The following is a 70,093-nucleotide window of genomic DNA, read 5'->3' as shown; positions in this document are numbered from 1 at the left end:
CTTACTAACTAGTGTCTTCGGTTTGGTTTACATGTACCAAGATCACTCTTCACCATGTTTTTTGTACTTTTTTTTGAAAAAGAAAACATTTATGAAGAAATATTTATCTTGCCATATGATTCAAATGCAAACTCCTCTTGTAAATGATGGACTATGCCTATCTATTTAGATTTCTATATCAAGTTGTACTCATTTTGCTATGTAAAATTATACTCTTTTGAACATTGGCAAGAAAAAAAAAGAAACAAATATTAATATTTGTGCCACTTTGTTTGAAAACGAGCTATCTCAAGGGATAAGATCATTGATAACACATACACTCCCATTAGGACTGCCCTCCTTATACAACCATATCCCCCTTGAGGTTCAACCCTAGGACCATAGAACCACAATCCCAATCTAGGACACCTCCACACACCACTCTTTCCTTTCACGCCTTCTTGTTAGCTATGCATAGGTCACCAATGTTGAGAATCCCACATATAATTGTAAGATCATTGTCCACTAGAGTTAGTAGTAGGCCCTAAAGTACACCATCATCTAGGGCACATTTACACTTGGGAAGACTAAGCCCTTGAGCACAAACTTCGCAATCCCTTAGGATTCATTATTAGGATTGTGCATACCACCTTCTATAAATGCACAAAAATCTTAGGTATTTCCCATTGGCACTAGAATTAGTTTTCCCTTACATTAGGAACTCACCCACTCACATTAGAATCTAGACTAAGGTGAAACAACCCTAAGGCCAGTGTTGCAAGTAGTCTCTTAGTGGAGCATTGAAAGCTATTGGTGCACAACACACCTTGCTTGTAAATGTGAAAGCCTGTTTGAGTATAAGAGCACAAGTAGGGTTTTTAATTAAGTTGTTGGATGAAATTTCTAAAGTGCTTGAACCTTTGAAAACTCAAGTAAAGAACAAAACCAATCGCGGAAAACCAAATGAAAGCTTGAAAAGTGAAATGCATAACACAAACCAATAACAACAAACTAAGGAGAATCCCAATAGGGAGATGCATCACACGAGTCGATTAGGTCAATAAGGACCAAGCTATGTAAGTGCATGCACTTGCAAGATAGGTAAGGAGATGCTACTCCTATCGATAGGCACACCATCTACATCTCATCGCATCCTCAACAAAGTAGAAATCAAATAGATACCAATACCTCTCCTAATAGAGAAGGTTATCCAACTTGTAAAATAAGAGAGGTAGGGACACAATACTCACTATGGAGAAGAAACTACTCTTGTGAAATGTGCCTAGGGAATTGAGTGAACACTAGAGTAGCCTTTGTATTACGAATGGGCAAGACCCAAGCCAACTAAAAAAGCTACACTTAGGACAACAATACCAAATGTTAGTTCACCAAAGCAAGGATATACTTAACAAACTCATTGATCTGACCATATCTTCCTAGTAGGATAGAGAAAATATACAATTAGAAATCAATAACAAACATTTATGAAGAATAAGAAATGTTTGATATGGTGCGAATAATAAACGTCTAATATGGTGCGAATGGCTTTGAACCCTATTTATGCCATATTGAACATGTCTCAATTTTCATCATTTTTTCAAATTCTTTTCAAATATGCTTGAAATCTTTGATTTTTTTAGATTTTTTCTCAACTTTAAATATACGGTCACAAGTGGGTTTAATAATATAGATATGTCAGATTATTTATTTTTTATGAGATCTTAAACCTGTCCAAAAAATTTGAAATTTTTTTGAACAGTACTCCATAATTTAAAAAAAATAAAATTTTCAACTTATTTACTATTTTTATATTATTTTTTAAGTGAAAAAAGATTTATAAATCATGAAAAATGAGAAATGCCTAATACAACACAAATGGTTTAAGGGTAGGGGGGAGGGGAGAGGGTCTAGTATATATACTATACTATTGGACCCAATTGTGACGATAGCCCTAAAGTTGAAAAATCTAGAAATATTGAAGATTTCAAGCATATCTTTAAAAATAGTGAAAAATAAGAAATGTTCATTGATATGGTGTGAACAAGAGACTTAGGCATACAAAATATTGGATGTAGTATGAATAGAGGGGTTGAAGCCATACTTGAACCCCTTCTATTCACACAAACTTGAACTCCTCTATTAGCAAAGTATTAGAATTCTCTTATTCTTCATGATTTGTAGATTTTTTAAAGGTATGCAAATAATTAAAAAATATAAAATAAGCTCAAATATATTTTAAAAATTACAAAAAAGCTTCAAATATATTTTTACAATGATAAAAAGATCGTTACAATGAGTTTGGAGTGTCATTTATTAGTGGAAAGATTATTGCAACTAGTATAAAGTATCTTAAGCATAATAAGGCTTGGATAAAAGTTGGCCAATCCTTTGCTCCTTTTTCTATCTATTATTGCACACATTTTGGATCCAATAGAGATTATCTTTTTAAAAGATATTGAATGTGGTATATATTTATTATATAACATAGTCTATCTTCATGAGTTACCGAAAGGTATATCTTTGTTACACAAGATAGTTTATCTTCTTAAGCTACAAAAAAGTATGGAAGGTTCATGATGAATAGGAGATGACGGCACTCTCTCCCCACATATTACGGATGCATGAGAGATGTCACATAGAAGCTAGAAAAAGTAGAGAGATAAACCACAATTGAATTTGCAACCACTTGAATGTTTCCTTTGATGTTTTTTCTACCTTAGTTATGGACTGGGCTTTTTAAAATATGGACAAGGCCATTCTTTTGGGCACCATGGCAAAACACTTTGTTGCATATAATCTCAAGGTCTTTGATCTGTCAAGTGCATCTAAGGACTAAGGTTCAAAGGACTAGTGTTAATAACAATTAGGGGAGTTTGTGTCTTAATGCATGTTTGGTGTAGCATACTAAGATTCATGGGTGGTTGAGATAAAGTGTATATCCATTTATTTGCTTTCATGAGCTCATTATTTTTTTCCCCTCTCTTTTTTTCCTATCTCTTGTCTCTCCTTTCTTCTTCTTCTTCTTCTTCTTCTTCTTCTTCTTCTTCTTCTTCTTCTTCTTCTTCTTCTTCTTGTGTGTGTTTGTGTGTGCGCACACGCTATGTACGCAAACACACTTTTTTCTTTTCCCCTCCTATTATTCACACACACACATGCACATGTGTGTATGTGTATGTGTGTGTCTATTTAATATGTGGATTTCCATTTGTATGGTCTCATAAGTGTGTATATCCTCTCTCTCCCTCCGATCATTTTTCTCTCACCTCATTTTTCTCCTCAAGTCCCTTGTCTCTCATCTTTTTATTACATGTGTACATGTTATGTATGCATGCTTGTGCATGTGTATACACATGTGTGTATGTAAATATATGTATGCATGTGTATATATGTGTAGATGTATGTATGTGTGTGTTTACTGCATGTGTTTCCATTCATGTGGTCTCATAACTATGTGTGTCTCATTTCTCCCTTTGATAAATTTTTTCTTGTCTCCTTTCTTTTCTTCCCAAGTGCCTTGTCTCGTCTCCTTTCTTTTTTTCCCGTGTGCCTTGTCTCTCATCTTTTTTTACCTCATATATATGGATATTATATATACTGTATGCATGTGCATGTGTGTATTTGAGAAAATATATATTTGTGCATGGATATCTATATTTGCATGTCAGTGTATGCATGCGCATGTTTCATAAGTTTATATCCATTCTCTTCCCTCTATTTTATTTTCTCTCTTCTCTCTTTCATAATTCTCTCTCTCTCTCACTTGAATGTTTATGTGTATATAAGCATGTATGCATATTTGCATACATGAGTGTATGTATTTGCAAGTGTGTATATACGTTGTATATGTCTTTTTATAACATATGTATATTTTTTGTGTTTAGAATATGCACACATTACATGCACATGTTCAACCATTAAAATATCATTTCATCATGAAATTTTCTCTTTTTAATAGTATGCATGTATTTGTGGATGTTTTCAAAGTAAGAACACATTGCATGCACATGTTCAACAATTAGAATATAATTTCATCTCACACTTCAATTAGAAAAGAATTGTCTCTCTCTCCTCTCTCTAGAGGGCCACAAATAGCTTTTCAAAGGCTTACATTTGAGTCTTTTCATCATCATATCACCTTTCAAAAGAAAACCCTTTATTCCACGCGCACGTGTGCGCACACGCACACACACACACACACCCACACACACAAATCAACTTTTCAAAGAGTCAACTTCCCCTTTTTCCCTCATTGTATCACCCTTTTTTAAAAAAACCCTCTTTATTTCTTGAATACCAAACCTCTCTCCTTGTGCCACATAGGCTTGGGGGCTTTCTCCTTGGTTTAGGAGTCACTTAAGAAAACCTTTAAATAATAAATAATAAAGATTGAAATCTTAAGTCTCTCTCTCTCTCTCTCTCTCTCTCTCTCTCTCTCTCTCTCTCTCTCTCTCTCTCTCTCTCTCTCTCTCTCTCTCTCTCTCTCTCTCTCTCTGTGGCCATGAAGCTTCCATGCCATCCATCTTCTTTATCTCACCTTTGGTAGTAATCATATTCTCTCCCTCTTTCTATCAATGAGATCAAAATTCATATATACTTGCCATATTGCCCTTGACCTTGCCCTCTCCCACTCCCTTTCATCACTCGTGAATCTGCCATAGATTCACCACACCTTTTGAGACAAAAGAAAATTGCTATATTGGTCACAAGAATTATGGCCTCACTATCTTTAAATCAAGTATCATTCACATTGTGTGAAGGGGAAGACAATTGAGGTGATCCATGGAGACTTGCAACCCATTAATACTTCTTAATCCTTACTAACTAGTGTTTTTGGTTTGGTTTACATGTACCAAGATCACTCTTCACCATGTTTTTTGTACTTTTTTTTGAAAAAGAAAACATTTATGAAGAAATATTTATCTTGCCATATGATTCAAATGCAAACTCCTCTTGTAAATGATGGACTATGCCTATCTATTTAGATTTCCATATCAAGTTGTACTCGTTTTGCTATGTAAAATTATACTTTTTTGAACATTGGCAAGAAAAAAAAAGAAACAAATATTAATATTTGTGCCACTTTGTTTGAAAACGAGCTATCTCAAGGGATAAGATCATTGATAACACATACACTCCCATTAGGACTGCCCTCCTTATACAACCATATCCCCCTTGAGGTTCAACCCTAGGACCATAGAACCACAATCCCAATCTAGGACACCTCCACACACCACTCTTTCCTTTCACGCCTTCTTGTTAGCTATGCATAGGTCACCAAGGTTGAGAATCCCACATATAATTGTAAGATCATTGTCCACTAGAGTTAGTAGTAGGCCCTAAAGTACACCATCATCTAGGGCACATTTACACTTGGGAAGACTAAGCCCTTGAGCAAAAACTTGACAATCCCTTAGGATTCATTATTAGGATTGTGCATACCACCTTCTATAAATGCACAAAAATCTTAGGTATTTCCCATTGGCACTAGGATTAGTTTTCCCTTACATTAGGAACTCACCCACTCACATTAGAATCTAGACTAAGGTGAAACAACCGTAAGGCCAGTGACAAGTAGTCTCTTAGTGGAGCATTGAAAGCTATTGGTGCACGACACACCTTGCTTGTAAATGTGAAAGCCTGTTTGAGTATAAGAGCACAAGTAGGGTTTTTAATTAAGTTGTTGGATGAAATTTCTAAAGTGCTTGAACCTTTGAAAACTCAAGTAAAGAACAAAACCAATCGCGGAAAACCAAATGAAAGCTTGAAAAGTGAAATGCATAACACAAACCAATAACAACAAACTAAGGAGAATCCCAATAGGGAGATGCATCACACGAGTCGATTAGGTCAATAAGGACCAAGCTATGTAAGTGCATGCACTTGCAAGATAGGTAAGGAGATGCTACTCCTATCGATAGGCACACCATCTACATCTCATCGCATCCTCAACAAAGTAGAAATCAAATAGATACCAATACCTCTCCTAATAGAGAAGGTTATCCAACTTGTAAAATAAGAGAGGTAGGGACACAATACTCACTATGGAGAAGAAACTACTCTTGTGAAATGTGCCTAGGGAATTGAGTGAACACTGGAGTAGCCTTTGTATTATGAATGGGCAAGACCCAAGCCAACTAAAAAAGCTACACTTAGGACAACAATACCAAATGTTAGTTCACCAAAGCAAGGATATACTTGACAAACTCATTGATCTGACCGTATCTTCCTAGTAGGAGAGAGAAAATATACAATTAGAAATCAATAACAAACATTTATGAAGAATAAGAAATGTTTGATATGGTGCGAATAATAAGCGTCTAATATGGTGTGAATGGCTTTGAACCCTATTTTCATTATTTTTTCAAATTCTTTTCAAATATGCTTGAAATATTTGATTTTTTTAGTTTTTTTCTCAACTTTAAATGTACGGTCACAAGTGGATCTAATAATATAAATACGTCAGATTATTTATTTTTTATGAGATCTTAAACCTGTCCAAAAACTTTGAAAAAGTTATGAACAATACTCCATAATTTCAAAATAAGAAATCTACATTTTTCAACTTATTTATTGTTTTTATATTATATTTAAGTGAAAAAGGATTTATAAATCATGAAAAATGAGAAATGCCTAATACAACACAAATTGGTTTAAGGGTAGGGGGAGGGGAGGGGGTCTAGTATACTATACTATTGGGCCCAATTGTGACCATAGCCCTAAAGTTGAGAAATCTAGAAATATTGAAGATTTCAAGCATATCTTTAAAAATAGTGAAAAATAATAAATGTTCATTGATATGGTGTGAACAAGAGATTCAGGCATACAAAATATTGGATGTAGTGTGAATAGGGGGGTTGAAGCTAAACTTGAACCCCTTCTATTCACACCAACTTGAACTCCTCTATTAACAAAGTATTAGAATTCTCTTATTCTTCATGATTTGTAGATTTTTTAAAGGTATGCAAATAATTAAAAAATATAAAATAAGCTCAAATATATTTTAAAAATTACAAAAAAGCTTCAAATATATTTTTACAATGATAAAAAGATCGTTACAATGAGTTTGGAGTGTCATTTATTAGTGGAAAGATTATTGCAACTAGTTTAAAGTATCTTAAGCATAATAAGAATTGGAAAAAAGTTGGCCAATCATTTGCTCCTTTTTTATCTATTATTGCACACATTTTGGATCCAATAGAGACTATCTTTTTAAAAGATATTGAATGTGGTATATATTTATTATATAACATAGTCTATCTTCATGAGTTACCAAAAGGTATATCTTTGTTATACAAGATAGTTTATCTTCTTGAGCTACAAAAAAGTATGGAAGGTTCATGATGAATAGGAGATGACGGCACTCTCTCCCCACATATTACGGATGCATGAGAGATGTCACATAGAAGCTAGAAAAAGTAGAGAGATAAACCACAATTGAATTTGCAACCACTTGAATGTTTCCTTTGATGTTTTTTCTACCTTAGATATGGACTGGGCTTTTTAAAATATGGACAAGGCCATTCTTTTGGGCACCATGGCAAAACACTTTGTTGCATATAATCTCAAGGTATTTGATCTGTCAAGTGCATCTAAATTTATTTCCACTAACTCACTCTGATGTGACACCATTATTGTGCACAAATTTAATTCACAAATTGTATGCGAGTGAGCTAGGCGCTCTCAAAAAATATTATAGCAAATATTCAGGGTTGTGGATATTAAATTTAATCTCTTGAGTTATCCTAGAGCACCTGACACATTCGTGCTATTTTTATATTTTTGTGTTTTGAAATGCTCAGTCTTTTGGCTTCAGTTTTTATTGCTTGGATGCAGTTAATGTACTTCTCGACACCTCTGTGGTGCATTTTGACATTTGCTATTGTTTGTTGCTATTTCTAGTGGTGGTTACTTTTTTGCTTTCGGAGTTGCTTTTCAGCAACTTTTCACTGTTGTAGTGTCCTTAGGCATTTTTGGACTTCAAATGCACCGTTGCTTCTTCTTTTGTTTCCTCGGGCTATTAGTGCGATTGGCTAGGATGCCCTTCTTTTTTGCATTTTTTGGGATGCAATTAAAAATTCAAGGACATCCATTAGTTTCTGCTTTTTATTGTGGCCTTGAGTTAATAATAATTGACATCCTATACCCCCTATGGGCCCCTTGGGCTTCAATCCCATGCTCTATATAAAGTCCAGTAGTGCTAGAGGCTCGCAGTGGGTTGAGCCCACGATAGCCAAACACCCAAGACTTGTATTTTTTCACTGTCGAGAAAACCCCTCTACCGACACATTGAAGTGCACAGTTCTGAGGATTAGAGGGGTGCCATAGATTCTGGCCATCTGTGTCTTCTCAAGCTTCAGCTTCCGCCATGTCTGTGCGTTTGTCTGCTCGATCACTAGCACCAATATCTTCAGCAGAGGCTTCGACGCATCCATGCCAAACCCCTGCCATTGACAAAGCCAGAGCCGCAAAACCAAACCTGCTTCTTCAACAAACTCTTCTTCTTCTTCTTCTCCTCCCCCCCATTAGAAACTGCCTCCTACTCAGAATCAGAAAAGCCCCTCTATCTTGTAGCTCCATCATCAGGCGGCTCTGCATGTGGGCTCGCTTGTCATCTGGTAGTTTGGCATGTAGCATTTTTCATGCTTAATCACATGAGGAATACCAAGAGTCAGGGCTTATTATTAATCGCATGAGAAATGCGCGAGTCATGGCAATGTAGGAGAAGAGACTGTGGTATGCCCAGGGACTAAGTCCTCAGGGAGAAAACCAGCGTGCTAAGCAAGCAATTGCCAATGAAGGCGGCCTTTCAGCCTAGCAAACCCGGAGGCAAAATCAAAGATGAAAGCATTCCGAGGGACCCAATTCTGCCAACAGCCCCAAAATCTAAGAAAATGAAATAATATTTTCATGTGTGGCTGTGCGGGAGTAGGCTATTTTGCCATACCCAAGACCCAATCTCTCTCTCTCTCTCTCTCTCTCTCTCTCTCTCTCTCTCTCTCTCTCTCTCGTGGATAAGCTCTAAAAAAGAGAAATAAGTGAGAGCCTCCTCATGCTTGGAAAGGATTTTGGTGCTTCAAAAGAAGGTCTGGTAAACTTTTCTATAATAGATAGAACCAATTGATACACGAAAGACACCAATCATGGCGTCTTGACCGTCAAGTTATAGCTCCTCTTACTAGCAACCTTATTGATGAGATAGAGAGAGCTTCTATACATGTCCACACATTGGATGACAGGTAGCCCCATGGATAAGCTCTAGAAAAACCAAAAAGGTGAGAGCCTCCTCAAGCTTGGAAAGGATTTTGGTGCTCGGAAAGAAGGTATCGTAAACTTTTCCTTAATAGATAGAACAAATTGATACATGAAAGACACCCATCATAGCGTCTTGACCCTCAAGCTAAAGCTGCTCTTACTAGCAAGACTGTTGATGATGTGTGTGTGAGAGAGAGAGAGAGCTTTCATACATGTCCACACATTGGATGACAAGGGGTTAAAGGTGTAGAAGTAGTGTGGACTCATATATGGAGCATACATGTAGCCTCTTGCAAGGCATGCTAGGCCAATGTCTATCACTCAAAGATCTATTTTCTTACTCTCATATGGTCTCAATTTTTGAACTGGAACACCTTTCACATCTAGATACTTATATATAAAGAACAACCTTTTTCTCTTAACACATGCCAATCAACCTGTTCCTTTTTGGTGGGGTTAAAATTTTGAGAATCTATTCACTTTAATGTGTAAGCAGATTGTTTTCTCTACACTCAAAAATAGCATCAAAGGTTTACAAATTTAGAGCTACTCTTATCAGTACATAGCCTTGTGAAATTATCAACTCTTTTATCATGTCAACAATTTCAAGTTTCAATTCAGAACAATCCAAAAGAAGCTACGTTGATTCATCAACTCTATTATCATGTCAATAATTCCAAATTTCAATCTAGATCATTCCAAATTAAGCTATGTAGATACAATGGGTGTATTGATGGGTGTATTGATGATACCAACCAATGATATGAGGATTCCTTAGAAGAGGGATTATTGCATTGCAGCATGATGCGATAGCATCTTCACCTCACGCGTCACGAACTTCCATCTACTGCAAGCAAACCACTACAACAACTCTTTCATAGTACCACAACGTTTGTTTGTACTGCACCTTTTCGCCTAATGGCTATCTATTTTAATGGGATATTGCCCGAACACCATCCCCAAAGATGCCGAGTGCTTCTAAGATCGTGTGTGGCAACTGCGAGGAATTGATCTTGTGACCAGTCGGAACTCACACACCCACCTCTGCCAACAACTGGGCAATGGCTCATTAGCATGGTACGATGGAGTTGCTGTGTGGAGCAATCCAGCAAGGAGACAACTATTAAAATTGAAGGATTGCTTGTGTATTCTTCAAATGCTTTGGCACTTGCCACTTGTAAAATAGCCATTTTGCAATCCTCAACAAAGCCATTCACCAAGTCATGCTATCAAATATCCAATTTGAGGGCAACCATTTTCACTTCCATGAATCCTTACAACTTTTATCACTAAATAGTTCTGTATTGGCTTCCTCTATCAGACTCTGATGCTTTTTTTCTCAAGTGAAAGTAATAGTGATATATTATTGGAGATATATTAGTGGTACATCATTGGACCTTCTCTTTAATCATTAAGTTGAGCATCTCTTCAGTCGAATGTTTCAGGCCGTAGTAATCTTGGTCTGATCAGTGTTCTGCAAGGTTATGAGATTTGTTAGGGCACAAGTAAAATGGGACCCTTTTCTTTCGATACAATAATGTTTACATGGAAAAGTCCCTTGGGTGATTTTCTTTTGCATCTCCAATTAAAATTTCTTATAATTAGAAATTATATTTGCTGTGAGATCTCTCAAAATTGTGCATCTTCACTAAGAAAGGATATATACTGCTTGTAAATGATTAGCGTTCTTAGTAAAAATTGCAATGCTCTTCACCTGATGTGTGTATAAGGGTTGTAAATTAATGTCAATGCAGGCCATGATGGAGGGCCTAAGCTGCCACTTTATCAACCAAATAAGGTTAAAAGTTACAAAAGATGGACAAAATGCCCATTTGTATACTCTGACTTCTGTTCAGATGAGACGAGTTCCCTCTTCAAGAGCTGAGGCATCGCTATGTGTGTCCTAACAAGAAAACCTATGCTGACAGGATAACAAAAAACACCTGAAACCCACAAAACCTGTGAATAGGTGTACCATCCCAGCAAACTTTATTGCTGAGATTGGGTCTTAGAAGCACCCAAACACCCATGGGTCTTGACCAACAACAATGATCCAGTGTTAATGAAGTGTCAGCCCTAACTTTTTACAGCATCAGTGGAGGGAGCATCTGGGCTAGTAGGGACCAAGGTAGTGGCTGCATCTATAAGTGTGGAGATAGGCATACCCATTTTTTGCCTACTTTCAATCTCCTGTACCAGGCATTGCTCCAGAGCTTGTGTCCACTGGTTGGCTCCATCCTTCCCATCTTTGCTGTCATGTTCAAAGCTCGCAAACTTTGAATATGAATCATTCTGTAGAAGCCCCATACTAAGTGCCCTAACATGCGCACTGTTATGAGACAAGCAACTGACCACTGCTGGAAGGCGTACCTGCAATTAAGAAGGGATCTCTCTCTCTCTCTCTCTCTCTCTCTCTCTCTCTCTCTCTCAGACACACAAACACACAATTGTTTAATTTTGCACTAATAGCAGTCATTACATAGGAACAGCCCAAAATAAATTGTCCAATTTATTCTTATACATTCTTTGGTTGAGCTTCACATTCTTGACCAAGATGGAGGCTTTCCCTCCCAACACTAGTTACAGCCTTCCATGGGACCATAGTTGCCAAGGGTTTTTGAAACGGAAGGTATGAACCGGGTTTCATAGATTTTCATACGAGTTTCATAAAATGTAAGAAACGGGTTTCATTTGAGATTAAAAAAAGAATGAAGCTCAAAAGTAGGTGTTTCATATGTTTATGAAACGCCTAGGTATGAAATGAGTTTCCTAACCTTATGAAATGGGCTTCTTGGCAACTATGCTTGGGACTACTATGTGAAAGTCATCAATCTCATAGGTATCTAGCTCATAGTAACATGGAATGGGGAGCGGGAACGGAGACAGGGACAGGTTTGGGGACGGGGGACGGCTAAAAGCAAGGAACGGGGACGAGGGGTGAAACGGGAGGGAACGGCATACATAAATAGCATTTGAAAATGTATGCATGTGATGTGGTGGATGGGTATGTGGGCATAGTAATAGGGGATGTCCATTTTGTAGCTTCCCATCCCAATCCCATTCCCATGTTAGAGCCCCCTCTCATGGTAACAGGGGATGGCAAATTGCAATTTATTATTCTTGTCCTTGTGGGCCCGTTCCTATTCCCATCCCTATCCTCAAAACCAATGCCATGTTACTGTGTGTGTGGGTGAATGTATACTACCAAAGAACATACAAAAAAACCACCCCCTAAAAGACACCCACTCCCCAAAAAAAAAGGTCAAAAACGTCCCCTGATAGGGGACGTGACAAGGGGACAGGGTAGGGGACGGCCGGGACGGGGGGACAGCTGTTGGGGATGGGATAGGGGACATCCCCGTCCCATTTTGGCATTCCCCATTCGGCCCATCTGTTTGGGACGGCGTTCCCGCATTCTGGGGCCTTGGGACGGCCATTCCTTGTTACTATGATCTAGCTGCAACATGTATTTCATTCTTCTTCATCAGATGCTTCTCTTTCCCCCTTTAGCATCAACATGATTGGGTGAGGTGTGGTTCCACCTTTCAACAGTGAGAGGGGGAGGTTTCATTCTATTGGTTCTTTCTAGAATTCAATATTTTTTTGTAGTCCAATTGAAAATATATATTTTGTAAAATAAGTGCTTGTACAAATGAATAAATCCCCTCAACAATGCATTTTGCATCCCATTTGCTAGACACCTTACATTATCCCTTGCATTTCCAATGCACTAGGGTTAGGTATATGTGAAATAGGGCCCTTGGAAGTGATGAAAACCTAAAAGAGTAGGTTCCCTCCCAAGTGAAACCCTTGCATTGTGTAAGCATAGTCCCCTTTTACTTTGTCAACGAGTGGTTAATTTATATCTGCATACACACAAAAATTATCATCGAGTAGTTGTACTTGCAGTTCCATGGCAGGTTCCCTCATTTACCTCATTGTATCCCTCTACAACACATTTGCCCAAAACGGCATTTTGGATCCTGAAACATAAACTGTGAAGCATATATGTTTTGGAAATGTCAAAACACATTTTAGAGAGTGGTTTTGTTCTTGGAGGTTTTTTTTTCTTTTAGAGTTTTGTTGCTTAGGGAGGGAGCCCCTGAAGAACTTTATCCACCCTTGATTCCAGTTTTGGTTGGCATACTTTTAGTTTTCACCTTTCATTTCTAGCTTTAAAATTCTACTTTTTTTACATGTGTTTGCATGTTTGTTTCTCTTCATTAAAGCCACCTATACAAAAAGGGTACATGGAGTTAGACGAAGATTTGTGTAGGTTGTAACTAAGGTAGTACTAACCCTTTAACTCTTGCTAGCAACCAAATAGTGAGTGCCATGTGTATGTTTGGCAATATAGATATCTAATCACGTGGCAGTTAAAGCAGTAGCTAGTACAATGTGCAACGACATAACACACATTCCCATGCACACACATACATACACATTTATAAATTTACTTATACTTCTCTTGGTGCATGCTACCTTGGTTGAGCTGTCCACTAGCAGTAGATGCTGGGAGGAGCTTTAGGGCTTTGTGTTGGGCAGAATGAAGCACAGCTGCTGGAAATCTTCTAGACTCTTACATTGGTCAAGTAACTAGATGTATGTGGCTGAAACATGGGAAGAAATTATTAAGAAAATTGCTAGGGTTTGCACTGAGGACACACAGAGTGTACAACCACGACAGAAACACAAAGACACAGACACATACATAGAGGGCAAAACTCAAACCCTAAACGCAAAACTCAAAACTCAAACCCTAAACGCAAAACTCAAAACTCAAACACAAACAGAAGAAGGGAGAGAGAGAACACGACTCTGAAGTGAATGAATGCTGTAAATGAATGTAAGAGTGTACAGTGTGCTCAAGGGCATAGCAATGTCGGAGTGTGACGTCCACTGAAGACGAATCCCAAGTTTGGGACCACCAGTCGGAGTGTAGGAGTGCTGAATAGTGAATGGCAACAGGCTGGTCACCAAAACGCAGCAGTCTGGAGGCTGGAAACTGGTAAACGCAGCAGTGTACCACCAATCGGGGGTTGGAAACTGTGCACAATCTGCTGTAAACAGCAGGCTGAAATAGTGTCTGAGAGTGTCAGGCCTGCAATGCTGAAAACGCAGGCTGGCTGACCCTGGAGATGATGGACAGCAGGCTGAACAGCAGTCTGGGACAGTTTGGAGCCGTCGCCAGCAGCTGAGAGCTGTCGCCTACAGCAATGGACAGGCTGAAGATGATGTGGCTGCAGTCGATGATGGTTGGACAGCAGATGGAGGCGGGCTGCAAGCTGGAAACTGGGCGCCAACAGCAGCAGAGGGTGTGTGGGCTGGTGTAACCTGCAAACAAGGATGATTGCTGAATGGGGGCAGCCTGTCTATTTATAGATGTGGAAGGGCGCCCCAAAAATTAGGGTTTCCACTAAACTTTCTCGAACCGCTCCCCGTTTTAGGGTTTCCATTGAACTCTCTCGAACCGCTCCCCGTTTTAGGGTTTTACTCTAAAAGAGCATTTTTAGTGTGTATTGGGGCTGTTTAAGAGGCTAATCAGCAAGTAATGCATATTTTAGCTCAACAGAAACTGCTGCTCAGCTTGCTACCTGCCCCAAGCTCACAGCAATTGGACTCCTAAAACATGTCATCTCTATCCCACCAAGCTCTCGACTTGGTGCTTGATACCATGCCAGAATGACAACAGAAATTGTGTGGGAATAATAAGCACGGGTGCAAAAGGACATAAGACAATCAATAAATCCATCTTAATAGCAAAGCTGATTTACAGTAGCAGATTATCAGCATGGTGCATGAACCATGTCAGTAAGGGTGTTGGAGATGTACAAGACATACAAAGTAAGGCTGGGCTCACAGAGGCAGCCCAGAAGGGATTAAAAGACCCTAATAAACCTGAAAATGAACACACCCAAATGTCCTAATTTGCTGAATGCCTCATGAGAGATCATGATTACTGCCAGCATTTTTCAAGATCAGAAGTGGGGAGATGATACTAGTCATCTACTTAAACACATGGACCATCCTAGTTGCATGGCAGTCAAAACATCGAAGCATTTCATGACTTCCATTACCACTCCAGACTTCTCATAGTCAGAACCAGAAACAAGCAAAGGATGGGAAATCAGATCAGCAGCATAATTGCTTAAAGATGTCACGAGGCGAGATGCAAGCGAACAATTCTGCAGCACAGGACTGCTCCAACAGATACTATTATAGTCGCTTAGCTTGCATTCACTCCTTGGGCCACCAAGGTAAACTCCACAAGTCCAAGAGGGTCGAAGGGGAATTGAAAATGGTGAGACACCTTATCTGTATTCGAGAGCTAGGTCTTTTCCTCATTAGAAAAGAGGAGATATTACAGGCCATCCATGTGACTTCTCCCTTTCCCACACCTGTCATATGAGGTTTTGGAGGGGCCAGCCTAGGGCCGTTGCCATTTACAATTACTTTATCATTATTTTGCCTCCTGGAGAGAGGATCATCATGTGGAGAAATCCTGTAACAAGAAAACCCCAATTAACAAGGAGTACCCTTAAGCTCTGCTGGGCTTCAAACCCTCTGAAGCCTAGGCTGAGGTCCATCAATCTTCTGTTTTCCACTAGTTGGTGTACATGTGTATCTTGTGACAGGTACTTTTAAAAACATCACAAGTTCATTGATATAACTACCATACTTTTAGCAGCTTAATTAAGAAAACAATGCAATATATTCAGAAGAGGATCAACATTGCCGATCATTTACCTTTAGAAGTCTTGCCAAGGATTTTACAGCAGAGCTGTCATACGATAGCAACACTTGTGTTGCAAAAGAAGCAGCCTCTAGCAACTGAAACACCATCAAAAGAGTCTTAGCACCCAGTCGGGTAAGAACCACTAACATGATTTATGCATTCGTGACTACCATTTTCCATTGAACAAAGTCTCTCATTGTAGTGCTTCCAGTCTATATGGGAGTATTTCAAAAACGTTTACCTCTAATTGAGTCATTGTGCAAGCTTCACCATCAACGGCCATTCCATCAGTTGCCCTCTCCAAAATCGTTGGAAGTTTGGCAACTTCCTTCAAAACCTCTGGTATACTATGAAGCCGCAAAAGCTCAGTCAAAAGACATAATATGCGCTTATTTACCCTCCACCCAAGTTGAAACTCTTGTGCATTACCATCATAACCTAATGGTTGTAGATCTCTTTCAGCCTGTGGTACAAATTGGATGGCAGGCAGGAATCAATATCCTTAATCCAAATGTGTGTAGTCCATTTACAGATTATTTCATGTGATCAAAACTTAAAACCTTAGACTCTTGTTAAAATTACCTTGCATGTACCATTTATGAATTCAAGAATATGTGTTACAATTGAATGGACTGGTATAAAATGGATCTACTCAATCTACAAATCAACCCCATATACATAAATATTTCAAATCCCTCATGTAAATACAACAAAAACATAAAACATCTTTGCACCCCTCTACCATGATAGCTACCTTACAATAAATGGGGTTTTCCTGAGTTGTATTGGAGAAGATTAGAGATTCGGAAGGCTCTGGCTCGATCCAAGAACCAAGACCTTATTGTGTTAGCTCAACACTACCTCTCAAGCCCAAAACTAAAACTAGAAAGGAACTGTAAGAGAAGCTCAAGCCTATTTTTTAGCCCAAGGCATCCACCCTACAACAATCACGCTATCGGACAAAGGGTGCACGTCGGCTATCCAATGGCCTATCAAGACTACAAAGGCAATGGTTATCTTACTAAGGGAGGCCAAGTGATCAACCGACAGAGGCCAAGGCCTCGGGCAAAGGGTGTACTTGTCAATTGCCTAGTGGCCTACCAAGACCTACAAAGCCAAATGGAACCACATTGAACTTTTTGTTTTTGGTGGAGACGATATGGCTTATTAAGAAACTGTGCCCCAGGGGGTAAAAATGAAAAGGGATGGTTAGATCCAACACATCACAAAACAGACAAGCTATCTCAACTACTCGAGGGTGTCAAAGACAAGAAGGGAGAAGAAGTATGTAGGCATGGTGGTAAGGTGGTGAAAGAACCATTGGTGGAAAGAACTTGTGCTCCCCTCAGGGGTGCTCTACACAATGAGATGCACAGAGTAATGCTACATGATGAGAAAGCGCATGTGGTAGGTACCACTTGGACAGTGTCCCTCATGGGGAGATTGTTTACTTGCCACCACTCTTTTACAAAGATGATGATGATGATCATGCAAAGCAAAGGAGAGGTACAATAGGGCAAGGAGGCTAATGTCAAGGACAAATGTCAAAACATGTAGAATAACAAGAAAGGATAGGAATCCCCACTTAACCATGGATATCGATGCCAAAGGAGGAAGAGGAACCTAATGTCCATCTTTATGCAGAGCCAAGAACAATGAAAGGATGACGCACCTTGACTAGAAGAGCAAGATAGAAGTCACCAACACGATAGCATCAAAAGAGATGCTACACAATTTGCCTCAAGAGGGGAAGCCTCCATGTTGGTGGAGGAGCAAATCTCCTAGGAAGATGAAACCACAAAGGAATGGTGTGCAATCTATCTTTCCAGCCTAGGGAAGGACCGACACAAACTTCCATATTAGCCCTAAATGGAAATACAAAAACCCTACAAGAGAGACCGAAATCAATACATGTATGTTTGCGTCTAGAGTCTCCTCAATTAAAATTGACATACTGAAAATTGCCCGGATACTGCACACCAAAAGGAGAAATAAGAGGTTTTGATTCACATAACTCAAAAGGGTTATACAAACCTAACATTAGGCCTAGTTGAGATGAAGAAGATGGCTTGCAATCATCCAAAATATTGTATATCCTCCTTGATGAGAGAGGTAGCAACTGGTCCAAATGTAGTAGCAAAGCTATAGGAGGGAGGTAAGTTGAACTATACTTGTTGCGCATGATTCCTCGAACTCCTAATCTATCATAAAGTCAATAAAAGGAGAAGAAAGTAAAGGTGAAGGTGAAGTGTCATCTTCCTCATTGAGTCCATAATGCCTCCTCGTTGCCTCCAATGATGGAAAACCTCATAACTTAAAAAATATCAAATATGCAATAAACGCAAATCCAAAATGCAAAAATACAAACACAAACAAAGATAAGAGAGAACTCTAGAGTGAATAAATGAATGCTGTAAATGAAGAAAAGAATGCACAAGATAGTCAAGGGCAAACCTGTCCAACAGCCACTCGCTCTCGTGGGAGTGGGCTAAGGGAGGTGTCGATGTGTGTCGTCATCTAGAAACAAATCCCGAGCACAGTAACCACCAATCCGAGTAGAGATTGATAAAGAAAAGCGCTAAAATCACAAAACAAACTGTTGTAGATGCAAATACAAATCAAACCAATGCTACAAATGGAAGGGCAATAGGTTGGAAACCAGAATGCAGCATTCTCTACAGCTGGAACTGGTTAAGGTAGCAATGTAACTGCTTGAAGATGATCGCAACTAATCATGAGCAATAGTGGGAGCCTGGGCAATAGCTATAGAACACATAGCAGTAGTCATTGGGGGCTGGACAGCTAGTGGAAGAGGGTTGATCACTAATACTTGCAAGACAAGGACGGGGTTGAATGGTGGGCAGCCTATCTATTTATAGATGCAAAAGGATTCTCCCAAATTAGGGTTTTGAATGTGGGACACAAAAACTCTCTAGAGCCGCTCCCCTTTAATGAAACTTTTGGTGATTTACATGTTTTGGGCTGTTTTTAAGAGCTAATCAATATGGAACGAATTTTAAGCTCAACAAAGGGTATAAATGAGCAATATCAAAGCATAGCCAACATGGCAGACACCCCTTGGCACAAAGAGGAAAACTCAAAAGAGTTCTTACATGATTTTTAAAGGAAGCTACATGAGAGCTTTAGGCTTAGGAAGCAGGGTTGCATTTTGTGTGTGTACGGAACGTTCCGTACAGTACTATTGGGCAAATTCGCACCTCATCACATCAACTAATGATTGAGACAGGTCGATGGAGTCATGTTGCAGCAAATAAGAGAATATGCTAGCTTTGTGGATGGGAGCCAGAGACGGAGGAACACTACATTTGTAGATGTACTGTATACTATGATATCCGAGGCCGCCACCATTGCTTGTTTAAGAAGGGCTTTGGACCATTGAGACGGGTGATGGACTTTAAGGACAAGAGATGTCTGGGTCTTTTCTTACTGGAGCTCCAATGGCACAGAGTAGCATTGTTATGGGATTGGAGCCAATTCCAGCCACGTCTACCCCTCCAGAGAGTAGTTATAAACTTTTTCAGTATAGCTAACCCCCTGGCCACTTCCACCTTAGACACTACATCTCCTATTGGCAGGTGCCATCAAGAGACATCATTAGGTGGCATCACAGTAGACAGCTACAACGTTATGCTGAGCACGACACCCTAGGGTACATGCTTGGCAACATAGGCATGCTTATAGGCGACACATTCGTGTCACAATTGCTCGCTACGGATAAAGATTACCACGCTAACTCAATCAGAGATAGCTGGCAGAGTTTTGGGGGATTCCATAGACTAAGAGGGAGACACTATGTACTCTTTCCTTATTTTCATTTCTCATTTCAAATTATCATGTAGATCTAGACATCATTTTGCTTTTCTTCTCTGATGAGAGATGATGATACTCGTTGTATTGGTTATGGTCTCATAGGCCATCTTATCCTTCTAGAGACGTTAATAGATATTTCTTTCTTTCTTTCTTTCTTTCTTTCTTTCTTACTTAATCGAACATGTTACGATTTACCCGACTCTAGTTTTAAGTTTTGACTCTTATATGGCCTTGCAATTGTTGTCTAAACTCAAACATGTTACGATTTACCTGACTCTAGTTTTGAGTTTTGACTCTTATATGGCCTTGCAATTCTTGTCTAAACTCAAATCCATGGAAACTTTGTGCTTTCCATGATCTATCTTTAAGTTGCACAATTTATATGTGTATAGGCTGATTTTAAATATAATATTATATGTATTTTTTAAATGAACGTACGAAACAACGTATCTTATTCTTAAAATTTTTATGTACGTACTAAACCACATATATTCACGTATTGAACACATTATACTAAATGTACGAAACCACCCTACTAGGAAGATCTCTCTCTTCCTATGGTTGGTAGCTTAGAGGAGCTTAGCCATTGACACTTGGCTTGGATATGGTAGAGACTGGCAGCATGTGGAGATACGACGAGCCAAAGAAAACACAAAGCTACTACCTATAGGACTGCCTTAGAGCCCAAGAGGTATGGAGGAGAGCCCTCACGATGATATTCCATGGCATAGCATAGACCATGGTGGCAACTTGGGGTTTTTTAGCTTGGGTCACAAAATGAGGCTTGACATGTAGCTATCAGGACATTCAAGGGACTATTAGGACATTCAAGGGAGTTTTTCTTTTCTCATCATTGGGTAGCATTTGATTAGGGTCCCCACTTTAGATTACTCACAAGCGCACTCAACCCAAGAACATTGCTTCGAGGTGTTAGTAATAGAATTATCTTTTCTGGCAAAAACAAAGGGATGGCTGCAAGTTGTTTCTATTGTTTTGGGCAGTTAGGCACATTCCTCCTCTTGAAGGAAGGAAAAACAATACGAGCCAACTATGTACCTCCCTCCTTTCTTTCGAGCTAAAAGGAGAAAATGATGGAAGGCTTAAAGGTTTTGATTCAATTTTGAAAGCTAGTCTTTTTCTCATTTGAAGGAGATAGAAGATTCTCTTATTAGTACAAATCACCTTGATGTCCTATCCATCAACCAGTTGTGCTTTTACATGTTGCCCAAAAAATCCGTTTCGTAAGGTTAGGAAACTCATTTCATACTTGGGCGTTTAGTAAACATATAAAACATGTAGTTTAAACTTTGTATGCAACACATATTTTAAACTTTCAGAAGTAGACTTACCTTAAAATATGTGTTTCAACTTTTGAAATCAACACTTATGGATTTTAACATTGATTGCAAGAATTTTGTTTAACTTGTCCATGATCCATGTATATACTAGTACCTTTTTCTATAGGTAAATTAAATTTTGATCATGGGGTAGTGAACTATAATACATGTGAATATTGATGCCATTTTAAATGCTCTTTTTTCTTGTATAGAATCGTGAATTATGACCAATTTGTGTTTCACATTCATGAGTCACATTTATAGGTTTATTCTATCATGAATAAACCTATTTCTAACACTTTAAAGGGTGCTTTCTATCATGAGTGAAACCTGTTCCTAACATTTCATGGAACTCATATGAAACCTATGAAAACTATTTCATACCTTTCATTCCAAAAACCCCTGGCAACTATGCAATTGATGCCCTTCATTGAGTCTTGACTTGCCCTCAATCATCTTCTATTCTCTAGGTCCTTATATAACTTTCCATACTCTTGATTCTCATTTTTGTTTCTTTCATACTATGTTGCTCTAGATTTCTATATCTTCAACTATGTGGACCCTCTTATGTATGGATTACACCTCATCGGATGTACCCTATGTCCCTTGCAAGACCCCATTCCCTTCGGCCTTGACTATGTAGTAGCGTGTGCCATGCAATAACAAAAAGAAGCAAGCAAAATCTAAGGTTTAACTAGCCAAATAGATGGAGATTAGGCCATTAAAGAACTACTCTTTTAACTGTAGGGCCTTTGCATATGTCATCAACCAAGAAAACTCTAACATCCTTCATTGTGGCTAAGAAATATTTGTTCTTGATGGTTACTTTTTTGAGACCATGTTAATCCACACAAAAGTGCGTACTTCTCATATGTTTTAGAGAGGAGTAAAGTGCCCAATGCAGATATACTCGATTCAATAAAACCCATTGCAAAAGAGTTTTGTATATGCTTAAGACTTATCGATATCCTCTTTCGGCTGTAAATAATAGGTTGCTAGAAGATAGGACAAGTACAAGGTTCATGTTTATTCCTTGGGCTAGGGCTTCATTACGAAAATACATCAATAATTTCAGTTTGGGTTGTATTAATAAGTTTTTTGTATGGTCAAGTGAGGAATAGATGATGGATATCCATGATTGATTACACTACATTACATTATCAAGGTAATCAACAAAAGATAGATACGTCTTAACATCTCCACAACAAAAAGACTAAAAACAACGAAGTCGATACAAAAATAAACATCATATTTAATGTTATGAAGGATACACGTCTCACAATGCCATATAATTGCCTCAACTCACAGAAAATATGCAAATGTAACATGTCTTATTACAGGCATGTTGTGAGGCTTTTTTCCCAGTGTCGCAGGGTCTTCCCTGTCGACAAGCAAAGCCTGCACCTGCCACGATGATGTTTTTGGCAAAGAAGTAAGTTGGTCAAATCGAGGTTTCAAGACTAAATCCTTGAGCTCGAAGAGGGGTATCATCACAAACTAGGATTCTATTGCATGAAGACCTAGTCATCAGGGCTATGCCTTCGGGTTGATTGACAATGCAAGGTCATGGGTACCAAGAGTATCTTGCGGAACATTAATGAACTATATGGATCTTGGAAGACACATGCCACCATATAGGCATAAAATGGAGGGAGCATTAAATGCAGTCGGCCAGCATTAAATGCTCCCTAGCCCTAAAAAAGGGCACCAAAAAATGCCAGAAAAAATACTACCACAACTCCTGCAGCACAGACTCACCCTGAGCTGACTAATCTGCTAACAAGAGCATACCACGTTCATCACACTATCAAATTCCTACACTATATGACTCCATTTTGAGAGAGGGAGTTGGTAGAGATGAGTTGGTAAGAGATGCCATACTTGTATAAGAACTCGGAGAACTCATGGGAGACAAACTCACCGCCACTATCACTCCTCATCGTATCTATACAACATGTTTGATTTTACATTAGACGCATCCAAACTAAGAAGCATGTGAAGATATCCGATTTATACTTCAGAGTATAACCACATATATCTCAAGAAGCATCCACAATCAAAATGAAGTACAATTCACCAATAATGGTAGTATAGTGGATACTAATTGGAAAGGTCAACATGAATCAACCTAAGGGGATCCTTAGCTCAATAATAAGTTTGTTGAGGGAATGGCGTATAGTGCTATTTTCTGAGCGAACAACACACATCCTTGGACAATTTGAGGCGTGGAAGACTCTCAACCATCTTGCGCCGTGACAACTCATAAAGAGAGTCATACCCAAGGTGTCTGAAGCGAAAATGCCAAAGATGCTCATCATTCATATGCTCCCTTGTGGTAGCTAAAGCTTCAAAGTGATGGAACTTAGAGCCCTCAACAGTAGTTGACTAGGAAAGAAAACAAGTCATCATATAGAGGCCACTAGCTTGTGCCTCACCGTGAGCAATCACTAAACCAATAAGAGTCAATGACCTTGATTGTGATTGCAAAGAAGAAGATTGCTTGCCCCAATCGACAAAGTTATTGAGCAAATAGGAGATTCATCCAAGGCATGAAAACATAATCCTCTTCAAGACTTAACCTATTATGAATAGATTGAAAAGTTCCTCCTGATTGTGATCACAATGAATAAGACTAAATCCAATCGATAAAGTTGTTGAGCAAATAGGAGATTCACCCCATGCTTGGGAATATAATCCTCCTCAAGACTTAATCTATTATGAATAGATTGAAGAGTTCCTCCTTCGTGATTTCCATCAAAATCTTGCAATGAAGTAGAAACAACATAAGTAAAAGTGGGTATACCTAATGCAAGAGTAGGAGGGGGAGAAAAGAAAATAAACTTGTACTCTATTCGTTTTCCCAATATGATGGTAAGTCCCAAGAGGAGATTTTGTTCTTCCTGCAAAATCAATAGATCAATATACCAAATCTAAAAAATAATAATTAGCATGATATTCCAAATGTTGTTGGGCTCTATGCATGAGGATCAAATCAAACTCAACCCGTACAAAATCATATGGTTTGTAGACTCCATAGTAATTTGGTAATGACCCCATCTCTTTGTCAATACACGATTCATTTTTTTCTCTCCTGCACCTCAAATGCTTATTATTTTCCTCCTCCCTTGCAAGACTTTCTTCCAAAACATGCCTTGACTTCATAATTATATTGTCCCTACCATATAAACTAACATTCACGAACCACATTGGAACAAGAGCTGGACACAGACTTTACATAGGATTTGATCTTAGATCCTAGTCACCTGTCATTTTAGGGAAACGCAGATGAAGAGAGGTTGCCTTATGGGTAGAGGGGTAGAGCTCACCTTCCCCTTATCTCTCTCAATATGAATCAAGTGCGGCAATTGACTTGCCATCAGTCTTGAAGGATCACAATGTAATCGCCTAGACTAAGCGCTAAAATGTTGATAAGAGACTATTAGGACTTTTAGCAACCTTCAAGCTCATCCTCATGGGTCAAGGCCAAGTACTTCATAGCAAGATAGACTCGGGGCCGCCCAGTAAGACCAAAGTCTAATTATTCCTATGGAGTACAGACGACGGCAACTGCAATAAGCCTTGGACGACTACTAAGTATTACTTTTTTTGCAATTAAGCAGTAGATATGTTACAAATCAAATGTCTATCTAATATCGGAACCTCGCGGAGTCTATGAAACCCGCTCTCATTCTTGGTATAGGCTACTCTAGAGACTAAAGTAATGACGGTATGTTCAAAGCCGTGTTTCCTTTCAGACCTTGTTTCTAATGACAAGCTTTCCAATCAAAAGCCTAGGTTTCTTCAATAAGTACCTAGCTCTAATATCATGTAAAGAAATACTCATCTAGAGATAACAAACACAATTATACAACAAGGCATAAACTAATTAAAAAGCTCAGTAATGTTAGGGTAACTCAAACTTCAAAGACAATGAACATTGAAGATGAATGAAGAATAATTAATAATTACAATGCTCATACAGTCAACACACTATGCAAGGTGAATATAAAATCTCAAACTCCCGTGTCTCTAGGACCCGAGGCAAAGAGTGTGAGCTAGAAGAGTGTAAGCTAGAAAGTGTATTGTCATCTATATGGATTCTAAAAAATAGTAGACAACCTCTGAAAATGTGCGACAGCAGAAAATGCAAATCTAGAGAGTTTAGATCAATGCCGCGTAAAGCTGGGACAGCTCAAACAGCAAGCAGCAGCAAGAACAATGTCAAAATGATGTGGGCAGCTGCAGCAGACTAAAAACCCAACGCTGGATGATGATGTTGCAAGTTGGCGACTAGCTGGATGTAGTAAATGCAGGTAGGAACTGGTCAAACAGTAGCAAATGCAGCCTGTGGAGGTTGCTCAATTGGTGGCAATGGCTGGAAACAATGGCAGCAGGCTCGAAAACTGCCAGAGCAGTATACACAGCAGATGGAGGGCTGGATGCAAGCGCCAGGCTGCAGACAGGAAGCTCGAATTGAGATCTACAGGAAGGGGTGCTGACAGCAGAGAACAAGTACCAACAATCTACAAAACAAGGATAGGCTGAGGTGGTGGTCAACTTGTCTACTTACAGATGAGTGGATCCTTCCAAGTTAGGGTTTGGCCTATGAAAATAGAGACAATCTCTAAGAACACATTTCTTTTTAATGAAAATTTGGTAATAATTGAGTTTTGGGGCTATAATAAAGAGCTAATCAGTTTATAATGCAGTTTTTAGATGCATAGAGCATGGCTTCCTACAGGCGCTCGTGGAATTTGGCAGGTCAAATCCTAGAGTTGGTTTGCCTTTTAAGTTCATGATTGGGGGGGAAGATAGAGAGCAGTCTTTGCTCCTAGTGTGTTCCCATATGAGAGGACACTTTGGCAGTCTGGCTGAAGCCAAGGAATCCATGGTGACAATGTGCTTTTCTTGGAGCTGGTTCGTGATAAGCATTAAGATTCTGCTATTTCTACCCGGTATGGTCAAGGATTGCTACAATCAATGTCAATAACAATGTCTTTCTGAGGGACCTTGATGGTGTTTTGATCACCCACTCCTTGGGTATCCATGCTTGTATCTAATTGTCATTGTTGTATGTACTATGGTCGGCCTTTCATCATATATATTTATTGTACTTCTCAGCTATGATCTAAGAGAGGGTGTTCACATCATACATATCATGAATTGTATGGGTAAGTTATTTGGGTGTATTTCAATTTGAGTAGGCAGCATGTTTTCATCATGGCCAACTAGCATCTATGGTGGCAATAATGGCTGGTCGACCTAATGATTATTTTACATTATTTATGCTTATTAACATGCCATCCCTCCTTGTCACTATCATCATACGTGCTCACTGCATCCTGCTGGAGAGAGGGAGTCTATGAACACTTTGCTAGTTGACCACAGTCCGTGTGGTTGTACACATTCTTGTACTTTGGTGTATGGATTTTGTTTTCCAGGTTCATTGTTGTGAGTTCATGTCTTCTTGTTCTCTTGTCAATTCTCTGTGTATACAGCAGCTTTCATTACTTTGCTTCTGTTGCTCCGCATTTCCATGGCAAGTAATGCATTTTAAATAAGTATGGGCCCAATGTTGGTGTCTCAACAAAGGGTACCTAACCATTCCTACCAAGTTACCTAACCTAAAAGGTCAAAGAGGTTTGCTCCGCAGCAGAGACATTGGCTGGGCAGAAAATAAAAGCACCCATCTCCTAGAGTGGTCATGGGATGAAGTTGTTCGTAGCAGAGCAAGAAATATTTTCATGAAGGATAAAGAGTGGTGGTGAGAGTTGGTGATGCTGGGATACAACTGATGTAGGATGATCGTGGCTTGTCCCTTGGTTCCCTTTTATAGAAACTTTTGAGACAGTTATCCTAACAGATCCTGGATTTTGGTTTAACTTGAAGATAATTGAATTTCTTTTCAAGACTACAAGTGATCTGAATAAATTGGCCATAATTGAGAATTGATTCTGACCTGGTTATTCATTGCTTAAAAATAAGGTCAAGCAGTAGGATGCAACATGTGATGTGCCATGCAAAGAGCTTCCATGTGGGACCTATGATGATAACTCATACATGTCATGTGAAGACTAAAGTTTGATAACATAAATTGATAAAATGTAATTCAAATGTTGATAAAATAACATATTTCTTTTTTGAAAATATTGACACTTGGCTAGCCAAAGAGGAGATGTATAGAATGAGTTGCACCTCAAATAGAAATAGTGATTGTTTTACATTTAGAATCTCCTAATGATGCAAGTGCATATGCCATGTAGCAACTAAAGGAGAGGCAGTGGAGATTCCAACACACACACTCCTAGATGCACATGTACATGGAACGATGGTGAGCCGAAAGGGAGACACATGTACGTTGGTGAAGTGTAAGTGTGTGCAACAACCCCATTGGTGCAACAATGTGCCTAGGAACCAGAAAGTGAGTGGATCTTAACGTAGAAAGTTGGGCTGAAAATCTTGCAGACATTAGTTTATAAAGAACATCTTGTACACATAACTTAATAGAAGATGCGAATGAATAAGAGCTAAAAACCCTGGCTCATTTTACTTCCGCTCAGTCTTAACCACTCAAAAACTGTTTACACCTGAAGGGCTGTCAGGAGAAGAAGAGGGTTGCTGACCAGGCAACTTGGCTGGCTGTTTTTCTCCAACTCTCACTGTTCTTTGATCCCCCACTGCTGCAGCTATCCAATTTTCTTTTGTGATCTCATGGGCAATTTATGCAAGGTTTAGGAATCCTGCCTGAATTTTGTCAACAGACATGTGGGCTGTTTGGTGAGGGCTTTTCTTGACAGATTTTTGTTCATATACTCTACTTGTAATTCTGAATTGTACATAGTATGTGAGAACTTTTGGGCACTAGAAAGCTGTCCTCCTCTCATTCACCATCATCATCAACTGTTAACCTTGATTCACAATCATAAACAGCGGTTACTTATTGGCAATCTCGCTGTTTGGGGAGTACATCACTACTCTTAATATTTAGGGCTAAGGATTGAAGATCAGAAAGCTTGCACGATGCCGAAAGGATTGTGTAATGCTCAGAGCTTCTATGTGGTGTTTTACTTTGATCGATACAGCATGCAAGGGAGTAGGGCACTACTTGGTTGTGACTCTCATGTTGCTACAGACCTATTGGGCCACATTGTCTCTATTCAGTTTCTCAGTCAACTTTCAGCATCATTTCCAAAACTGTAGATGTAATAAATGCACACTAATCAGTCATAATCATGCTCCTGACGCAACCAACATACAAACAATTGATTGCATGACACCATTTCCCAAAACCACCAAGAACTATTTAACAGCTCCCTGGTTGCATTGGAAGACACAAGTCCCACCAAAAGGAGACCCTTTACTACTAAGACAACCTCTGCAACATAAGACATGCATACAGAAAAGGAAAGTTGAAACCAGTGATAAAACCTAAGCAGGGTGGCAAGTGCCCAATTGTCTAAATACTATAGTCTATGGATAGTACGGTTCCATGGCTCTCACTGACTACAGTTCCTCTACTATATGGACTAAACATGGTTGAGGACTTGGGGGCTGCTGCTGAATGTTGCAGTGGCAGAATAAGGCTTTCCATTTACATGCATGAAGCACAAACCAGATAGCTAAGCTGTAACATGCAAGAAAGTTAAGAAGGCTGCTATAAGGAGAAAATGGGAACAAAGCTTTCATAAATGAATTCCTTTATCTATGTTTCATGAATACACAATGGTCTTGTCAATGTGGGCAATTTGGGATTCCGTAGGCCATGATGGCAAATATGAAAGTATGAATGCCTTTTTAGTTTTGTTTGGCCCCTGGAGTGAAGCAACTGTAATGTGGCAACTCTTATGATGCTTACAAAGGATAGAAAACATGTTGTCAGTCAGGACTTGCAATAGAAATCAACTTGAGCGCTGCACATGATTGGGATCACAGATGATAGAGCCCATTTTCCCAAAATATGGAAGGTTGCGATGACGTACATCATATCAGCTGAAATTCCAAGTCAAAAGATATGAATATACCTAGTAGATTCATGCACCATGCAAGTTCTTCAGCTTACATTCTGGGACCTCTTGACAGTAAAAAGTGCACAGTTTACATAAAACAACTGCTCAAATTAAAGACATTCAAGTGGCAAGCGAAAGTGATCTCTCTCATTCCTGTTGACTTCACAAAAGTCATGATAATGCATGCTGATAACCTCTCCAAAATCTCAGAAGAACCATACCTGAAAATTGACTAGATTTACACAAGAATAAATACTTGCCTGTAGTAGAATTGCTGAGGTAGCTTTCCCTGGATGGACTAATGCAATACTGCACAGAGCTTCAACCACCTGGTTCCATAAAAGCTGCATATATAAGCAACTTTGGCAGAAACATACAGCAGCTTGACCATGAATGAAATTGAGCTCTTGAGGTTTCTCGCTACCTGTCTCCAACCACGTTTGGCAGAGGTACTCTCCCCACCAATTGAAAGTTCTGGTGCACTTATTAGTCTTCTCCAGAGCAATGGCACAGCAGCCACTGATAGGTCCTCTTTCTCCAGAAGAACAGTCTTAATGAATGTTCCAACATTGTCATTTATGTCCGAGCAAAGAAGTGATGCAACATCAGAAGCATAAATTGAAACATTAGACAGATCTTTTCCTGCACATGGTAAGATTACATTGAGAGGCCTTTCCAGAAAACCATCAGATTCTCTAAAACAGTTATGGCAGACTTCTGAAGTCTGGGTAACACCTTGATTCTGCAAAGTATTTGCTTCAAACTGTATCCATGAATCATGAGAGAAATCACCAGAGATTCGGAGAGGAGATTCATTATCATGACCAGTACAGGCCCCTGCAGAGCCAGCAACTGCAGCCACAGCCTTTCTGTTTCCTTCAACTAGTCCTAACACAGTGGTAGCCTTTGCAGACAACTTAGGCTCCCAGGTGCACCGCATTATGCCTGTCAAAGCATGCATGCATGCCTTTGACTGTCCAAGTACCTCTGATACATGGACAGCAACAACAGCAGCAGCAACAATCTCACCAGGACTGCTAAAACCAGTATTCGTAACATAATACACTGAAGAAGGAGCTAAGGTCAACAAAGCCTCTAATAACCTCAGAAGCCTTCTTGCATTGTCAATTGCAGAGGCAACCCCACTTTGTAAGTCCAAAAAGGAACCTGCAGTTTGTGAGTCTCCTATAGCGGGTCTAACCATCTGAATGGAGCTTCGCTTACATGCCCCTAACAAGGGTGCCGACATTGAAAGAAGCTGCACTTCACATGCCAATGCACAAACTGCAGCAACAATATAGGAATCAAATGTTGAGACTGCCCCCCTCTCTTTCAAGGAACCTTGACCAGCTGACTTCATTGTGAATTTGAGTGTGATTCTATCCTCCTCATAGGACAGATTACTAGATGCGAAAATGCTCGACTTTCTCCTGCTACATTGAACAGCATCATGGCTCAAACAAACAGTGAAAGCTACTGAAAGTAAGCGTGCTGCAAGATCTGCTGATGGGCATGCATCTGTAAACAGTGAGTGAACCATTGCACGGAGTTCTGTACTGACAATATTCCTGCAACGAAATCCATTTAAACCATTCTGAGCAGTTTTTGCAAATCCATTCTTTTGCTCTTGGTTCGCTTCTGTAGGGAATGTTCTATGTAAAATCATCTTGACAGTGGCAGTAAATATTTTCAATAAGCAGGACTCTGAGGGGCTACCAACTGGTAGATATTCAAGAACACGAACAAGAGGTCGAAAAAGGTTCCATGACAAAGAGGGGGGCTGTAGGGGTGTTGCCACAACAAGTTCTGGTAAATTAACAGTGGACGAATTCAGCGGTAGTAGCCCATAAGCAGCCTCCCAGAGAGTGCATATTTGCCACTCCACATCTGGCCCATGATCACACATAAGGGAAGCTATTCCTCGTGCTGTTGCTTCTTCAGTAGCTTTTGCAGCAGCCATGATGATCTACATGATATACCAAGCCATTATTTGCATGCCCACACTTCACAGACACTCCACATGACTTCAGATATTGACATATCAAAGTTACCTGCTCTTTAGCATTTGATCGTCTGGAAGACCCATATACTGTCTGCCTACCATGAATATCTTGAGCATGTCCAGGAGGGGGGAAAAGCAAAGCAGGCTGTGAAAAAACTCTGAATAACAAGGCTGCTGCTGCATCTGCCGCTATTCCTGATCGCATAGTCATGGCTGTGCCGACTGGTCTTAGAAAGTGTAAGTGCAGCCAGTTTCTTGGGAGCTGGTGGTGAATAGAAAAACAACAGACCAGCATAAAAGATACTTAACAATTTTGCATTGTGAAAAATTCCCATCTCCAAGAACTCAGAACTGACATATAAGAGAAAGTACGAGCAACAAATAGCTATAGGCATGAATGCACTGGAAAAGAATTTTCTGAAACGTTCTCTTCAGCATAGAATATGTCATCATATCATTTACGAGTTAAGATGGAAAACATGCAGATAATGGCAGTAGCTAGATGTATTTTGACAAGATATTTGTATGATTCATGGTTGTTGGGTAGACAAGTGCACCATGAAGGCCTTCTCAGTGGATTATTTTGTGCCATTTCTACTCAACCTAGTAGGATTAACAAGCCTTGATTTGAGTTTTGCAGTAGTTGAAGAGACAACATTATGTCTATATGTGCTGTTACCAGTAAATGCCCTTTGAATGATATGTTGAGACGTTTGGATGATGGATTGGGTTCAAATGTTCCTATCACTCATTGGGTGATGGACAAAATTAGGGCTAAGTTAGATGATTGGAAACATGCTAGGTTGAGAATTGTTCCCTGCCATTTTGGCTGCTTTCATATTAACTTTATTGCCATTCCTAGTGTGGTCAAAACCATTGACTGATTCCTTGACATCTCAATTTATGAAATTGCAAACTCTGCGACACCTCAAGTTATGAAAACTCATGAAAATCAAATCAAAAAGACACTTTATTTGTTTGAGAATCAAACAATCTCTTCTCTTCTACTGCATGGCACATTATCATGTTCTCGCAAGGAAGGTTACAATTTTGAATATTTTCTTGCTGCAAGAACAACTTGGACTACTATGATAGCCTCCTTTTGTGTTAACTCTCATACTGACTCCTTTGGGGAATGGCACTTTTCTCACCACCTAGGGTTCCTTGCCAGTCCTACCCTTATTACGATAGCCTCCTTCTCTGTTAACTTTCACAATTAACTCCTTTGGCCTTTGTCATTACCTGGGATGTCTTGCTAAACCCAACCTTGATGTTAGAAATGTTGTAATCTGTTAGAGGTTTATGGACTAAACCCTAAACCTGTAGAATGTTGATGTAAAGAACTTTGGAATGTCAGTATGAAAGCCTTAAGTCTAAACCTTGAAAGAGATGAAAGAAAGATGGGTTTAAGTCTAAGACCTAGACGTTCCTTCTCCATAGAACTTCTTCTTTGGACTTGTCCTATGAAAGTTGTCCACTTCTCTTTGAAGTTTGGACCTGTCCTATGAAGTTTGTCCACTTTTCTTTTAAAAAAGAAGATTTCCAGGGGGATCTTTTGACAGATAGCAGTTATCGTGCATGCTTGGCTGGATTTTCTTGTTTCTTGCCTGGATACAATACTGGGGTTTGTGGTCAATTGTGGGCTCTCAGACTGATGTAAACTGTCATTTTGGTCAATAATTCTTTGGATGGTTGTTCTAGACTTAACAGATACTTCTCTGTTTTCTTATGTTAGATATGTTCTGACTTTGACAGTGATGTGCTTTGTAGATTGCAATAAGGAAATCATTGGTTTCAACTTTCTCATATTTCCCACAAGTAATGTGATGTATCACAAAAAAGCGTGTTCGTTTAGGTGACGGGAAGTGGAGGTAGGGCAGAAAAACGGAGAGTAGGAGTTGTGGATGGGTGGGCGGTGGGGGGCGCGGAGGGAGACATGAGTGTCAGAAGGAAATGGAGGCAGGGAGAGGGATCATGTGGGGAGGTAATTCCCATATAGCTTGCCCTTAGGATCTTCTAATAATTGTCATCCAGGCACAAAATGACAATGAACAAGATGCAAACATTGTGTATTGCAATGTTGTTTTTTATGCAAGCCTTATGGAGCATTCTTCCAAGAAGAGAGCATAATATCCTGAATCCAAGGCTAGTTTATCATCATCAAGAGAGAAATTTCCAACACATCCCCAAATTGCAAGAGCATTTCTGCAATCAAGTCATCCCAACCTGAAGTTTTCCATTGACTTAAGATTTGATAGCATTCTTGCTCCTGTGTAAACAAGTAGCTTGCCAATGATTGCAACAAATAAGACCAGCTACGATAATACTTGACTTCCACTCTTTTTTGTTGTAACCTACAAGAGGATTCTTCACACTGAGAAACTTCACTTTGTAGATTAAAGTAAATGAGACCATAATTGTATTTCGAGAGGTAACAACAAAAACCATCATGCGCATTATATTAGCTATATGTGTCAAAGAGTTTATCTCTTATAATCCGACCAGCCTGTGAATCCAAAAAACTTGAGACCTTGATCATATTAAGGTAGTGATAGTGCTCCCTCATTTTCATCAGAATGAAAGGATGAGGACCATGTCTCACCTGCACAGATGAGCTGTAATCTTCAGCAGCTCGAAGAAGCTCCACAAGCTGCACGGCCGCATCTAGAGCATCTGGTGCCCATGAGGGTGGAGCCTCCAAAAGACCAAGAAACAGTCTCTGGGTTGCACCAGGTGTGGCAATCGCATAATATCTAAAATTAGGGAAACGAAATTTACACCCAAGTGGTCCTAGCAAGCCTTAGAAATGCACACAATTATAAGCTGAATAACATAAATCTGCTACATAAGTTCAATCTGATACAGAAATTTGATGATGACTTTATTACCTGTGAAACAGTCTAGCATAAGGTTCAAGCGGAGGCAGTCCTGATACCAAATGCTCATCCAAAGCTGTTGCAGGAGGAGGAAGCAGCAAGGCTGGGACAGCAGCAGCCGTGAGATCAGCTGTTTCATATCTAGCCAATTCATCATCACATACACTAAGTATCACAGCGGCACCATTTGCAACAGCCCATCTAGGAGTGGATGGCATCAGTTGTGGATGTTTTCCTGGTCCGCAATCTCCAACTGCAAGGATTCGAGTACCAAGTGACTCGTGTTCAAAATGCTGAGAATCTACCACTAGATACACAAAATAGAACAGTTGCAAATCTATTCTGAAAATTCAAGCTGGCAAACATGCAACTGGTGAAAGTTCACAACTGACCTGTTGTTGGTGGCTTTAGCTCTCCTCCAGCTGCATATTTTCCCATCACACCTCCACACCTATGTGAAGCAAATCATTACACAACTCATCAAGTGAAGAGAAAAAAGGTTAAAAACACTCGCTACAATTGAGCATCACTCAAAAAGTCAACAATCTTTTCACATCCTATTACTGGCTGAAGGTTACATGAACTGTCCAAAATTCCAGATAATAACTAAGTAGCAGGATTGCTAAAATGCATTTTCTTCATTACATCTTTTGACGTGCAATGGAAGGAGATCAAGATGAAACATTTTACCATCTAAAGTAGTCACTTTTAACACCCAGTGGGGCAGCAAGTAAGCTATCAGTAATCCATGGTGTCAGTAATCTAGTAGGTGTCTTTCTCTCCATGTCAACACCAGCCTGGGCTTCTTGATCTCGTTCAACTGAACCTTTGCTACTGGAACATGCTCCAGAACCTGTAGCGTCCGCTGAACGCATGCCATAATGGCTGCTTTCAGCCTGATATATTGGCCGGTTGTAGTGAGTCAACACTCTAAGAATCTCCCCGCAGGCTAAGGCCCACTGCTCCGACAACTCTTTCTGCAAATGCTTTAGGAAAAGAGAATGCCAATGTAAGATGGCTTGAAATGCACTTGTGCTTTATATAAGAGGCCTTATCTCCAGAAAACAAACTGAGAGAGCTAGACGAGCCAAAAACACACTTAAAGAACTTCACTTCAGCATACCTCATTGGATGGACTGAATAGAGAGATGAAGGACCTGAACGGTGGTCTTTTCTTGTCATACAAGACCGTGCCATCAATAATGCACGACAATAATGCATGTAAGATGGCATGGCCATGTTCTGGATGATGTAAAATGAACATTGCTGCAACATCAAGCAGCTATTTAGAAAATGAATCACGCGTGAACTTCAACTGAGATCACAATTCATCTCTTATAAACCCTTAGAAAAACGTACCAAGTACATCATCAAGCAGAGAAACATCTTCATGGGGATAATGACTGCGAACCAGCTGTTGTATATATTTCATAACATGTTTTATAAATGTAATATCCATGGAAAACAATGAAATTCAAGAGGAGATTTCAAAAATATAGAAGCAAAGAAGTAACTCAGAGTATGTAAACTTAGAAGTATGTCAATCATCTGATTAAAGCACCATTGTACCTCGCTGATGTCATTTCCAAAAGCCTCAGATGCAAACTGTGCAAACAACTCAACGTATGCCAAAATCTCCGTCTGCAAGCCCATGTGACAAAGTAAGAGCCTTATGACCCCACATCTTTAGATTATTCACAGACAGTATACAAAAAGAGCTCAAATAACATAACAATGTATGTTCTCCAACATTGTCCTGAAACTCAATTCACTTGATAAATAACCAGGCTACAATGTTTGACCAGGAAACTTATGCATGTTTATTCAACTACATTTCCCCTGTTATAAACAAGCTAGATATGAAGTCTAATCTAATTTTCACCTTCAAGCTGAATACATGAGCTCATACCAAATGCAAACGTGAGACTGGATGACACATTGGCTTGCATGCAGCTTGAGGTGCTTCAGATCATTAGGTTGCATGCATCAACTGATACAGTTGACAGTCAATTTAAAATACATGACATAAAAGATGAAACAACTTAAATAAAGAACACTGTTCTCTAATATAATCAAACAGAATGATCATGGTGTGCATAATTATGATGTATACTGAAGGGAATGAACATTCCCACACGCTTGTACATCCAAGATCAGCACCTGCAGCATTGGCCACCAACCTTGGTCACTAAGTGACAATGTGTTGCATCCTTGAACATCAAGGATGGGCACCCATAGCATTGACACTTGATCTTAGGCCAAGATGACTACCTGGGACACATGCTTAGGGCACCACAATTGTACTCTTAGGCCTACTAGCAATCTCATACATTATCAAGCGTGACTGTGCATGTGGAAACAACAATGCAACTATGAGAGGAAAAGAGAACATAGAGGGAATCACCACAAAAGAACACATAACCTGAAAATTATGGGAACGCAAATAGTCCCTTCCAAAAGTGAATTTTAAGGGGGTTCCCAAATATTATCTTCAGGCCCCTTGAATTTTTATTTTGGAGTCCTTACCCCAAAGCCTCATGAGAACATGTCCCCCCATATTGAACAAGCAAAGTCATTGAGTGCATTGGCAAATAAATGTACTATTAACTCCTAAATTTGGTCCAAGAAGGCTTTATTTGTATTATTTGGCATTTATCAGTGTCTTGAGACAGGCTGGGCACCACCCTAGACAATTCAATGTCTCATGTGCCTATCTATAGGTCAAGGATAATATTATCTATATTCATCCTCATACTCTTACACTTCGCCATTCTCTCTCGTTCATTCTTTGTCCATTTCTGCACTCCTCACCACTCTCCACTACTGTTCACTGTCGAAGATGAAATGGTATGCTCTGATACGGAATGGTATGCTCTAATACCATGTCAAGAAATGCTAAGGTTTGGGGGGGAAACACAGAGTATACGGCAAACACTGAGACAAAGAAACTCAGAAACACTGAAGAAGAAGATAAATGAAGAATGACAAGCACTGAACCTTGCTAGATGAATCATACTGATACAATGGAGTGGAGCTCGAAGATGACAGCACTGTCCTAGCTGATCAAACGGTAGCAGCTAAAAGGAATCTGCACTGTTTAGGGAGTGAAATGCAGTCCTTTGGGTAGATATGTCAACAAAGACAAGAAAAAGGCTATGGAGGGAGTGAAACACAATCCTTCAAGGAGTGGAATGTCGAAGTAGACACTGGAAGATGAACAGCAATAGAGGAGCGGAACATCGTCCTCGAGTTGTAAGAGATGCTGAAATCTCTCGAGATTATAGTTGTTGTCAAGATGACTGTTGGGTAGCCAACTAGAGAAGAAAACCCAAGAATATTGGTGAAGATCTCCTGTGTAAGTGGCTGCAATTGGGCAGCCCTTCAAGAGTGAAGAAAACTCAAAAACACAAGTATCTGATGTAGGGCTGATAAAAAAGGGCATAATCTGCTGTAGACAGCCTGAAACTACTACCTCCAATAAGTGGCTGATGCCAGGGAACTTTTGCCTCAGTGCTAGGGTGGCAGCAAGAGTTGGAAATGCACAATAATAATGAAGATGATCTGCTATACCAGTCCAAGGAGAAGTGTAACTAGCAAACGGGGTGAAACACATATCACACTTTTCAAGCTTATGGTGATACTTATTTGGCATTTTGCAAAAAATTAACACATCGTATCCAAACAAATTTTGTCTACCACTCCTCGTGATACAAAGTATACACATGGACATCAAAAACTTGATTTCCATTTGCTCCCAAATCCTCTCTATGAGAAACTAGCTCCAAACTAGATCCATGGCTTCCCTACATCAAGACATGTCAGAAGATGGGATCCTAGATTGCTTAAATCCGCAAACACAAAAGATTTTGGCCAAGCATGGTTGACAAGGTGTTAACGGTCCCATGAGGATGCCACGCTACCATTTGCATCAAAAGGCATGGGATTAGACCTCAAATTGTGACATACTTAAGGAGACGTACATAGGCCTCCAAGTGGCATCTTTCCTTAATGAGAAGCACCATGAGTTGGCATAGCTATTCTATGAAAAACTACCACCTCCACCAAAATGGGACACACAATATAAATAATACACTTATTATCCTAAGGCTTCAACTAAGGCACAAGATGCCCTAACCAATGATATGTGCCCTTCTTTTCATCAAGGTTTTTGCATAGGCTTTCAACTAGTTTCAACCTTGATGAGGTGGAGGTTTCCATTTTGCACAATTTGCCACAAAAGGCTGGCTGTGCATACTTGCTAGCAAAACTATCTCCTCTCTTTCAGTTGTTTGAGTAGTGGCCACCACCCAGAGTCTCATCATCTGTATAAAGGTGATACTTGACTATCATTTCCCACAATGTAACAAAGAACTTCAAGTAGGTCTTTCTTGAGGTATGTGGAATGCTAAGGGGTTTAATTCTGTAGTGCCCTATCTCAAGCTTGCCACCAAGATATATGGAATTACTTTCCATGCAACTAGGTTGGTAGACAAACTATAAGTCTAGTTACTAAAAGCTTCTCTAAATTTGAGATAGGCTAGTAAAGGGGGCCAAAGAGTGGGGATTGTTAGTAAAATTCAAGCTTGGGGAATCTAGCAATTAGGTCGTTATTGAGAATTCCTCAGCAAGGTGCAATCTTAGCAATCGAATTGTACATCACCATTCTCTGATAAGCAATGGAGGTTGCAAGTACATTTACAAAGCCAGATTGATCCTTTGTTTGAGTAGGGGAAGGGTCATCCTCCTACCTTCTTTGTTTGGACTTTTGGCTTTTTTTGGGGGGAGGGGAGGGGGAGGGGGAGGGGAGGGGGGTGTTTGGCGCCACAGGGCTGCAAGTTTTGGGTGGAGGGTTTTCTAGACATCCCAAACCTGTCTGGTGTTACAAGTACAGCAGATCTCTTCATATACCTCACTGAGGCAATCCCTAGACATAGCATTCAGTCTAAAATCAAGTGACCTACTTATTATCACTGCAAATTCTGTCTGAACTATTTTGAAACTAAATGTGACCTGTAGGTCCCCCTCTTGTGACAAAACTGCACAGTACTGATAAAGATGGTGGTTTATCCGTTATAGGCAAACAAAAATTATTTGTCCTTTCCTTTAACATCTATCAGATTCATACTTTTGCATGCCCTCTTTTGCTGACAGAGACTCTCCTGCAGTTGCAGCACTTCCAACCATCAATCACAATGTATGGTGAAGCTGTCTACATAAATATCCCTGTGGATCCCTAACAGCTGTTGACATATATATCCTTGTGGATCCCAAATATAGCCTTACTATCAGTGTGTACAATGCTAAGTGACTGAAGAGTGTTTCTTATCAGATATCTCACAAAGGTGTCTCTTTGCTTTGAAAATGAGACCTTTGTAATCATAGACAGTCTAACATGCACAAGCGGCCATTGGACAGACCATTCTGAACAAACCTTGATGTCTTCTGGTTTATAATGTGATACTATACTAAAATGAATTTGACAAACATGCTGGATACAGGAACACCCTTCGTGGCACAATCGATTCCTAGTTCATCCAGACCAACACAACTTCCACCTAGAAAGTTGGGTTTTGGCACTGTCTTTTCGCTCCACACTGGAACTGTCTTAAAGAACACCAATTTGGCTTTTCTTTATTTGAGGCCCTTTCTTGAGTATAGATCTGTTAGTTTCTTTTCCTTCCGAATTAAGTGAATCACGCCATCATTCTTACGCGGTGAAGACTAGTCTAGATCACTGTTGATCAATAAACCGAGATACTGGGCCATATAACATGCTTGAATCGCAACTGCTCCCTGGCATTGAGAATGTTACTAAGCTCGATAGCCATCAGGAGAATGATCTCACTGCGAGGCCTAATTTCAATCGAAATAAGCATACATGGACACTATGAAAGTAAAAGGCCTGCAAAATGATGTCACAGACCTGTCGTTGATCCAGCTCTTGAGGAGGGGGCCTGACAAGGGAAGATGATTTCAAGCTTTGTACCCATTTCTGACGAGGAATTGACATGGATAGTCAGGAGAAATTCAATAGCAGGCGTGCTCTCTTCTTCTTCTTCTTCTTCTTCTTCTTCTTCTTCTTCTTCTTCTTCTTCCTTTTTTTTTCAATGTTGTTTGTTGCTCGGTTCTTCGATCATCACAAATCCCTGGAAATGTCAGTCCATCGGCGCCGCATAGCGAGCATGGAGTAAGCTCGATAATCCGCTACATCGTTGGGCGGGGAGAAGCGACCGAACATGGAGATGAGGCACCGCATGGCGTGGCGGTGCGGCACGATGACTGTCAGTGCAAAATTCCTGCGACCACAGCAGAGCCGAGGAAGAAAGCAACGGGGAAGATCCGTCGGTGGCCCGCTACTGTACGGACTCCAGAGCCTGTGTGCTGTGCCTGATGACTGCCGGATTGGGAGCTGGAGCTGAGAATGGAAACGAAGGTGCTCCAGGTAGGCAGGGAGAGACAGAGAGCCACAGGAGACAGACACACCGAGGCACAGAGAGAGAGAGAGGGAGAGAGAGAGAGGCCGGGGAAGGAGGAATACGGCGCAGAGTAGTCCGTGGCCCCGCGACGATATTCATCCGACGTGGCAGGTCCCGTCCTACGTGGCTGCGATATTTATGAGCTCTTCTAGTGGAGGCTTCCCCTTCTCCGCCAATCAGAGACCGCGGCTGCTTGTCTTGGCCCATCTTACTCAGTGGCCACGTCACAAGAATTTTGGGGTGGACCCCATCCCAGGCCAAAATATCTCAGCCGACTTTGCTCCTTCCAGTATATCGGACGGTTCGCCTCGCGACACGCTTTCCCGCGACAGGCCACAAGATTCTCCCACGTGGACCTATGGGCTTTTTGCAAGATATTTTTCCCCGTCCCAGTTGGGTGTCGCCGCTGGAAGTCACTTCACAGTCTCCCAAATGCGCAAATCGTGCCACGCGTCCTGCATTACGGTCGTCTCTTCTGATAATGCGTTTTTATGCCCTGTTTAAGCGACGTATTTTTTTAATATACAATACACCAAAGTATTAAGGGCAATAATAGCTAAATACTTATATCAATTAAGGTAAAGAGGCTAACAAGTGACATCTAATGGTCCCTCCCTCTTGAACTATATTATATATCATATGGCACTCAAATTGAAACCTCCAGATATTTTGATACTTTTTATCTCGTAGAAACCTAGTTGTAAATGAAGGGTTCACAAAAGAATGACAATGATGGGCCAATAGAGCGACACACCAAGATCCACTCTTGAAAAATATACAACATATGAAAACTCTCACATTGCTCAATTGTTTGACAAATACTAAACTTATATCTGATACTTGCAAATTTGTGTCAAAGCCTTGAATGGCTAAAAAATATGCTTCTTTTGTGCAACACTATCACTAAATATGGGCAGGGTGCATTTTGCTTATGGGAGGGTGAAAGAAAAGGGGGAGTAGGGGGAAGTGTTACAAACCTTCATGGGACTTCAAGTATAACATGTCATAAGGCACAAAAAAGGCACAACGGAATGGCACACAATATATATCAATAAGGAATCTTTGTCTTCATGATATCGAAAGATACAGCATTGAGACACATCTCAGGATTACACCCTCATGATGCCGCACATGTGAGGGTTCATCACTATGTATAGAGAATCACACATAGAGTGGAAACCAAGAAGAGCTCAAAGTCACTATTACTCCCTATGTAGGTGTTTCTCGCTCCAATACCATGGTATAGCTACAAACCCCATACCCTTACACTCACCTCCGCTTAATGGATTGATGTCCTCAACAATCTAAGGGTGGTTCTTAACTTATTCCAGGATCTTAACACAACTTATGCTATCAAGTTGGTTAGTATCTGTCGATCTAGGACTTGACTGCTTAGCGAGGTCTTAACACAACCTTTTCTATCAAGCTAGTTAGTGTATGCCACACTACGACTTGGGCATCTTAACACATCTTATTCTATGAAGCTGGCCAAGGTCTACCCATCTAGACTTAGTTCTTTTTATTCTTTTGCATTCTAGTCTGCCCTCGACTCAATTACATTTGAGGAGTGGAAACTTCATAGTCCTAACTTGATGTGGCTTGGCGCTTATGGCTTTTCATGCCAAGCTTTGTAGGTGCAATCCCAAGTTGTCGCATTGTTGGGGTCAAGGCGTGGTGGCGCGGTTGTAGCCATGTTGTTGTGCCATGCCTTAAGGGAGGCAGTCCATTGCATTACTCCTCGCGACATCCCTCCCTTTCTTCGTGATGTCATCTTAGGCCTTGGGGACTTGGGTCTCTTGGTTTGTTTGCCAAGACGCTTTGCCCTCATCACCAAATCAAGAACTTGGGCTATTTTCCTTGGTCTCCTTGCTGGATCTTTCTTACTTGCCTTAAACTTAGACAAACTAGTTGGTTTAGCTTACCTTCTCGCACGGAAGGTGCTATCTTGGTACATGGCACCTCTTAAGCTTTTTTTAGTCTGGTTTGGAGTTGAAGTTCTTGGAGGGGAATGGACTAAGTCATCACACTTAGACCGGATTTTGGTTTATGGAAGCAGAGGTATCTTTGTAGTTCTTCGGGGTGACGCCCATATGTGTGGTGCTTGGTGTGTCACAAATCCATAGGATCAGGATGACAACTCCTTGCACTGCTTGCGACCTGAATGCTGAGATCTCAATCTTTACCAACATTGAGTATGGTCCCAACAAGTTTCATAGTCCAAAGACATTCACCTTAAGACATGTCCACCTAGCTTTATCTCCTTTCTTGTATCCTTACATTATGATATTTTCTACCTTTGAATGCACGTCCATTCTCCATCCTTCTCCCTTCACATATTATTCTATCATTTCTTCCTTTTATGAAACTTCTTCGAGTTGGCATTCTTCGGGATAAGGGTAGTCAGTGTAGAGATATTCTCCTTCTGGGTGGTAGTCCATGGGAACATCTTTGGGGTAGTAGTATCTATCTCCTTCATGAGGGTATTAGTTGTAGAGGTATCGGTCTTCAGGGTAGCCTTCTTGGTAGTAGTCTTCAAGGTAGTAGTCATCGGCTCCTTGTTGAGGACAAGGTGTTCCAAGATCTGGGTTGAGCTCATCCTCTCCTTGGTCTTCATCTTCATCTTCATCTGACCATAATTCTTCTTCTTCTTTCACCTATTTCTTCTTTTCTTGGCTCCTTATTCTTCTTTGGTTGGCTTTGCTTCATTTCTCAAGTCTTGGACCATTTTGGCTCCCATCTACTTCAAGTATATTTTGACCCTCTCTTTGGCTCCTTCAGATCTAGAGGTAGTCTCCCAGTTCCACCTCAGCACAATTTTCTCTTGTAGCTCCGTGTCAAGGTCTCGGGCCATCTTCACTTGCTAGAGCCTGGCTCTCTCTAGCACCATGATCAACTTGTAGTCAACCTTCTCTAGGTCTTAATCCAGCTCTTCAACTTTCTCTTCGAGATTGTGCAACACATATGTTCTTTTGTGGATCTTTCTTAGTGCTTTGATGGTCTTCTTTGTCTACTCGATCAGTTTGAGCCATAGTCTTTCTTCTTGCATGTGATTTTGAGCTAGTGACATAGCTCATCTTCCTCTTCAAATAAAGTATCCTCCCATAGCTTCAGCTCTCTCCAACACATTTTTGAATGGTATGTTGCACGTTTCTATCACACCACGGCTCCCTTTCAACTTTGTTGGCACATCATATTCTCTTCCGGTTTTTAGCAGAGGTAACACACCTGGGGGCATCGCGTAGGGTCGTCGCATTATGTTGTGTGATGTGTTATGGTAGGATTGTGGGAGCTTCTCACTCAACCGCCAAGACCCATGGACCACTTATTGTTTCAAGCATTTCAAGCCAAGTGCAATGGCTATCTCTCACATAGCTGCACAATACGTGCTCTCACACATATGAGTGTAGTGAGCTTACATCCATGCTCAATCAAATTGCCTTCTCCCTCAAGCACTATGGTAGCTCCATGATCCAAGGTGCAAGCTCGATCCTTAGGCTCCAAGCTCCATGCTCCATTACCACGTGCTAGACAAGAGAAGCAAAGAGAAGAGAAGAAGAAGAGAGGAGAAGATGGAGAGCTTCTCCACCACGGTTTCTCACCCTCATATACTCACTCCCTCTCTCGAGCACAAGCTCAAGCAAGAAGAAGAGGAGGAGGAGGAGGAGGAGGAGGAGGAGGAGGAGAGCTAGTTTTGGCCACACACAACAAGCTTCTTCATTCTCTTTTTGCCTTTTTATACATAATCCTAATCCATTTTTGGGCACCTATCCCTTTTTTACATGCCCAGCCATTTTAGCCTATGTTCTCTTTTCCTATTCCCTTCCTATTTAAATTATTCATTCATCCAATGCTACCCGTCTACATTTACAAATTGCACAAGAGGAAGCTTGGCACTCTTTTACAAAGATTTAGAGTGCGTTTTTATATTTTAAATGTGTTTTTTCTATTTTGTGCTTGTCCTAAACTTTTAAGCCATTGCGCTTTATGCCTTTTTTCCTCATACTTCTTCAGTCAAGCTGCATTGTTTCACTTTACCCTGCGCCTTTTTAATTTTCTTTTTGCTTTCTTTGCATTGGGGTTAACATTAGCCCCCTCCTAGCCGAGTGCTAGTCCCATGAAACTTTTTGCTAGTACTTGTTGATGAGGGATCAAGTGGCTAAAGGGTTGCCATGTGGGTCAATGATGGGACTTCGTGGAGATTGGCCATGGAAAAGAAGAATCACAAAATGGATGTGAGGTTGTGGAGGCCGAGAGTTGATGAAGTGGGTGATGGGGGCCTTCAAAGTCGATGGTTGATCACGAATTGCCGAATGTGCCTAAAAGGAAAAGGAAGTGTACTACCTAGGGAGTATGCCTACCTCACTGTACACTACAAGGTGTCTATACTAGTGAAATTGGGAGTTGGATCGAGCCTCAAGGAAGCATGTGGTGTTGTCCTACACTTGAGGACCCAATTTATGTACAAGGGAGGTGCTGTGAGTGTGACTTAGAGGGATAGGTCTAGCACAAACTCCCTAGGTGTGTCCTGCCCTTGATGTGCCCTAAGTGTGAAGTGAGGGGATAGGGAGGGCTAGGGGGTTAGGTACGGAGCCGATCATGACTGAGGCCACTAGACGCACCTAACTTGAGAACCCCTAGGTGCAGTGTTTGTGGTACATTGATATTACGTGGGAAAGCTCTTTGTTCCTTTTGTGTTGCTTTGCATGGGTCTTTTCTTTGCTTTCTCCTTTTTTTCTCTCTCTATTTTTTCTGGAGCTACATTGGGGGGATACACTAAACCTTATCCTGATGCTCTTCAGTTGTGGTAGTTACATTTTGGGGGGGGGGGGGGGGGGGGGGGGGCTAATAAGAGATTTGCTAAGGAAAGCATGGCTTTGCATGTAGTCCTTTTGGTTGATTCTTACATTGAGAGGGGTAGTAGAGAGGAAAGGATAATTACATTTTGAGAACCTGTCGTCACTCATATCTTCCAAAAAGCTCATGCAAAAAGCTGGCAAGAGAGCAACCCTTAACATTAGGTGGGCCATTGCACAGTTCTCTATCCCTACATTGATATCAAAATAGAGGGGTGGTAGGTGCTCTTCTTGGGCTATTGGTTTTTGTTTTAGTAAAAGTCACAACGGGTGGAGGTAATTACAAGTGGTAAAAAGAAAAGCGGGGTTAGGGCATGCCATGAACTCATTCAAAAAGTGGGTAATGGAAGGTCAAAGGTCTTGTGCTCCAAAGGTTAGGCATTCTTTAGGAGTGGCGGCATTGACATTGTAGATCAAAGGAAAGTTGTACCCGCCATACTTCCCTTGGTCAAAATCCACACCGTAGTGCCTTGGGTAAGCCATGTAGACTTTCGTATGGTAGTGTGTTGCAAAAAGGCATCCATGCCTCAATATTGGTGTCCCAAATATCTAGCCACCACTTCCCCAGCCTCTTCACAACTTGGATGGCTCCTTCAACCACTTGAGGGGGTAGAACTCGATTCAAGGCAGAAGGGTAGAAGAATTCAAATTGAAGTGGCCTACACCCATTATCCCACTACTCCCAATGGTTTAATTCCAATGTCCAATTCATAGAAAGTTGTTCCTCAAATTACGACATCTGGACATTGGGCATGTTTTGAGGTCTAGCATTAAACTTTCTCCTTGTGAAGTCAGTCAACTCTCTATATTTTCTTTTGGCCTCAACGATTCTTTCTATAGTGCCAGGATCTTCTTTTTCTTGGCCTTCTGCTTTTGTGTTGATGGAGGCGAGGGAGGGCTCTGTTCACTTAGCTGTGCCTCGATGTTGGCAAGTTGCTTAAAATTGGACCTTTCGTCCCTTGGTTGTTTTGCCTATGCTGATGTGGTTGGCTGCTCTCGAAGTTCCTATTCTCCAATTCCAAGCTACCCTAACTCCTATATTGAGAGCCCCACTTGCATCAAAAGTTGCCTCTATTGTGCCAGGCTTTGACTGGTGCTAGTTCTTGGGGTGTGCTCTTGGAGCCCATATTTTATGGTTCTCCTTGAGCCCTCAAGCTTCCTATTTAGCCCTTCCACAGAGTCATCATTCCCGACTTGAGTTACATGGAGTACTACATTGAGGAAGTTGTGTTGTCGGACTTCTAGCCCTACCTTCACTGCCTCGTCCCTTGCTTCTACCATGACTCTCCTGCTTTTTGCTAGGGCAAGGCATTTGGCTAGGTCCTTGACTCTTCTAAGGTTCCTCTCTTCCTCCGAAGCCTTGGCCTTCTTCTCCATCTTGCCTTGACTTAGTCGGAGCTCTTGTGATAGCATTGTCACCACCTCTTCTTATTCTTTCCATATTGACAACATCTTTTCATTGTCGTATTTGTGGTGATTCAACTCTTCTTTTAGTTGTTCCTGCTCTTGGAGGGTCTCGAGGAGTCAATTCTCCGCCTCCATCAACTTTTTTGTTAACTCTGTGTCCTTCTGGGCCCTAATCTCTTGCAATTCATTCGATATTCGTTCCTTTTGCCTCCTCTCCTTTTGGAACTCTGCCTGGGCTTGTGACTTTACCCTCTTTAGCTCCTCGGTGAGCTTCTCTCCTAGGTTCTTTAATTGTTCAAATTGCTTCTCCATACCCTTTTGGCCATGTATGAGGCTTGAGAAATCCATTTCTAGTCCCATTTCTCCATCTACCTTTTCCACTTGTAGCTCTTTTGCACTTTCTTATTCCTTCTCCACCTCCATTTTCTTCCTTGCATCTAATTCCTTCTTTAGGTTGTTCACTTGCCTTTGATATATGGTTACCTACTTTGTCTTCTCTAATTGGTAGGCACCGAATGTGTCCTTTTCCACCCTAACTCTACCATGGTAGCCTTCTCATCTTTCCTCATCTTTTCAAGTTGGCCTAGAAGCTCCTGCACGTTGTCGTGTCGTTGTACAAACACATTGTGAAAAAACCTAGAGTGCATCATCATCCAACTTTCTTATTGAGTTAGAGAGTCAATGTCATATTAATCACTAATGTTAGTGTCCATAGTATAGATGGTTCAAAAATACAATATTTTTGGATAATTTTGGACTATTTTGATATTTTGGATATTATTTCTTGTAAGCATCCAAACAAAGTATAGAAAACTTCTAGAATAGGGTGGCATGCAAAAAGCAAGTGGCTTTTCAACGAGTTTGGAAGATCTCATGTAAAAAGAATGGCTTTCGAAAATCGCGCGACACGCGATCGCAGTTTATAGGCAACAAACAGCACTCTAAATAGGGAGAAGAAGGAGTGATCAGGGAGAATTTTGAGCAAGTGTCCTAGAGTTTTACCCACCTTTCGGAGCCAATAGAACCATCAGATTTGCCATTTGAGAAGCAGAGAAAAGGCTAATGTTTGGTACATGTTTTTAGTCTACCATGGAACTTGGGGAAATCTAATGCTTCAAGATTGCTTCCGAATAGTCTCAGACACGGATTTTGTTTATCTTCTCAAGTTTCTATCAATGCATAATGCTTTGATTCATTGAGCTTTGTCTTTATCTTGTGTAACTCTTGTCTATTCTTTTTCTTCTCTTTTATCTCCTATTCTCTACTTTCTTCTCTCTTTGATCCTTGGTGGATACGACCTTTCGACTAAAACCCCTTTAACATTGGTCAACCCAATGATCTGAAAGATCATCAAAATGAAAGACAGGATGGGAGAACCTTCAAGCATAATTTCTAGTGATGTTTTGTAGCAGTTAGTGCAAAATATGAACATGCTTATACAGATACAACAACAACAACAGGTGATGCAGGCTTCTGCTCAATAGAAACTGTTGTGATAAATACTCTGCAAGCAGTAGAGTGTGAGATGAAGTTGTTTAATGGCAAGAATGTATCTACATATTGCATACATATGCTCAAAAGAAGGAGTTCTTTGGGGTGGCTCAACTTGTATGGAGCCAATATTTTATACGTGTCACCGTACATGAATAAAAAACCCGAGTTACTGAATTGTACATGTAGGATGTTGACTAGGTAGCTTTCAAGAAGACACTCAAGGAAGAATTTTACATTGAAGATACTAGTTTGATTACCTGCAAGGCTTTCCAAGAGTGGGTTCTAAAACCCAATAAGGGTCTTGTGGCTACATAGTTATTAAGAGAATTTGATAGTCAGTTTCAGTAGTTAAATCTTGCAAAATAGCAAGCTCTTGCAAGCTAGAAAATTGAATTGTTTCTATAAGCAGTAAATCCTGAGCTTCAAGAGAAGCTTGATGATTTGTTAGAGGATAAGACTACAGAGATAGCTCTTAAAATAGAGTGAAGGCATGTTAAGAAAGCTATTACGACATTGGTGAAAAAGCATAGAAGAAGAGAAAGATTGCATGTATCTAGCTTGCCCACTGTTATGGGCAAAAAATTTGATGTATCTAGTAAGCTGCCTACTTCTGTGGCTAACCCTATGGTTGCACTTGCTGTTTCCACTATCGGAGAAGATGTATTAGATGAATTGGTTAAAGCATACAGGATCTTCAGTTGAAGGTTGCAAAATTGGATGAGAAAGGACAAGAGGAAAAGGGATGTGCAATAGCCCCCTAAACCAGGGAAAAGATGTATGTGGTGTGATAGTTTACAGCATGAAAGGAAGGATTGTGATGCTTATCAGGAGGCCTTGGTATGAAAGCTCGTCTTTTGGAAAGATGGCAAGATTCATGCATAAGAAACGGGATTGCCTCTTGCTTTGAATTTTGGAAAGGGAGGTATGCAAAACTTGTTGGAAGACTTGGCTATTCAAATGCTTATGTGGCTGTACATGCTTCTACTTTTGGTCTATAGTTGGATAGAATGCCTAGCTAAGGTGTGAAGGCTACAATATGGACACATGCTTTGCATGTAATTGAAAATATAAAAGGTGCTGATAGTGAAATGTCTCATACAAGGCAAAACATTTGTAACATAACTAGATGGGAATCACTGATAGATGTATATTCAGTGGATGCATATGTAGCAAAAGGACAAAACACGGATGTACTTGTGGAAGAGAAACAAAAGAGAGATGAAGATAATGCAGGGATATCTAATAGAGTGACAATAAGAAGTGTGGATTAGCCTAAAGCTACAAATCATCCACCTCCCAAGCATATTATGGACGAGGTTGGGCAGGAGCAACAACATGATAGCAAGAAGAGGGCAAACAACTGGGATATAAACTGCAGCCTGATATTGAGACATCCACAGATGCCTTGGAAGAGACAATCGTTGCATCTATAGATTTTCTTAATGCATCTGAAGAGGTTTATGAAGCTCACGTTTTACTTGATGTAGGGACTCAGGGAGATTGGTGAAGTGTTGGATGCACATGATTTGCAGGATACAATTATCGTTTATGAGACAATTTATGAGCTCGAGGATATACCTTTAGAGGATGTTAGATATAATATTGCACAACTGGAAAATGTTTTGGATGCTTTGTTAGAGGCCTTGAATGATAGGTAATTCTAAGATGCTTCAAGATATGGATTGCTTCACTATTTTTAGTGATGGTGAGAATGTATTGGATGCAAGTGAGGCTCAATTTATGTTTGATGTGGTACACAATTATCAATATAAGTAGATTTTCATGTGCTGGACTCTGAAAGAGTAGACATGTTGCTATATATTTGTCGATGGGTACATTAATAGCCTATATATGGAGATTCAATAGCCTCCAGTATATGATGCATACCCAAGGCCTTATGACCCTAGAGAGGATATTAGGTGTGATTCAAGAGTTATATAGATATTGAGTATTTTGATCTATGATCCAGGGGGATGCTTTCTTATGTGCATGATAAATGATAACTTGATGCTATGGGTGTTTGATCCAGGTGGTACATCAATGGCATATACCAAAGGATGTACAGGTTCAAAGGGGATGGATGTCGTATTGCTATGGGGACACAGTGTGAAAAAACCTAGAGTACATCATCATCTAGCTTTCTTATTGATCTAGAGAGTTAATGCCATATAAGTAATTAGTGTGAGTGTCCATAGCATAAATGGTTCAAAAATATTATATTTTTGGATAATTTTAGCCTATTTTTTATATTATTTCTTGTAAATATCCAAAAAAGTGTAGAAAACTTCTAGAATGGTGTGACATGCAAAAAGCAAGTTACTTTTTAGCCAGTTTTGGGAGATCTCATGCAAAAAAGAAGGGCTTCTAAAATCGTACGGCGCACGATCACAGTTTATAGACAGTAAATACTAGCACTCCATATGGGGAGAAGAAGAAGGAGTGATCAGGGAGAATTTTGAGCAGATGTTCTACAGTTTTACCCCCCTTTCGGAGCCAATGGAACCATCAGATTTTCCGTTTGAGCACAGGAGTAGCCCCAGACAAGGATTTTGTTTATCTTCTCAAGCTCTATCAATACACAGTGCTTTGATTCATTGAGCTTTGTCTTTATCTTGTGTACCTCTTGTCGATTCTTTTTCTTCTCTTCTATCTCCTATTCTCTACTTCCTTCTCTCTTAGATCCCTAGTGGATATGACCTTTCAACTAAAACCCCTCCGACAATGTACTTCTCATAGTTGGTCGCTACTGGTATGGAAAATGGCATAGACATTGTGGATGCTTCGACCTTGGACTTCTTTAGGTCCTTTCTAGATTCTTCATCTAGGACAACAAGTCTCTTTGTCCATATTATTGGGGCTCTACCACTTGGCACTGGGCCAAGCTGCTTTACTGAGTTTAGCAGTAGGTACTGCACCCATGCTACCACATTGCTTTGGTCCACTCCCCCTTTTGAGGTCTCTTGGGTGGTGGCTAGCGTGGCAATTGGGCCAATGGTGGTGGGTTCATGGGGGCCTTTCCCTTTCCCCTGGCACAATGGGTCCTTAAGCTATTTCTTTTGCTACAATGTTGGAGCCTGTTGGCTCATTACTTGGGCTTCTCCTTATGAGTTCTTCGAGTCGGGAGACTTGCTCTACCGACAACCGCAAGGCTAGGCCCATTTGCTTGTCTTCTTCCCTTTTCAATCTTTTATCGTTTTCTATTTGCTTCCTTATTCGTTCCTCCTTCTCTTGTTGTGGGAGCTCACGTTGCTTAACCGCCAAGACCCATGGATCACTTATTGTTCAAGCATTTCAAGTGAGCTCTAATGGCTATCTCTCACCTATCTTTGACGCACCTATGATCCCACGAGTGTAGTGAGCTTACCTTGATGCTCGAATAACTGGCCTCCTCCTGCAAGCACTTCGGTAGCTCCACGATCCTAGTTGCAAGCTCAAGCAACCTCATGCCTCCTCCTTTGAACTCCATCCTCCATAGTTGTGTGCAATTCAAGAGAATAGATGAGAAGAGAAGAAGAGAGGAGAAGACAGAGAGATTCTTTACCATGATCCCTCACCCTCACACATTCACTTCCTCACACTCTCACACTCCCTCTCTCAAGCACAAGCGCACACAAGCAAGAAGGAGAGAGGAGAATAAGAGAGGAAGAAGAAGTCAATTTAGGCACACACCAAAGAATGAGCTTCTCATTCACTTTTTGAGTTTATATACAGCCCTAAATCCCTTGGGCACCCATCCCCTTTTTTACATGACCAGGCATCTTGCCAAGGTCCTCTTTCTCTATACCCTTCTAGTTGCCATATTCCTTCACCTATGCCCATCTAGATTTTACAATTTGCAGAGGAGGGAGCCTGGCACTTTTTTACAAACTTTTGGTAATGCCTTTGCATTCTAAAATGTGTCATCACCTTCGATTTGACCTTTTGCGCTTTTGGCCTTTCCTCTCTTATTCATTTGCTGGGTTGCCTTTTTTTGCATTATTCCTTATTTTGAATTTTCTTTTTTTCGTCCTGCATTGGAGTTAATATTACCCCGCATCATTAGCCTAGCCATTGCACAACTATCTATGCCAGCATTGAGATCAGAAAAGAGTGGTGGGAGGCTGTATTCTTGTGGAGTAGGTTCTTGTCTTAATAAGATTCTAAGGAGCCTAAGGTAATTACAAGTTGTTAGGAAGGCGAGGTCCAGGAAAGAGCAAAATTCAATGAGCAAGTGATCAATGAAGGCATACAAGTCTTGCTCAAAAAAGGTGAGCACTTCCTCATGCTTAGTGGCATTGACATTGTAGATCTTTGGGAAAGCATATTGGCCATGGACATTTGGATTGAATTCTACTCCTACCCTTCTAGGATATGGCATGTAGGTGGGGTTATTCCTCTCAAAGGGTAGGGTGTTACAGAACAACATCCAGGTGTCCACATTGCCACCTAGATGTGCGTTCTCCATCTTGACTAGCACTCGTAGCCCTTTACCATTCTGGGCACTTTTATGACCTTATTCTCCTAGTAGTCAAGAGCCTCTATTCCCCATAAGGTGGGATTCTTCTCTCTTTCGGCCACCCACATGTCTCCCAACCTTATCCCTACATTAATCACCTCTTCCACCACCTTGGTTGATAACACTCTGCTCAATGTAGTGGGGAATCAGAAATTAAAGTCGAAAGGGTCGTGACAGTTCTTTTTCTCTTCCCATACTATAAGTTCTACCTTCTAGTCTACTGGGAAATAGTAGTCTCATGGAGGAATGGGCGCTTGTGGGGCCATTGTTGCTCGACCTTTCAACCTCCTACATGCCTAGTCCAGCATGTTTGTTCTCTTCCTTTTGATCTCTGCTTTTCTTTCGGCAGTGGTACCTACCTCTTGTTGCACTTCTGGCCATGGAGAGGGGGGTTGCGGGACTAATTCTTCATCATGCTTCCCCATTTCAAGGCTTGGCCCTGCTTCTTCAGTTGGCCTTTGCATCTCCTCTTCCCTGCGCTCTTGTGGCTCTACTTCATTAGGCCCTACTACTTGTGCTTGAATGTGTAGCTCGTATCTTAAAGCCCTGCGGCCGAGATCTCAAGCTTTCTCCTTTATGATTCAACGGCCTCCTCCTCTTAAGATTGTGTGGCATCTAAGCGAGTGTTGAGCAAGGCACGTTGTTGGGCTTTCAAACTGATTTGCACGGCCTATGCCCTACTTTCTACTAACACCTTGTTATCTTCTGCAAGGGCTAGCCGGCTCCCCAAGTCTCTCACCCTTCCTTCACTCCTACCTACCCATTCATCTACTCTTCTTTTCATTTCCTCCAAGCTTTCGCTATGCCTTTGGGCTAAGGCCCTTATTCTCCTCTCTTGTTCCTCAATTTACATTTCTAGTCTTTTATGTTATCTTCTAGCTCTACATCCACCCTCTTCTCCAACTGGTCCATGTTTACTTGATACCTTTGGGCCCTCTCTTCTTCTTCGACTACGAGCTCCTCCGTGGCATCCTAGACCCCCTTCATCTATCCTTGTAGCTCCTCTTATTGTAGGATCAAGAATTTGTACTCCCTTCAAAGTCCCATTAGCTCCTGATTCTCGTCTTCAAGTTTTCTTCGCCATTTTTCCTCTTCTCCTTAGCCTTGAGCTGCACCTTTAGCTCACTTATTTCGCATTGATACCCAACTACTTGGCGGGTTTTCTTGAGTAGGAAAGCTGCTAAGGCATCTTTCTCCGCTTCTAGCTCACCATAGCCAACTTCTTTTCCTCCTTTGTTCTTTCCAATTGGGATAGGAGTTCGTTAACATAATTGTCATAGTTTGTAGATGATGGTAGTGCTGTAGGGATAGTCATCATGGATGCTTCTACTCTTTGTCTCTTAGGATCTTGTCATGATTCCACATTTGCAGAGCTATCGGTCTCTTTGTGCCTGTCACTAGATTTTCTCCACTTGCACCTTGAGTGATCTCTTTATTGACTAGAAACTTCACCCAGGCCATAAGATTAGTGGCATCTACTATGGTAGAAGCGCCTTGGGTGGGTGCAGAGACTGGGGTGGTAGGCACTAGGACAGGTGGAATGGGGTCAATAAAACCCTTGCCCTTGCCCTCTACTAGTAGGGGTGGCATGCTTTTGGGTACTTGGGAGCTTGTCCTTGGGCATTCTTCTCCATGAGGGCTCATGGCAGCCAACTCCTCCTCTCTGGAGAGATGCTCCATTGATAGAGGCAAATGGCCCTGGCTATGTCTTCTTTTTCTCTCTCCTGAGCTCCTCCGCCTCTTCATCTCCTTTTCTCTTTCTTTCTTCTTCTGTCTCCTCGGATTCCCTTTGGGCCCTGAGGTAGTCTACCCTCTCTTTCTTTCTTCTCTCCTCTTCTGATCTCCTTTGGGGGATCCCCTTGTTTTGACTTCTTGGCCCTTTCGTGGCTAGACCGGGGCTCCTGTTTCCCTTCTTTGTCGCTCACGGTTCTTTCACTGGATTGTTCTTACTTGTGGTGGAGAGGGGACCTGTCTGGTGTTTCGCCAACTCCTTCGTCGTCTTGTGCCTCACCCAATGCCTCTCTGATGATGGCTATCAAGACCCCTCCAAATCCAATGGTCAAGGTCTTATACAATGACTTCTTCCTTGCCTTGGAGGTTGGGGACTCTCCGCCCGTGGGTCTTCTGCCCGTAGTAGCCAGTCCCTTAGCTGAAGTTTCAATGGTCTTTCACACGAAGCCATTCAATTTCACTTCATCAAAGGATTTGGCTGCGATGCATTCTTGCATTGGCACATTGATTCTGCTCATCAATGTGTTGTACCTTTGGCTAGAAAACAAGGCATGCACCATTTTGGCCTAGATCTAAGTCATTAGTGCTAGTGTACGTGGCATAGATGGTCCAAAAATACTAAATTTTTGGACAATTTTAGCCTATTTTTTATATTATTTGTTGTAAATATCTGAAAAATCTAAGAAAGCTTCTAGATTAGGATGGCATGTAAAAAGCAAGGGCTTTTTAAGCTAGTTATTGGATTTTTCATGAAAAAGGAGGGACGAAATTGCACGCATCGCAATCGTTGTTGGCAGGCTGAAAATTACACTTTGAACTAGAAGAAAAAGAAGAAGTGATCTAGGAGATCCCTGACCAGGTCTCTTGGGGTTTTACCCCCCTTTCGAAGCCAACAGAGCCATCAAATTTGGGTTCGAAGCAGCAGAGAAGGAGCTGTTATTTTGATGCATGTTTTTGTTCTACGAAGAAGCTCCACGAGATCTAATGCCTAGATATTGTTTCTGAGTAGTGCCAAACAAAGGATTTCAGGTTATGTCAATACATATTGATTCAATTCATTGTGCTTTGTCTTTATCGTATTTACCTCTTGTCTATTCTTTTTCTTCTCTTCCATCTCCTATCTCTACTTCCTTCTATCTTTTATCCCCCGTGGATATGACCTTTCAACAAAGACCCCTCTGACAACGGGTAGGTCCCCCTTGGTGTGTCTAGTCTTGGAAGGTCAAGGTATCTCAGGATCATTGTCTGAGAAAGGTAGGTTGATGATAGCAAGAACATGCATCCAATCTTGCTCGTCTTCAAGGCACCCTAATCTGGCTATCACCCTTCACCATGGTGGAGATGGCATCTAGGTCAACCAGCATAGTCTTCTAGGTGTCCATTTCTACCCTGACAACCTCCGTTCAATTGCCTAGGAAGATGAGACCATTGTTCCAGTCTTCTATGACTCTTGCATTGCACATCTAGGGTCGGCCTAGCAGGATGTCGTAGTCCACTCCCTTCATGACTATAAAGTTGGATTCTTGCAATCTTCATTGGCCAATTTTTTAACACGCCAAATGGTTTTACCTTCATTCCGTCAGCCATTGTAACATTGAGCCTAGTAGTCTCAACTGGTGGGTTACCCTAGGTTTGGAGCACTATTGCATGGCTTAGCACACTCACTCCCACCCTTATGTGTACGATTCCTTTTCTTGTGACATCTCCAAGAGCTAAGACTGGCAAGACTGCATGCATCTCTATGAGTTTCCAAAAGGCATTGACATGTAAGGACTTAGGCACTGAGTGTAGTGTTAGGCTCGATATTTGCATTTCTATGTCGTGCCTGTGCGAGTCTGTGGTGGCTTGCTCATTTGATCCTTCGACCCACTGTTTCAACTCTTGCCAAAGCATTGGATGCTGCCTAAGCAGGTCACCTAAGCTTAGAGTCACAGGGGTGGTCACCAATATATTAAGGAGGTTGCTAGCCGCTTGTCTCTTTCCTAACTCCGCGGTTCTTGGCCAACGGCCTTGACTGGTTTGCTGGCCTGTAGCATTTAGTTGGGATTCTCTTATAGAGACTCCGCATGAGGTAACGTAGTCCCTAATGTCCTCTTTGTCTTTTTGCTTAACATTCATCAACCAAACTATGAGATTGTGGGAGTACCTAGCCTCAAAGAATCTCTTAATGAAGAGATTCTTGAGGTTATTGAAGTTGTTGCATTTCGTTGCATCCAAGCTCATGTACCATGTCCTACCCTTATCACCTAGTCATAGGCTGAAAGCTTGTGAGGGCTAAGCTAGATCATTGAGGCTGTTAGCCTCGCAAACCTGCCTAAATTGCTCTACGAAACTATACGGGTCATTGCTCGGCTGATATTTGTTTAGCTGCTTTGCAATTGTAGGGATCTTCGATTGGCTCTTGGAGCGATGGGTGACTCCTAATCCCGCAAGCAACGAGGTTGCTAAGGCCATCGTGCTTTGCTCTGCTAATGTATTGTCAATGAGCCGCTTTGTAAGAAGCTCTCTCAATGTTAAGTTTGCCTCTAGTGCTCTCTCTCTCTCTCCATGTTTGATCATGTTCGATTCCTATTCACTAGAGCCAACACGCGTTGGACTTCTCACATTTTTATGTCCTCCCACAATCACCTAGCTTGCTTCTCCTCATTGTAGCTTGCGATGCTCTACAGAGCCCTACGTGCTAATCTCCTCTCCTCCTCGAGGTCTACGATGATTTCCTCTAATGGTCTACCATGGTGGTCCATTCAAATATTTGGAGATCGTATTTATTTACCATTTGCTAGATCTCAATTGGGAAATCTCCCAAGTCAAGCTTGTTGCTTCCGTGAGTCGCACTGGTTCTTGCCATATTTGTAGCCTCTTCTTCCACCGAATTGTTGTTGTGGTTCGTCAGGTTGAGCAGTATTGCACCTCCAATGGAGTTGATCCTTCTATGCGTCTAGGTATGAGGGTCATCTCCTATTTGTGGGTTTATTTTGCTTATTATTTCTAGGTGTGTTTCTTCTTTATCACAAGCAACCCTCAACTTTATGTACACTCCAAGTGTACGTGGTGTTCTTTTTGTGCATTGTGCGAAATCAGGCTTTCAGCTTTGTTAAGAGCACTTCAAGTGTCGAAAATAGCTGCGGGGTGCAAATGGAGGATGATAGATGCATGTCTCTCACTCCCTTGTATGTTCTCAGCTAGGTATGCTTCCAAGCTTAGTTGCTAGCCGCTCTCAAGGGTCTCTAGGATCTCTACTGCATCTTTCAACTTGGTCATGGGGTCTTAGGGTCGATTTGTGGTTCTAAGTAGGTTAGACAATTGGCGAGTTAGTTAGTGTTGCTTCTAGGCTTGTAGGTCTGAGTGCATGCAATTAGGAGGCTTCACAAGCTGTCCGATGCGTCTGGAAGGCTACCAAGAGGTTTTCTGCTATGGAAGGTGCTCTACGTTGCTTGAGATGCATTGGATCAATCAAATTTCACCATCCACCTTTGGTCTGATTTGAAAGGGTCCGATTTCTAGAATTGGACGTCCGAGTGCGGGTGGACTGATTTTTGTTTGTATGATTATTATGACATATCTGTTTTTCAAGCTATTCGATTTTGGGCATCCGATTCGCGTGAGTTCAATTGTCTGATTGTTTGAATTGGACGAGCCACGTGTCTGATCGGATGGACTAGGTGGTGTCTGAATGTTCTGATTTCCAAAATCGGACCATTGGATTATCCGAAATCAGATGGTCTGAGTTCGATTATGGGAATCAGACTCTGTCAATCATGTCTGATTCCCTCTGGCGGTCGTGATTTCATTCGCAATGCAAAAATCAAATCAATGGCAATGATTTTGGGCATAAGAATAGACAAGGGGCAAGGTTTGTATATACTTGGCACGGTTGAAAAACACCCGTATGCGATGATCAATCCATGCTTTGGCCCTAGTCTCTCTCTCTCTCTAGTGCAGAAGCTAAAAATGAGTCTTCCACCCCCCTTCCTTGGGTCTTAAACCTTTGTCCTAATGTGTGATCATTTCCTGGTTAGTGCTTATGCCTTGTCAATGGATTTCAATCATATTTTTACCCTATTTTCAATAGTAACCCTAAAGTGATTCACTTCGATCTCTCGATTCTATCCTACTCTACATGCAACAAAAATCACAACTTAAGTACTAAAATGATTAATCCTACTTGCCTAATCATCAAAACCCCAAAATACTTACTTGGATTGAAGATTCAACTCTAAAATCTCATACCTACATCAAGCTGTCGTTCGGGGATGAAACCCTACTTCTATGCTCAATTTGAAGCATGCAAGTGCTCAAGCTTGAATCCATTGGTCCCAACAACAGAACCAAATTGTTATGGGAGCTCACACTCAATTGCCAAGACCCATAGATTTTTCACGCTTTCTAAGTTCTAGATGCTTCTAAACTTAAGCTAATTAAAGGCCCTTATTTGTGTTGTTAGGCCATATTTGGCCAACTCTTCTTTCGTGAATGGGAGCTTGCTGTCTTTATTGTGCTCGATCATCCGAGGTTCTTATCATGATGCAATAGGTCACTATTAGTTTACTTAAAATGACTTATCATGATGCGATAGGTCACTATTAGTTTACTTAAAAGGATTTTTTTACAAAAAGATGAGGGGTTATGAATATATGCTATGGAAAGACGAAGTGCTCAAATACAAAATGAAAATTCTTGCTTCAAGCTGTCCACATAGTTCAACCTAGAATTCCATGAACCCTTGAGTACGAATTGACTTTTATCTGTCCTTTTTGCTTTTTAAAGTTTGGTTTAAGGTACAAGTCGTGTTTCTTTTCCACCTTACCCCCTCCCCACCGGGAGTGATAAAAATCCATCCTAGGATTGGAGGACGAAGGGTTAAGGGCATGAAATGCATGCATGTTATGCTTTGCTTCATTATGAGCCAATTGTAGAAGTTTTGGGTTATACTCTAAGTGGGTGTGATGGACCATGTCATAAGGTCTAATGTCTATGTGTATAATGTAGGTTAGGACATCAGTGAGGAAGTCATCAAAGTTCATCATGTTAGTGATATGCAATTTCTCCTCGATTAGGATTTGATTGAAATAGGGGTGGGCCATGACGTGGTCTTCTAATGGTCAATTGCGATTGATAGACAATAATTTGAAAGAGGTAGGGGCTACATAGGTTGGGTCGTACTTGGAGGTTTTGATTGCCCATCTTTGCTCTGCATTGCTCATAATTTGGTAACCCTCTTGTTCCCATTGGAGACAAAGAGCATACCATTTGCACAAAAAAGAAGAGTTAGAGAGCCAGCTAGCTTTTTCAGCTCTTCAAGCTTCTTGCTTGTTGTAGAGAATTTGCTCCTACTATTTGATGTGATTAGCCGTTATTTGTGAGCTTACTCTCGAGAGATCTCATGGGCAATCAATCCCTTGGCTACCTTGGGAATATTGACGAACACGAATTCATATTCCTCCCAAAAGTGCATGGTAAGGAGCGTACTTCCATTGCTAATGTCTCATCGAGGAGGACTTAGGCCTAAGTCCCAGCCATTCATAGCTCTTGGCTAGGGTGGTAAATGTGGCATCCAATCATCTAATGCAGGTAATGAGATCGTCCCACGTGTTCATGGTGAGGTCCAAGGCCAAGGCAAGGATAGATCTACGCTCATAGGATGGTTTGAGAGGCCTGCGAGAGGTTGGGGTTTAGCTCAAATAGTGGATAACTTAGGAACTAGTCCCTGCATTGTGAATTGGTCAGTAGGGTGTTTAGTGGCCACTTGTGCAATGGGTTGGTCTTGGGGCTCAAATGATGTGCTACTTTCTGCTTGTGGAGCTATTGGAATGCTAGGAGTGTCAAGTTGAGTTGGCCTAGGGGCAGTTGGTTGTGGTTCTAGTTGATAGACTCGTTGAGGTTCTATGAGCGCTAGCTTAGCATTTTTTTGGGATGGATTGGCATGAGTGCCGCTCATAGTCTTGAGCAATCGAATCCATTTTTTGCCTTCGTAGTAGCCTTCAGCATGCAATAGGTCCTTGGGCACCCATCGTGGATTGACCATTCATCTGCTTCGGTAGCACTAGCTTTGCCTCCTAGGCCTAGGGCGTGATGTTCTATGGTTACGAGTTCATGCATTTTGGCTTCTAGCTAGCTACGATTGGCATTTGGGCATCCATTTGAGTTGTTGCTCAATGCTCTTGGGTGTGGCTCCTTTAAGTTGCGGGCAAATTGTCTTGGTAGGGTGGGAGAAGTTACGACCCCCCTCCTTAGACCTTGACTTGGTTCCTCTATTAATGGCACTACTATTGAGAAATAGACAAATGATGTATGCTCCAAGAAGAGCTGTCTTGAATCCCATATGCACAGTGAGGATGGTGGAGAAGCTCGAAAGCTATAAAAGCATGTACTTGGTTCACCTTCTTAAATGAATGCTATTGTACTTTGTACTTAGAGTCTGTAACTCTATCCACTCAAGATTGTGTTTATGAGTCCAAGCTAATCTATCTCGGAACCCAATTCACTTGAGTAAAAGTTTGTGTCTAGTCATCAATCTTCTTCATGTCTCTTGCTTACAAGTTTGCTAACATGGTATCAAAGCCATGGTGAGCTCATTTTAGCTTTTCCTCCTACTTCTCCAGCTTATCATAACTCAACTCTAGCTCAAGACAAGTGGTTGAGTTCATCTCCTACTTATTTTCACACACCTCTTCTTGGCCACCATAGCTAGACTACACCTACCTTCAGTGGAGCTCTTAGATCTCATCATACAGACAATTTCAGCTTAAGGTGTCTTCTAAGAAGCTTCCTATCACATCAGAGTGTGACATTATCCATTGTGGAGCCCAACATTATGAAAATCGAACATTGATGTCTCTGTTGCGCCCTATGACAGTCATACAGTCTGCGTGACATGTGGAGGCTGCAATTCGTCCTGCCCATATGGGCCATTCAAAGCCTATACTATAGGCTATCCACCATCCAATCCTTGGCCCGAATGGCTACACCTAGCTCTTGCTACAACAAAAAAAGTAAGGTTGTCTGAAACCCTAAACAATGGAAGCCATAGCCAATAACTTAAAAAGCTTGGCAACCTTGTCTTTTCTCATTGGCATCATCAATAGTGACCTTGATCGCTCTGAAATTATCTGTGAAGCATACTGCAGATCTGAAAGGATACAAGGAAGTTCAAAGATTACCTAGCAACATTGAGCCAAATATCAAGATCTTCAAGAAATAGTATCTATTGATACTCAAATAGTGCTTCTTGGCACTTGAGTTTTTAAGCTTCCCTTCTGATTCCAGTTTCGAAGAACATTCTCAAGTTGTGTAATGATTTAAAGTCACAATTATCAAATCCCTTGTAAATCTCAATCTCCTTGGAGAAGGATAGACATTTCCCAAGAGTTCTCGTGGTAAGACCTCCTACTAAGATGATTGAAGTGGAATAGATAGCAAAGTTTAATGGTGAAGAGAGGAGAAGATGGAGAGCTTCTCCACCACGGTTCCTCACCTTCACACACTCACTCCCTCACACTCCTCTCTTAAGCACAATCTCAAACAAGCAAGAAGAAGAAGAAGAAAAAGAAGAAGAGAGCTAGTTTTGGCCACACATAAGAATGAGCTTCTCCATTCACTTTTTGCCTTTTTATACATAACCTAATCCCCTTTTGGGCTCCCATCCCTTTTTTACATGACCCAGCCATTTTAACTTAGGTCCTCTTTTCCTATTCCCTTCCTATTTGCATTGTGCCTTCACCCATGCTTGTATGCATTTCCTGGCACTCTTTTACAAAGATTTAGAGTGCACTTTTATATCTAAAATGCGTCTTTTCTCTTTTGAGCTTGCCTTGAACTTTTAAGGTTGCTTGCGCTTTTGGTCTTTTTTTCTCCTATTTCTTCGATCGGGCCGCCTTTTTCCACTTTGCCCTATGTCTTTTTAATTTTCTTTTTTCTTTCTTTGCACTAGGCTTAACAAGGATCTCCTCCACGTCCATGAGCATGCTCCCCTCTCAAGCTAGTATGCTCCATGCTAGAGTTGCTCTAATACAAAGTGTTATGGACCTTCATGGGACTCCAAGTCATAACTTATCATGAGGCACAAAAAAGATACAACAGAATGGCACACAAGATATATCAATAATGAATCTTTGTATTCATGATATTGAAAGATACAACATTGAGGTGCACCTCAAGACTACATCCTCATGACGCCGCACATGTGAGGGTTCACCATTGAGTATAGGGAATCACACATAGAGTGGAAACCAAGTAGAGCTCAGAGTCACTACTACTCCCTATATAGGTGTTTTCTGGCTCCAATGCCAAGGTATAGCTATAAAGCCCATACCCTTATAGGAGGGGGGGAGAGAGGGAGGGGAGTTTCACATTATTTGCCCCCTTTACCCTGCAATAACTCCATGCCTCCATAATGTGGACTCATAAAAAATATTATAGTTGGCATATATCAATGCACATGGGTATGAACTTGGACTCCCTTTTGTTAGGAGGTTGATATTCTCAATGCAACCCACTATTGGAGGAAAGAGAAGACCCAATAGGCTTGACAAAAAGGTAAAGAGTATGAAACTAACCAACAAAGTGTCAAATGAATGTGGAGCAATGAAAGTAAAAAGATAAAATTGTTGTAATCACAAAGAACCAAACAAAAGATCAAAATTACAAGAACTCAAAAATAATATATTTTAGGGTTTCGATAACATGATCAAAGTAAGGTGGCAGATCCCAAAAACCTCCAAATTGGTCTTATCTTATTTAATGACTTTGCCTTCTTTATTCTAGAGCACCCTTTTTAGAGACAACATAAGTTTGCTATGGATGCAATGAAGTCAAGGAAGTCTCTATGGCTAGATGGGCTACTCATTGAGGTATTCTAGGTTGTGGGATACAAGCTCTAAAGACATGAATTCTATACTTAATCATTGTAGGCTAAGTAGTCAACTATTAGAGAAAATAATAGGGAATTGATCAAATTGATCCCCAAATGCTTGGATAGAAGGATGCCTTCACATTGGATACCTCTGATAATATTGAATAAGCTTTGGCTCTAGAAGTACATACTTGCTCAAGTGTTGCGCCCTCATTGGTATGGTTTGATCTTTCGTTGTAGGGTTTCTAATGCTATCTTAATCTCATGTGTTGGATTTAAGGCTCCAAAAATGCAACGATATAGCTTGAGAGAGTCTAACTCAATGTATATTGGAAAGTATCAATAAAAAAGATTTACAAGACCTTAAAGGTGAACAGATGCATATACAAGGCCAGGGGAAAAACAAACCTCCTAAAGAGATAAAAAAGTACCCCAATGATCCTCAATATCAAAGTCTATTAATGACGTATCAATAGAGAATATTTCCAAGAAGGTGAATAGGTATATATACAAGATTGTGCACCTCAATGTCCTTAGTATGTGTATGGAATACGAGATTATGTGCACCTCCTAATGCACTCTAATTGTCAATGAAGATGGTGGTGGTAGATGATTGTCCAAAACCCAAATCAGCCAAGTGGCATTTGAGCTAAAGATACTCAACCAAAATTGTGAAAGCTGCCTTGTACTCTACTTCACAACTAGAAGTGGCCAAGTGGACTACTTCTTGCTCTGTCATGATAGCATGAGCTACCAAGCATGAAGCAAAAACCACTTGCTTACTTGAGGATCATAACAACCAACCCATGTAAATTTGATAATAATGATCCCCCCTTGTGATAAAATGGCCCAAGGTGCTAAGTAGCACTCAAATAGCGAAAGAACTACTTCATTGTTTGCCAATGTTTAGTGTTGTGGCTATGCATAAACCTACTCATCTATGAGACTATAAACTAAATGTTTGGCCTCCTAATGCATATATAAATTTAGCATCCAATAGCCTATTGATAGAGGAAGACATCAAAGCAGTCTCCATCAGCATGAAGACTCAACTTCAAACCTATCTCCATAGAAGTAACAATAGGCTTGCAATCTTCAAGACCAAATCTTTGTAATAATAGCTCAATATACTTTGTTTGACATAAAGCAATAACTCCATCACATTTCTTAAATTGAATGCCCAAATAATAATGATCTAGCTTGTTAAAAATTGAATTTGACTCACCTATAAAGTCAACAATATATATCTAATTAGGACATGAGTAGCCTATTATCAACATAGACCACAATGATCAAAGGCAAATCACCATCATGTCTAACATTTAATGTACTCTCAATGGGACTATTATAAAAATTAGGTGTAGTCAAGTATGCATATATATTCTCATATCAAGCCCAAGACGCTTGCTTCAAACAATACAATTTTTTTAAAAAACTGCACACTTTGTTTTCTTGCCCTTTTTGCACAAAACTAGAAGGCCAAAAAAATGTATACTTCCTCTTATAAATCACCATTCTAAAATGTAATTTTGATGTCCCGTTGATGTACGTTCTAATCATTATGAGCTTCTAATGCCCATGCTACGAATGGTTGTCATATGGTAAGTGGGAGTAAAGATCTCATCAAAATCAATGCCCTTCTATTGAGCATAATCCTTTTGCCACACATCTAGCTCACTTGCATCTAGCTTGTGCTTTAGCTTGTAAACCCACTTGATACCAATGGTTTTTTTCCTAAAAGGTGAATCACATAAGAACCAAGAACCATTTTTTATAACAAGATCATACTCAAATTGCATATTAGTCATCCAATTTTCTAAATCATATGCCTCTTCAAAATACATATGCTCATCCTCATCACACAAACTAAAAGTAGCCAATGTATAATAACTTGATGCATAAGAGGCACTATGAGAGCCTAAACAAGTATGACTATTCAAGGGTACATTCAACTTATTCTCATGTAATGTTTGCACTAACCATTTCAGCATAGTCCTAAACTACTCGATTTATACTCTCTCATCAAGAAGTACATCATTCACATCTGCACTAGAAATAGGCTAATTTGTGTTATCATGAGAAACCTATGTAGGCTAAAAAGTTACCTCATTTGGCACTACATGTGACTACCAACCATTGAAACAAGGTAACAAAGTGTTGTAGATATCCTGTGAGTGTACATCTATCTCTTTCATGTATGAAAATAAAGGTTGAAGAACATCTTCCTCAAAGAAACATCACGGTTGACTAAGATATGCTTACTTTGTAGGGGCTTTGTAGATGATATAACTTATAGCCTTTGCTTTCATCATTGTATCCGAAAAAAATGCATTTCACATCATCCAACTTATTGTATTGTTGCACCGATATAAAGCATAAGCTAAGCAACCAAAAACACGCAAGTGAGCCACAAATGGATTTGTACCATGCCAAGCCTCGTATGGAGTGATAGACTACAAAGCCTTAGTGGGACACATGTTAAAGTAGATATGTTTTATGGAAAACAACTTCAAGCCAAAAACTATGTGCCAACGCTTGAATCTTAATCATGCATTGTGCCATCTCCATGCTTGATTTATTGTTCTTCTCATTTACATCATTTTTCCATGGTGTATATGGTATTGTACATTAGTGTTTTATCCCACATTCATCCAGATATGCATTAATCTCCTCAAACATATATGCCTCCTCTCAATTAGAAATGAAGAGTACCCACTTTACATCCTGACAATTTTTTGGCCATGCTAACAAACTTCTTGAAGCACAAAAATACTTTAGACTTGGCTTTTAAACCATATACCCATGTATATGGTTTAAAAGTCTAGCAGTACAAGTAGTTATCAAAAAGAGGGTGTTTGCATGGGACCATAAATATCACTATATACAAACTGTAGTTTGCGGACAAACAATTCTCACTGAACTATCATTTGAAAACTAAGCATGCAGAATTTTACCCAATATACAGCCTTCACAAATGTGTTTTTAAAGTGCCTTGAGAGTAGGCAATGAAGACACCATATCAATTTTTTGTGGCCACAGCAAACTAACAAAATTCAGAGGACCAAAATGCACATGCCAAAGTTTTGCATGAACCTACAATTGCACATGCCATGTCTTTTGCACATTTTCCATAGTTATAGAGCTTATGCAAACCATGACAGTGAACTAGATGTAATAATTGTATCAACACAAGAGAGATCATGAACTATACATCTATCATCAACAAACTTCATAATCAAGTATATTTTGGCAAGTGTAGAAGCTAATGGCAAACTCTTTATGACACATCCAAAGTATCCAAGAGTGTGAAAGTACTACCATTAACAATAGTCAATAGCAATTTTCTAACTCCTTTAATAGGATAAGAGGAGCTATTGGCATATACCATAGTACTGCCCTTAGAGACAAGCTTGAGTGATGTGAATTGATTGCATAACTCTATCGATTGTCTCACATACAACGTGTATGTGATATCAAGGCTTATAAATGTGTGTGGTATGTGCATCACTATGATATCAACAAGATCTATAAATGCATATACATTATATAATGCTCAATCATGCACATGTTGTGCATCTTATATCTCCATAGACTCATGATTGCATTCTCTCTACAAGAAAATTATATTGAAGCTAGTAGCTACTCTATCTTGTGCCACATGAATCATGCATGGAAAGTCAAGACCTATAAATGTGTGTGGAATGTGTGACATGTATCTCACATCAATAAGATCCATAAATGCATGTATCTTAGGCATATTGCTTAATCATTCACTATTGAGCATATTTTAGCTCCATACACTCTCGATTGCACTCTCTTTCCCAAAAAAAATGCATGTATCTTAGGCATCTTGCTTAATCATTCACTATTGAGCATATTATAGCTCCATACACTCTCGATTGCACTCTCTTTCCCAAAAAAAAAGAGTACATTTAATTAGTAGCCACTCTTCTTTGTGTATCACATGCATGAAGTATGTGAAATCAAGGCTTCCAAATGCTTGTGGGTGGGAGAATGATATGGTGTGCCCAATTCATAGTTTCTAACAACAAAAAAGGATGCTAAACATACATATAGTACTAAAAATGGTAGTAAAAAAACTTCAAAACTTAATAGGAAAATAACAAAAGTCCCAAAGAGTTAAGAACTTGTGGACATGCATAGTAGTTTATCTCACCTCCCTTCCCACCACATTCATGCTCTACTATTACTACAATGCTTTGCTAGTACTAGGCCTACCAACCTTCCTCTCCCCCTTCTCCCTCCTCACCTCTACTCTCCCCTTCTACGTCTCTCTCTACCTCTCCCTTTTACCCCTTTCTGCTTGACTCCTCTCTCTTTGTAGCTCTACCTCCCTAGACCCCCTTCTTCTCTACCTCTCTCCCTACCCTACTTATTCTTTATTTCATTTACATATATCTCTACATATGGAACAAATGTCAATTGATCCGTGCATGTCTATGGGATCATCAACTAGATATTCAAAGTGCTTTGACAAAAGCAAGAATTATGTTGCATAATCTATAGTGTGTTACTTCCTCAACATTGCTAGTAGTTTTGATAGAGAAGGATGATAAAAAATCATTGACAGGACAAAGCTATAAGGAATTGTAATGAATACAAAATCCCCTAACCACATGCTTTTGGAGGAGATTGTAGATAATATGAAAATATCACTAAGCATGGTTAAAGGTATGGAAATTGTAGATAAGCTAGCTATAAAGAGTGTGATATTTCACATGATTTCAAACAATGCAATAAAAAAAGAATATAGTGATAGGAGAGTAGCTAAAGCCCTTGGTAAGCAACCAAGAATTTCAAAGAAACATCATGCTTATGTGCAAGCTCAAAATTTCAAACAGATAGGAGAAGGTTGTAGACATAAGATTAATTGTCTAAATTAAGAGGTTGTTTAGTTTATCATTCAATTTTGGACAAGCAACAAAAGGGTGTCTGCAAATAAGAAGGATGACTGTAGGCATGCAATGGATAAGTCTTTAAAACTATAGGTTTTATATCTATCATTACCTAGAGCTTATCAATGTATGTATGCATCAAATGTTACTACCTTCAACACGATACAACTTACCCTTACCTTGTTTTCCTTAATGAACTTTCCAAGTCATTAAAACACTTATTTGAATACTCTCATAAGTAGAATCAAGAAGGAAAAGGTTTCTGTGAGCACCTAAATTTCTTCATTGAAGATCCCAAAACTTCATATCTGGATATTCTCATATAATTGTTCATATAAAAATCATTTTATAACTAAGTTCAAGAAACTCAAAGCTCAATTGAATGCACATTCTTAGATGGCAAATCTAGCCTCTTAAGCATGACCACAAGCATGTTTGATATTTTCTCCAAATTATTGAGATTATTAGTCATGTGATTATTACGAATAGTACTATTATTGTTAACAATAGTGAAGCTCATCCTTAATAATTCTATACTTTTTATTTTGGTGATGTAAGCAAAATTCTTCATGAGCATCAAAGAGCAACATCCCTCCATTGACATTAGATTTCATGCTTTTTAGAGCATGAAGCCTTTTTTAAAATTAGAAAACTAAAGGATAGAAATGCATGTCGTTGTGTTTACCATAGAAAATTTGATTTAATATCTCTTATGATGACATCCAATAGACACAAAATCATTATGTGGAGATGCATGTGATTGCTTATGTATTGTTTGGAGAGGAAAAGTGCAGTACCTATGCAACCACATTTTCTTCACTGTCAAAATTTTGGAGGTTGGTAGTATGGCAAAAGGAATAGTCAACTAAGTGGGACAAGCTTGCATGCTTGATGTGAACATGTAAGAATTTTCCAAAATCTTTATTTTATTCTTTGATCTTGATGTAGCAAATCATAGGAAGAGGTCTAATAGGAAAACAGATGAAATAAGTTTAAAGGAGACACCTCCAAAAGATTTTATCCTAGTCTTGGTGTTTTTACAACATTTGAACGTGTTCATTTCCTATAGCTTCAAACTTATTGATAGGGTTTCAATCCAAAGAATGCTCAAGAAAGTTGTTGGATGATAGGGTGATGTTAATTGTTGACTTTGCAAAGAATTATGCCTTCCAAATGTAGAATGAAATCTAGTTTGTGCATTAATAGAGTGACGATATACAATATTGGTTTAAATTTTCCATTAAAAGGAGGATAGTATTTTAAAGAAGCAATCTATCTTTTATATTTAGCATGATAAATACCATAACACACTATTTGTTAAGCATTATTTTATGATTCATTATCTATGTCTTATGTCTCAAGGATTGAACTTTACAGTGCATTGGGTTTAGTCGAATATCGCAACATTGTCTCAATTTAAGGAAGCACGACCGTTTTACTTCATTACAAGGTGAGGTTATGCATAGTTCTCGCCAACATTGATATTAATGGGTTTTGTTATGTGTTAATCCTTGTTTTTAGTTTGTATCATTACTCAATGTGAGTACAATAGGACAAATGTTTATTACTATAATTATATATATTAGTACTACATTATGCTTTTTTTTGTGAAAACTATGCTAGCTCTTTGAGTTAGTACTCTCTTACTACTATATGTTAGTATTCTAGGTTAGAATTGTATGTCAATTTTCCTTATGCTAGTATTGTTCTATGTTAGAATCAATTTTTAAGTTTTCTTTGTTATTACTAGCTATTAGTAGTATATGTGTTGGTGCTTTTCCATGTTAGAACTATGCTAGTAGTCTTTTATGTTAGTGCTTTCTTGTGTAAGTAATTTTCTATATTAGTTCT

At 40.2% G+C, this 70,093-nt stretch overlaps 1 protein-coding gene across 7 annotated transcripts; it reads right to left on the bottom strand.

Annotated features, from left to right (window-relative positions):
* Positions 1 to 10,976: 10,976 nt before the first annotated feature.
* Positions 10,977 to 40,558, bottom strand: GI (gigantea protein (GI)). 7 transcript variants are annotated; one of them, XM_087668577.1, is made up of 15 exons: positions 39,943 to 40,557; positions 35,589 to 35,660; positions 35,379 to 35,433; positions 35,143 to 35,285; positions 34,710 to 34,996; positions 34,412 to 34,470; positions 34,032 to 34,272; positions 33,746 to 33,896; positions 31,193 to 31,405; positions 29,566 to 31,107; positions 29,402 to 29,470; positions 18,422 to 18,484; positions 16,209 to 16,430; positions 15,979 to 16,062; positions 10,977 to 11,601 (listed from the first exon to the last, which is right to left on the bottom strand). In XM_087668577.1, exons 1-15 carry the CDS (start codon positions 40,027 to 40,029, stop codon positions 11,308 to 11,310), a joined length of 3,582 nt encoding a protein of 1,193 aa, XP_087524703.1. In that variant the 5' UTR covers positions 40,030 to 40,557; the 3' UTR covers positions 10,977 to 11,307. The 7 variants fall into 7 exon arrangements, with proteins under 7 accessions (XP_087524703.1, XP_087524702.1, XP_087524709.1 ...); XM_087668576.1 differs by having other exon boundaries at positions 34,710 to 35,005; positions 39,943 to 40,556; XM_087668580.1 differs by lacking the exon at positions 10,977 to 11,601 and adding an exon at positions 11,641 to 15,733 and having other exon boundaries at positions 34,710 to 35,005; positions 39,943 to 40,558.
* Between the last annotated feature and the right edge of the window lie 29,535 nt (positions 40,559 to 70,093).

Source organism: Lygodium microphyllum, chromosome 26, assembly GCF_053477565.2.
Source record: "Lygodium microphyllum isolate KBCC chromosome 26, Lygodium_microphyllum_v1.1.10, whole genome shotgun sequence".
Lineage (NCBI taxonomy): Eukaryota > Viridiplantae > Streptophyta > Polypodiopsida > Schizaeales > Lygodiaceae > Lygodium > Lygodium microphyllum.
This window is presented reverse-complemented; position numbering and strand designations above follow the sequence as displayed.

Bases quoted from the DNA above. Each gene is read 5' to 3' on its own strand.
- GI (XM_087668576.1), bottom strand. From the start codon at position 40,029: ATGTCAATTCCTCGTCAGAAATGGGTACAAAGCTTGAAATCATCTTCC. The intron at 34,273-34,411 runs GTCAGTTGTGAA...GAATCCTTGCAG, and splicing joins GCTAAAGCCACCAACAACAG to TTGGAGATTGCGGACCAGGA. The intron at 11,602-15,978 runs GTAAATGATCGG...TCTTAATTGCAG, and splicing joins CCTTGGCAAGACTTCTAAAG to GTACGCCTTCCAGCAGTGGT.